Genomic DNA, 72,089 nt, shown 5'->3' with positions numbered 1-72,089 from the left:
ATAAAATGAATCAAAACACCAAAATAAAAAGTCAACTAATCTGTACATACTTAAATCATACAGATGTAATGATACCACTGTTGAATCATATATTAAAGCATTAAAGTCAAATGAATTAGTAAATTACATCATAACTTTTAAGAATTTATCATATGCTAACAACTATGAAGTAGCTGATTTTGCTATCAAACACATTAATTAATTTTTTGAAAATACAGCAAGAAAAGCAAATTTAAAGAAAACCAAACCAAATAAATACAAAAGAGGCTCTAAACAAAAGCCTTCTGAAAAATGGTTTGACCATGACAGTAAAACAATTAGGCAAGAAATAATATTGATTTCAAACCATATTACAAACTAGTAATATGATTAATTTGCATTTGCATTCAATTTTGTGTCAAAATGTATTAATGGCGGATTTAGGCATGGGCGACATGGGCAGTTGCCCAGGATGGCATCTTGTGGGGGGGCAGCACGAGGCTTATCACACATAATTCTTCCAATTGTGCCTTACCTTTATAAATATGTATTGTAAAAATAAAACGTCTTGTTTTGTTTTTAGTGCTGGCACTGTTAACATAATATAGGCTACTTCATCTGAATGGTCCGGTAAGACAGAAGCGCAATGTGACACCGGGGAAATGCTAATGCATGATGCCAGCAGGTCGTGTGTATGCAGCTTATATTAAGTTCCATCTGGGTTTGATTTGTACTAAAAAATTATGGTTAAGAGGTCCTTTCTCCATCAAGTGATCACTGACATGGAATTGATGTTGTGTGTGTGTGTTTGTGATATGTCAGTGTAATATCCCCTGACACATTGCAAAGGTTCTGCCCTGTTCCAACCAGTGTTTACAACTCACAAGTAACTGAATAAAATGTCAGAATCTTATGTCAAATCGGTAAATGCGATAATCACGTAAAAAAAAACAAAAAAACATATGTGTTAAGCATTTTTAATTAATCGCATGTGTTAACGTGTTTATTTCAACAGATCTAATAAAAATACATAGCATATACAAATATTAGGTGAATTAATATTTGTTTGTTTTTTTATTACAACTTGTATACTGATTTATTTTCTTTTATTAATAATTTTCAGTATTTTATAAAATACGTTTATTTATATTCATAAGTTCTCTCACCTCTTCCAACATTTTGGATATATTTTTTCCCTGAGCTTGCAACCATGCATTCTAGGATTGCCTTCTTTATGAAGGATTCATGCGAAGCCTCCTTAAAATTTGGCCAAAACAAGTCTTTTAGGAGGCAGCATAAGGAATGCACTCATAATGCTTTAAAATGCTGCCTCCCTATTTAGCTCACAAAGCAATTGTAAGCAAGCATGTAGAAAAATGTTCAGTATTGAGCTACATCCATATGTTTGCAAATCTAAGTCCAACTGGTCATAACTCTGTCCTGTGTTTGAATTTTTTTTGCTGCCCAAAGCGACGGCGGGCCTCAGATCCGATTTATGGAACTTAATTTGTCAACTGAGGTCAGCCTTGTTAGAAGGACTTATTTGTCTGTCACACCAAAATGTCAGGGGCCCTCCTGATAGGACAGATGCTCCCTCTCACCTCACAGTGTCCCTCTAAACAAGGGCTACTCAACTTCGGAAGTTCAGGGGCCACAAAGCTGGATCCCTGTATCACTGTACCCGCACGTGTGTGTGTGTGTGTGTGTATATATATATATATATACAGTATAATTATAAGTTAACATTTTTATAGTAAGAATATTGGAATGTTAGTTAATGGGATAGTTCACCTAAAAATGAAAATTCTCTCATTATTTACTCACCTTCATGCCACTCCAGATGTGTATGACTTTCTTTCTTTTGCTGAAGACAAATTATGATTATTTAGCAAAAAACATATCTGTGGATGAGAGACAGATCAATATTTAAATCCTTGGCTTTTTTTACTCTAAATCTCCACTTTCACTTTCAGATGTGTTTATAAGCAGTACATATCTCTGATGAGCTATTCAAGAGATTGGACAGATTTGCGGCGTGTTGAGTAACTCTCAAGTGAGATTGCGAGCATGCAAGTTTGATCGACAGACCGCACGTGTGCACATGTACTGTACATGAATGTGTGCGCAGACTGACCGCCACTCCCATAACATCAGCCATGTTCAGATATTATATAAGATATTATTTATTTATTTATTTATTTGTAACATCCTCTTGCAGTTGAATTCCCTCTCTAATATGATTCAGCAATGTAGAGAACTAGTGTAAATCCTCATGAAAATGGACATTTCAAAATTCATACAGATTTGATAGGCTGTTGATAAATATTATATATTAAAAATATATTTCTGATGATGAGATCATAAGGTGGGCCGCAAAATACCGCGGGCTGCGTGTTGAGTAACACTGCTCTAAACTAAACTCTAAGCCCTTTATCTTCACCTCAAAACATTTACACTGATCCATGCCCCTTAAAAGAGGATAAAAGGGGTCAAAGTTTTAAAACAAGCTCAAAACACAGACATGCACCAAAAACAAAGCTGTTGCAAGCCACACAAATTCACACAAATGCACACACAGAGTATTACCTTAAAGGAATGTTTCATGTTAAATACAACTTAGCATTTGTGGCATGCTGCCTGTAATTCACAGCACATCCATGCACTTTGCACCAGGGGGTTTAAAAGCAGAAATTTTCAGCTTATATTTTTGTTGAAGCACTAAAATGAATTATATTTAGTAAAGAAATATGTAGTAATTAAGATGTAAAATCTAAATTATCATTTGAAGTGGGACTACTTTCCTAGGTGGATGAATGGAGCATTTATGTGAAGCAAACTTGGTTTAACTGATTGATTTATGATATAATGATGATAAAATAAAAAAAAATCATGCTAACAGCTGTGACAAGCTCATCTCATTATATTATAATAATGTAATGTAATATTATGTAATATAACATTTAGAATTTGCTAAATTAAATAAAATGATTATTTTCAGTTTTGGTTTTCAGCCCAGTGTGTCCAGAATTTTCAGTTTCTGACAATAATTTTAATATTGGAGCATCTTTCATAAAAACTGCTTTATGTATAGTTACATGTTGCACTTGTTTAGTATCCTTATGTGGATGTCATGCTAAATTAACCGGGTTGACATGGTCATGACATGAATTGAAAGACTGGATTTTAACTTATCACAGACAAGGTTGATGAGCGATTCAATCACACCAGTCCCATGCTTACAAATATAATGTTTAAAAAGTATGGCTATACTTTATAAGAAGTAAGATATTTGTAAGGGGGTTTAGAGGAAAGGAGGAGGCGAGAACCGGCTTGACAACTTAAATAACAATTTATTAAACAAATACCCAACCAAAAACACACAACTAAAAACACAGCACAGCTGTCTGTAATTCTCTCTCTCTCGAACTGTCGTCCCCGGCCGCCTTTATCCCTCGCGCGCCCCATCAGGCTGATTGGGGACCGGGTGTGTCTCATTCCAGCCCGGCCCCGCCCTCCTCAGCTCTACACTCCTCCCGGCGTTGCCTCAGGCCGGGGAGCCCCCGGCATGATGTACATCCCCCCCACCCTTCCTCTCCGGGTGGGGGGGGGGGGGCGTGCCTCATGCCCCGACTGCCGGGCGGGTCCTCCCCGCCTTCCTCGACCTGGGAGGAGAAAAAACAACACAAAATGGCGAGGGAAAGGCCAACACGGAGCGGCAGAGAGAGAGAGAGGAGAGAGAGAAAAAGAAACTCACCGGTTCTCTGATGCGCCGTCGCGTGGTCCTCGATCACTACTCCACCCTCTCAGGCGGACTGCAGCCGCTCCTCCCCGGGCGGACCGGAGTCAGACCTCCGACCCCCAGCGGACAGAACGCCCCTCCGCGTTCCCGGCGTCCCGTGGAGACTCTCCACCGCCCCTGGCAGCGGCCCTACCACTCCAGGCGGTCGGGGAGTCACTTCCCTCCTCCCCCGCGGACGGCGGTCTTCTCTCGACCCCTCCGCGTTCCCGGGGGACGGCAGGGCACTCCTCCGCCCCCGGCAGCGGCTCCCTCGCTCCAGGCGGTCGTGGAGTCCCGTCCCCACTCGCCTCGCGGACGGCGGCCGTTCCCCGCGTCCGGGTAGTCGGGCTACTCCGTCCCCCGTCGGACGGCAGCGGCGCTCCCCTGGGTGGACGGCAGTGTCGAGGACTCTGCGACGGGAATCCCTCCTCCTTCCCGGGTTTCGGCACCAGTGTAAGGGGGTTTAGTGGAAAGGAGGAGGCGAGAACCGGCTTGACAACTTAAATAATAATTTATTAACTAAAAACACACACAAAAACACACAACCAAAAACACAGCACAGCTGTCTGTAATTCTCTCTCTCTGGAACTGTCGTCCCCGGCCGCCTTTATCCCTGGCGCGCCCCATCAGGCTGATTGGGGACCGGGTGTGTCTCATTCCAACCCGGCCCCGCCCTCCTCGGCTCTACAATATTTTAAATAGTTTTTATAATATTGTAATATTTAATAATATTTTAAACTTTTTGTTTTTCTGTAGAACTTTACTTTTTCCTCATAAACTTCCATTGCAAGAGCATTACTCTGCACACTTTTTCCTTGTTTATTTTAATACTGAGCCATGATTATTTTTTTTGTGGTTATCAACAGCATGCCACAAATACTGTAGAGCTTAAATTGTAGCCAAAATATTTCTTAAAGCTTTTCAAAGCAATAAAGAAATAAAAGAGATGAGCATATGAAAAACATAGGCCTTCAATATCTATTCTAGCAGCTTCAATTAACAGTGACAAATCCACACAATAACCACTCACTCTCACACAATCAATTACCACTTACTACCAGATGTGATGACAAGCTTCAACAAACACTCTTAAGCCCGAGAATGAAGATAATTCTTTTTTATTTATTTATTTTTATTTTTTTTAATTTTTTTAACAACAAACATTTAAAGCCTCATGCTTTTGTCAATAGATATAAACAGCTTCTAAAAGACACACCCACAGGCTGAATATGATTTGAGAAAAAAAGTGAAATATGTAAAATGAAAAAGAAAAAAGAAAAAAGAAACATATATTTCCATTTCTTTTATTAGCACGATATGTTCATAATATTCTGTTTTTAGCTACAGCAGAACAGATATATTTTAATTTGTGGTAGCTTTTTACAATTACTCAGCCAAGAGTAGTTCCCTATCTGTCACTCACTCGATGTTGTGTCGATGTAGTTACACTAGGGGTCACTCTTGGGAGCCCGAGACACCTCTGGTCTTTGATAAAAGGCCAATGAAAATTGGCGAGTTGTATTTGCATGCCACTCCCCCGGACATACGGGTATAAAAGGAGCTGGTACGCAACCACTCATTCAGATTTTCTCTTCGGAGCCGAACGGTCATGCTCATTGAGCTGAATTTCTACTGTTCATTCACCTCTGCTGGATCTGACGGCGCATTTCAGCGGCTTCTCCCTCCTCTGCACTGGTGCACTGCAGAGAACGCCCCTGGGCGCTTCGGCATAAAAAAGAGGGTATATTTTCTAAAAGAGTTTAATTCTATAAAAGAATATATTTCTTTAAAAGAGCGGCACACACGGAACGTCTTTTTAAAGACGCGTCTTTCTAAAGATGCTTTTCTGATTGTGTGTTATTCCTGGTTGCGGTCATTATCTCTCAACTTCGGATGGTCATGATTGCTGTCTTTCGTGTCTGGGCGTGACCCACACGGAGGCAGCGTTCATGGATGGTTCATGTTCTCACTGCGAGAACAAGACCATGGCAACTTTGCCACCCCAGCGGCTCCCCGCCTCGGTCCTTCTATCTATGGGTATGAGGCCAGCGCGGCCAGCACTGGGGGCTATTTGGGGACCCCAGTGGTATCGCCTCCGCCGGGTATCCCCCCGCGGACCTCCCATTCACCAGCATGCTCGTCCGCCCCAGTCGGGCTTCCGGATGAGTCCGCCGGCACAAGCACAGCATTGGAGAGCGGGCTTGTACAGTCGGACACAGAAGCCTCAGCTGGGCTCCCCCCTTGGGGACGATTGCCCATTCACAGGCTGATGCAGAGATGACGGACATGCTTTCCCGGGCGGCCGCTCAAAGCAGCCACACCCCGCTCCAGTGCCTTTCTTTCCGGAAGTGCACGAGGAGCTGACGAAATCGTGGGGGGCACATTTTACTGCCTGGCCCCGATTCCTCAGTTCCCCCGCCCTCACTACACTCGATGGTGGGGCGGCCAGGGGCTATACAGCGATTCCGCCGGTGGATAAGGTGCTCATGGTGCATCTATGCCCGCAGAACGCCGCCACCTGGCGCGGACGCCCAAAGCTCCCATCCAAGCCCTGTAGGTTCACATCGTCCCTGACGGCTAAAGCCTACAGCGCTGCTGGACAAGCCACCTCTGCCCTGCACGCCATGGCTCTCCTGCAGGTCCACGAAGCCAAGGTGCTAAAAGAACTGCACGAGGGTAGTTCCGCCCCATATCTGATGCAGGAACTGCGCTCGGCATCCGACCTCGCACTCCGAGCGATGAAGGTCAAGGCGCGGTCTCTTGGGCGGACGATGGCCACATTAGTGGTACAGGAGCGCCAACTTTGGCTCAACCTGGTCGAGATGGGTGAGGCCGACAAGACACGGTTCTTTGCTGCCCCCATTTCCCAGGCTGGCCTGTTCGGCGACACCGTAGAGGACTTTGCCCAGCAGTTCTCGGCGGTGAAGCAGCAGACGGAGGCTATCCGGCATATCCTGTCCCGGCGTGGCTCAAAATCCTGCACCCCGTCTGCTCGTCGCCAAGGGCGTCCTACTGTGGTGACTGCACCGGCTCCACCGCAGCCCGCCCCATCGGCCCGGCCCCGGCGTGGAGCCCACTGCAGGAAGCAGACGCCACCCATCTCACAGTCAGCCGCTAAGAACCCACGGAGGTCTTCAAAGCGCCCCTAAGACGGTCGACCCAGGGTCGAAGAAACCCACTCACCTGGAGCTGGTAAGAAGACCACTCCATCCCCTGGTGGAGGGCCAGGTGGAGAATCTTTTGTTGCCTTTTTGTTTGATTTTGCCACATGCCCAAGTGGCTGCGGTACCCAACAGTTCAGCAAAAGAGCGGTTTCCTTCTTCCCTTGGTCACATACCCAGTGTGCACAGTCGTCATCACAACTACCGTCCATGGGTTTTTCCTTGCAGGATTGGTGCTCCAGCGGTGCTCTTTCCACCCCTGAGCACCCAGCTGTGGCACACAGCTGCCCCCGATTTGACAGTCTCCACAGGTTATGAAGAAAGGCCTCTTCCTCCCCCGTCCCAGGCTCTTCTGGCGGGTAGTCACAAGGAGCCAGGTAAGTGCTTCGATGTCCCCAGACTCAGCACGGCCACGATGTGGTGTGGCACCTTGAGCTCTGCCCCGCTGCGAGGCCCCACCTGCTGGTACGTCCGACGACACTGTCCCCTTGGTCCCCCTTGCACGGAACTTGGATGCGTGGCTTGCGCTTTCCAATCCGTCGCAATGGCTGGTCCGGACCGTCCGACGGAAGGGCGTGATAGAACCTGTCCCTCTGGCCGAGATGAAGAAGGGGTTTTACAGCCCTTACTTCATTGTACCGAAAAAAGGCAGTGGGTTGCGGCCAATCTTGGACCTGCGAGTACTGAACCAGGCTTTACACAGACTCCCATTCAAGATGCTGACACAAAAATGCATTCTGGCAAGCATCCGGCATCAAGATTGGTTCGCGGTGGTAGACCTGAAGGACGCGTACTTCCACGTCTCGATCCTTCCTTGACACAGACCCTTCCTGTGGTTTGCATTCGAGGGTCAGGTGTATCAGTACAAGGTCCTCCCTTTCGGCGTGTCCCTGTCTCCTTGCATCTTCACGAAGGTCGCAGAAGCAGCCCTTGCCCCGTTAAGGGAAGTGGGCATTCGCATTCTCAACTATCTCGGCGACTGGCTAATCCTAGCTCACTCTCGGGACGTTGTGCGCACACAGGGACTTGGTGCTCTCACACCTCAGCCGACTAGGGCTTCGGGTCAACTGGGAAAAGTGCAAGCTCCTCCTGGTTCAGAGCATCTCTTTCCTTGGTTTGGAGTTGGACTCAGTCTCTTTGACAGCGCGCCTCATGAACGAGTGCGCCCAGTCAGTGCTGGCCTGTTTGAAGGTGTTCAAACAGAAAACAGCGGTTCCACTGAAACTTTTTCAGAGGCTCCTGGGGCATATGGCATCCTCAGTGGTAGCCACCCCGCTCGGGTTGATGCATATGAGACTGCTTCAGCACTGGCTTCAGACTCGAGTCCCGAGATGGGTATGGCACCGCGGGACATATCGCGTGTTCATCACGCCGGTCTGTCACCGTCTTTTCAGCCCTTGGACCGACCTCTCATTTCTACGGGCAGGGGTTCACTAGAACTGGTCTCCAGGTGCGTTGTGGTCACGGCGGATGCCTCCAAAACGGGCTGGGGCGCTGTTTGCAATGGCCACGCAGCCACCGGCTTGTGGACAGGCCCGCGACTGCATTGGCACATCAACTGCCTCGAGTTGTTGGCAATTCTGCTCGCCCTGCGGAGGTTTCGGCCATTGATCCAGGGCAAGCACGTGTTAGTTCAGACAGACAACACAGCAACAGTAGCATATGTCAACTGTCAAGGCGGTCTGCACTCCCGTTGTATGTCACAACTCGCCCGCTGTCTCCTCCTCTGGAGTCAGCAGCACCTCAAGTCACTGTGAGCCACTCACATCCTGGGTGACCTCAACACTGCAGTGGACGCGCTGTCATGGCAGGTTACCCTCAGGGGAGAGTGGAGACTCCACCCTCAGGTGGTCCAGCTGATTTGGAGTCGATTCGGGCAGACACAGGTAGACCTGTTCGCCTCCCAAGAATCCTCACACTGCCTGCTCTGGTATGCCCTGACCGAGGCACCTCTCGGTATAGAAGCGCTAGCACACAGCTGGCCCCCTGGACTTCGCAAATATGCGTTTCCCCCAGTGAGCCTACTTGCACAGACCCTGTGCAAGATCAGGGAGGATGAGGAGCAGGTCGTCTTGGTAGCACCCTACTGGCCCACCCAGACGTGGTTCTCGGACCTCACGCTTCTCGCGACAGCCCCCCTGGCAAATTCCCCTGAGGAAGGACCTTCTTTCTCAGGGATGGGGCACCATCTGGCACCCGTAACCAGACCTCTGGAATCTGGCCCCTGGACAGGACGCGGAAGACCTAAGCGGTGGTAGACACGATCACGATCACTCTACGAGGGGGCCCTAGCCTTTAAGTGGCATCTGTTCGCTAAGTGGTATTCTTCCCGACAGGAAGACCCCCAGAGATGTGCAATCGGATCAGTGCTTTCCTTCCTGCAGGAGAGGTTGGAAGGGAGGCTGTCCCCTTCCAACTTGAAGGTGTACGTTGCCGCCATAGCAGCACACCACAATGATGAATCCATCCAGACTGCACCTCGTTCCCTCATGGGAACTCTCCGTAGTTCTTCAGGGTCTACAGAGAGGCCCCTTTGAGCCTTTGCAGTCAGCTGAGCTTAAGGCACTCTCCTTGAAGACTGCCCTCCTGACTGCACTCACTTCCATCAAGAGGGTAGGAGACCTGCAAGTGTTCTCTGTCAGCGAAACATGCCTGGAGTTCGGTTCAGTCTACTCTCACATGATCCTGAGACCCCGACCAGGCTATGTGCCCAAGGTTCCCATGACCCCTTTTAGGGATCAGATGGTGAACCTGCGAGCGCTGCCCCAGGAGGAGGCAGACCCAGCCCTGTCGTTGCTGTGTCCGGTGCGCACTTTACACATCTATTTGGATCGCACGCAGAGATTTAGAATCTCTGAGCAGCTCTTTGTCTGCTTTGGTGCACAGCGGAAAGGAAGCACTGTCTCCAAGCAGAGGATAGCCCACTAGCTCATTGACGCCATAGCTATGGCATATCACGCCCAGGACATGCCGCCCCAGGTAGGGCTATGAGCCCATTCTACCTGGGGTGTAGCGGCCTCCTGGGCCCTGGCCAGGGGTGCCTCTCTAACAGACATTTGCAGAGCAGCGGGCTGGGCAACACCCAGCACTTTTGCAAGGTTCTACAACCTCCGGGTGGAACCCGTTTCATCCCAGGTAATCAAATCAAATCAAATCAAATCAAATCAAATCACTTTATTGTCACACAGCCATATACACAAGTGCAATGGTGTGTGAAATTCTTGGGTGCAGTTCCGATCAACATAGCAGTCGTGACAGTGATGAGACATATACCAATTTACAATAACATCAAATTAACACAACACAATTTAAACATCTGTTATACACATAATTACACTCAACAATATACAAATAATAACATACACTGTACAGTATACAATACGCTGTTTTGTTTTTTGTTTTTTTGTTTTTTTTTACTATATAGATACACATTATTCAATAAAAATTAAAAATAAAAATATATAAAAAAAAATAAAATAAAAAATAATAAAAAAAAGTATATATATATATATATATATATAGAATGTACAGTATTGTACTGTATTGACATTCAGGCTGTCGGTTGATAGTCAGTTGTTAAGAGAGAACATAATATAATAATAATAATATAATTTATGACAGTCCGGTGTGAGATATAAGAGTAAGGGTAATAAAGTGCAGTGCTGATGTATTTTGATCGTGGGAGATCAAGAGTTCAGAAGTCTGATTGCTTGGGGGAAGAAGCTATCATGGAGTCGGCTGGTGCAGGTCCTGATGCTGCGATACCGCCTACCTGATGGTAGCAGTGAGAACAGCCCATGGCTCGGGTGGCTGGAGTCTCTGATGATCCTCCGAGCTTTTTTCACACACCGCCTTGTATATTTTTCCTGGAGGGAGGGAAGCTCACCTCCAATGATGTGTCTGGCAGTTTGCACCACCCTTTGCAGTGCTTTGTGGTTGTGGGCGGTGCTATTGCCATACCAGGCAGAGATGCAGCCAGTCAGGATGCTCTCCACAGTGCAGGTGTAGAACCGTGTGAGGATGTGGCAGTTCATTCCAAACTTCCTCAGCTGTCTCAGGAAGAAGAAGCGCTGATGAGCCTTCTTCACAACGACTTCAGTGTGGATGGACCATGTGAGTTCCTCAGTGATGTGGACACCCAGGAACTTGAAGCTGCTGACTCTCTCCACTGGCACGCAATATACAAGAGGATAAGCCTGGGATAGCCGGCTGGGTGTATCGCTTGCACATAGCGCCTTCCACCTCTTTTGAGCTGAAGACGTGCGCCATTAATTCCCAGTAGTGTTCACAAACTATGTTCCCTGGTTGACTTCCTCTGAGCCCTGTGGCAGTCGAGTCTTCTGAGAGACACGCGCTAACTAAGAGCCCTGTTCTGTGGTAGGTGCGCCGCACGGTTCCCTGTAAGGTAAACCCCATGCAATGTATATCTTCCGCTAATTTGTTTCCCTGTTGGCAAACTGCGTCTTCCTTGGGCAGAGCCCCTCTGCCCCAGTCTCCATGTTTGTAGTAACTCCTCCCCCGTTGGGTAGGATCTACCTTGAGACTCTCCACTTGGTCGTCAAGACCATGTGACGTATTTTTCCACTTAAATATCCCCCCCTCTCTTTGGGCGAGGTGTGGTCTCCGTGGTGTCCTCCCCTTGGGAGGGACACCCCCCGACTAGACCTGGTGGCCCAGTCAGATAATCCCCCTTCTTTTTCAGGGAGTGGTAAAAAAGAAGGGGAAAAGAGGCCACGACTGGGTTAGCCTGTCTCTATCTTTTGGGTAGTCGACTTGTCTCCAAAGGGCCGTTCGACACTCATAACTATGTTGGGGGAGGTTACGTGTCGGCCTGGTGTGCTGGCTAAAAGTGAAACTAATCTAACAAGGAGCTATAAATATTATTGAGTCTATTCAGAGAGATCAGTGTTACAATGCAATTTGACTACAGATTTAGAGGGTCACCAGAATCATGGTTGTATGATTGAGTGATTAATTAACAAATTAATCGATGACCTCAATACAAACAGCCTCATTAGTTATTGCTTATTAAAAATCTTGTTTAATCTTAAGAGGTGAATCCTCTCCTCACAGCCCCGAATGAAAGAGTGAAACGGAGAACATGAGGTTCTTGCTCTTGTAGTCTCGCCCTCCCTCTAGGTGAAAAGCAAACAAAATGTCTCATGCCAGCTCTATTAATCTCTGGGATTACTTCCATTTAGCAGGGTTAAGGCAAACTGGCTGCCGCATGAGCACTGGCCTTGCTTGTGCAGTCTGATCTGCAATAGCTCACAGATTGTTAGATCTGATGTTAGCATATGATGTGTAGGTGTCCTGTTTGCTGGGGCTTTGGGTCAGTACTTGAAACCACATATAAGCAAAGAATGCAAGGAATTATGGCACCACAGAAAGCTGGTTGGAACTCCTTAAGACAGTAGGTGTTTCTACTCTTAAATTCATCATGTGAAATTGGTTGTCAGGTAACTTAATAATGGCCCACGCATGCTTTATTGAAATAACAGAGAGCCAGAGTCGAGGCAGAAGGTCACAGACGTTTACGATTATGAAGTTGCATTAGGAAGAATAATTAGTGCAGTTTTGTTTCAACAGGGGAAGGAAATATCTTACATTTATAAAAGGCAAAGGAAAGGAGCACTCAGATCTCATTACCAGTGCTAGAAAGGACCTGTAACAGAGGAGAGTTCTGGAATAAAACAAGCCTGTGAACTGTGTGTCAGTGAAGTGTGACACAAATATATCACCATCCAACATAAAGGGAATGGATAGCCAAACATAAAAACACCACAAACTGTATAAGTCTGTATAAGGGCCAAAATGTCCATGGTTTTTACAAATGCCATTAATTTCTATCATAGATAATTTAGGTACAATTAATTAATCAATCAATCTAAAATGACTTTGAATTTATTGAAACCCCTAACACTAGTCTTACCCCTTTAACAAAATATGAACCAGCATTCATAACCCATTTTACTTCCATAATGTGGCAAATATCTGGGAGAAACACACACACACACACACAAAGTATTTAAAAAAACATGTTTTTTTGCACGATGCACAAATTGTATAAATTAAAGTTAATAATAAATAGGGTCAGTTTTTATATCATGTTTACTTCAACTTTGACAAAATCATTATACACAGCCCCACACCGTAAAACATGATAGCCCCATTAAGTTATCTTAACTTATTTCTTATCTTTAACTCCAATTGTCATGGCAAGTTTTGGATATTGAACTCAAGTTTATATGTTTTCAAAAAAATTAAACAAAGTAATCCATTGTCTTGACTGCTTGTGAGTTTTGTCTGGGTTTTCAATGTTCATTTAACTCATGTCTGTAAGTTATAAGTTGAAAAAGGTGAAGGGGAGGAGGAGGAGGAGGGGTGATACTGAGCAGGTAATACATAGAAGTTGTCACCTTTTTGAGTGAGTTGGAGTAGCTGAGTTTCTGCTGAGTAACTCAAAGGGGGCGAGGAGGTGAGTTTGTATTTTTAATTTGTGTTGATACAATTTAATAACGTTGCCACTTTCTTGCTTGGTGAAAAGTTCAGCACATTGACCATGCTTTGCAAATGTGACTCCACCAGTTCTGTAAAACATTGGAGAAACCTGGATATTATTTTGATGAAATGGATGTTCATACAACCAGTCTTTATTAGAACATGTTGTCCTACTAGGAATGAATACCCAAGCCAATGTTAAAGCTTGTGTAACATTGTTCTTGTTAAAATAAATTTTATATTTTTGAGCAGATAAGTTGTAAGTTCATTCTGTGTAAATAAAGAAACTGGCAAACTTGTCATTATTAGTCAAGATGAGAAATACATTTAAGAAACGATTTAAAAACATCAGTGCTCTTAACTTAAAATGCCAATTGATATGAATATAGTTTAAGTTATCTTAACTTGAAAGTGTGAGTTGAAATAGTGAGGAATTTTATGTTTATTTGACAAGATAAAGTGAGTTTTCTTGAACTGATAATGTAACAGTAAGTTGTTTTAACTCAGAGTATCAAGTTGAAACAACAAATGATCATTAGTTAAATAACTTGTAAAACATAACTATTTGAGTTGAAACAAAGGTTATCTTCAAGTTGAGTTTACTCACGTTTTTAAGGCAGCAGGTGAACTTTCGTTCAACCAACTTGAAATGTTTTACAGTGCAGGTGTTTTATTTAAACTATAAAACAGCAAGTACACCTATTGGACACAAAATAACAATGTTCCATAAATAATTATATTTTATTAAGCATAAAAATAACCATTTTTTACAACAAGTAATATAGTTCATTAGTGTAACGGTTTAATTTTTATGGTTGCCAAGCAACTTCCCAAATGTTTATTTCCACAGTGATTTCCTGACCAACTACTGAGTGAGGCCATGATGATTTTGATTGAAGCCGGACTGTTTTTCTATAAGAAGCAGTGGCAGATCTCTGCCTTCCCTATGGAGGAGGAAGCGGGAGCCGGGTGAACAGTTCACAGAAGATTTTAATTAGATACTGTTTCACTTGGACACAACATAAAACTGCTTTCCAGCACACTCTCGCCATCACACACACACAGCTCCATGTGTCGCTCACACTGTTGGCCTTCGCGGCCCAACGCAGAATGAAGCGTTCGTCGGCTGCATGCATCTCTCTCTCTCTCTCTCTAACTGGCATCTCCGGCTCCTCTATATCCCTCTCCCGGCTGACTGGGGTAATTCAGCACCAGGCGTCCATCCTTACGGCCCGGCCATGCCGCCTCGTCACAGAAGGAATGTAAAAACTATCGAAATGAGTGATCTAGATGGAGAACAACAACCATTTTAAGTGTTAGTTGTACTTAGCAGTAGAGAAAAAAAAAGGAAAAAAAACAGTTTTGTCTCACCTTGTGCAGTTGTTGGCTATCATAACATTATTGAAATCCCTAAACCTACCCTTTAACAAAGGTAAGATCACAATAATGCATAGCCTCGGGTTAAAACAACAGGGACAGCAATATTATGATATACCATAGTTCAGTAAACAGTTTATTAGTTTATAATAATATTCATCACAATAAACAATTCTTCCATTAGTATAGTTCATTAGCCTAAGCTGTCTGCAAGCTGCAAAGAAACTTTCCACATTATTATAGTATACTTTTATTATGCAGTCATATTTTTGTATACCATCTACTGTATTTTACAAATATACAGTTTGAAAATGGCTTATCCAGTCAGGTTTTAAAGTATGAAATATTCACTCAAAGGGAATCGATCTAAATAAAATGTAATCAACAACTCTGAGAGCTCTTGAATTTATTGACATCTTCCAGAATCCTAATCAAACTTAATTTAAATGTGTCATTTGGACAGTGTTGCCTGAGCATATACTGAGGGCCCTGTCCTATCTTTCTGCCCTAGAGATTACTCGTCCTCCTAGTCACTGAGGTCAGCACGGCTGATCCTGATGCTGTAAAGCCCCTTGTCCTGACATGGACCTTCCAGGCAGACCACAAGAGAGGTAAGCTGTCTAATCAGACCATATGCACCCATGAAGGTTGCTGGGTTACCAGAAAGAAAACCCAGAGCATACATGGCAGAAAATGGACAAACACATTGTGTAATGGGGCTTGTCATTTACAGTTCAATTTGCGGTCACAGATGACTTTTGTGGCAAGAAAACGTCAGAGGGAATCTTGGGCAAAAATATTAAGCCACTCAAACCACATTTAAATTAAGATGTCTGTTTAGCTAATAGTCACTGATTCTTGAAACATAAGACATAGTTCCATTTTCTTCCATGTTTTTCCTTGGTATCTGTCAATGCTGGTCAGTAGATACAAAAATATTATGCACTGTCATGTGAAATATTTATTATAAAAGTATTATTAAATGAATTAAAGATGGATGTATTTTTTTAGAAAATCTAAGGTTTACGATGCTCACGGTGTTGACGACTATATTCTGCACAAAAAAAAAAAAAAAAAATCCTTTAGAAGAACGGAATTAACTAAAATCTCAAACTTTGGTGACTGAGTTGACAAATCATGGGTGTAACACAGAGTACAAACATGAGTACCATTATCAAAAAAAAAAAAAAAAAAAAAAAATTAAATCAGAAAAGTCACCAGAGCCTGCATGACATTGTTGAATTCATAAATATATGAACTCAATATGGAATTATGAAAAGAGGTGAATAAGGCTGATTTTCTAAATGTTTTTTTAAGTATTCATATGTGTGTGTGTGTGTGTGTGTAAGGGATCATACACAGCTAGGTGTATGTTAAACGATTTTAAATGCACGACGTGGAGGCGAAGAACCACCCGACGCGAAGCGGAGTGAGATTGCCTCTGTGAAGTGCATTTAAAATAGTTTAACGCACACCTAGCTGTGGATTATCCCACTTATACCAAGGTCACTTGCTATAATTGATTAGTTACAGCTGTCATAAAAAAAATTTGCAGCACAAATTTGACTGGAAGAACAATAAATAGCGGTTAATTTTATCTAAGAGTCGTTAGATCTACAGCTCTTCCTATTCAAATACTCTGGAACCTGCAGATTTTGACCTCTAAGATATCGGTATGGTATCCATTCAGGCTACACGATTGACTGAATTAAGAATGAAATCGCGATTTGTCTTTGAACAGCAGCGTATCAAAATTCTACATGCATTTTGTAAACAAACACCGCTTCTCCTTCAGCATTTGAGTCAGCGATGTGTGAGCGAGGGGGGCCTCTAGTGGCTATATGTGGCACTTCAGCACATAACATACACAACACATTACAGTTTAAATAATCTTGCACTGTCTTGCCGGACAGCGAAAGATGCATTTAATAGGTCCTGATTTCTTTCTCTCACCCTCCGTGCAAAACAAGCTGAATTCCATTATATTAGCTATGCTGATGAAACTGGTTAGGAAATGTTTTCAATTGCTATAGCTCACTCTGCTTGCTCTGTAATGTTATGTTGCTAGGGTTACAAGCAGCACATTAATACTGACATGCCATTAAAACTGACTGGAACTACCTGTGCATTCAATGGTTTGAACAGCACGCATTCCAGCCAATCAGAATCGAGTATTCGAACAGAACACACACACACACACACACACACACACACACACACACACACACACACATATATATATATATATATATATATATATATATATATATATATATATATATATATATATATATATATTCAATATTATTTAGACGATGTTGACAGAAAGTAGAGACAGGATTGTGAAAGATTGGAAAATATACCTTTTCTTTTTGTCTTTTTTCAGGATATATTAGTAATGTGTCCTGCACTGATACATATTTATAATTATAATATATATATATATATATATATATATATATATATATATATATATATATATATATATAATCAATTGATCATCACAAAGTAATTGCAAAGTGGAAATGTTGTTATATTTTCATCCTACTGTATGTCTCAACAATCAGTGTGGTGAATACAGGCTTTGTAGCACAGTAAAGTTAACATTTTAGAAACTGATATGACGCAGAGAGTTTCACTGTCAGTAGAACAGGAACTTGGTAGGTACGCCGAGCATGATGATAATAATATTGATTAAATATAATGGCAGATAACAGCAGAACAGAAAGTGGATAATGCACAATCCATCGTGTGCACACATGGGAAACTGAGATAAAAGCCTTTCCATTTACACATCTCACATTATGTGCTTCAAAGCCACAAAGAGGCCTTGTTAATCTCAACTACGGTTCTAATGTATCACAACTGTTAGGAACAACTCATGAACTCTGGATCAAGACTCTGTGCTAACAGTCTCCATAAAAATACCTCCAACACCTCCTATTGTGTTTCATGGAAGAAAGAAATTCAGGTTTAGAATGAAATGATGGTCAGTAAACAGGGTTGGGAGGGTTACTTTTAAAATGTATTTCACTACAGATTACAGAATACATGCTGTAAAAGTGAATATGTAATGTTTTCCATTAAATTACTGAAGATCAGTAACATAATATAAATACTTTGGATTACTTCTTTAGCCATGGCAGATTTTTTTGTTTTTTTTTGTTTTTAACTACAAACAAACAAAAAACATGAAAAAATCTGCAAGTACAGAACAAAATAAATAAAATAAAATACAAAATACAAAAACAATCTTATTAAGAGTAATATTTTTGCAGTACATCTTTGCACTAGTATATCAAAGGTCTTACTAAAGGAAAATAAAAAGATCTAATGTGGATTTTCTTGATAGAATTCATAATAAAATATAATTGCTACTGTTATCAGGTGCATATAATGGCTAAAAATAAAATTTTACCTTGACATAATGCTAAATGTTCACATGGCAGTTTACTCAAGGAATTAATTCTGATGCTCCAAACTTACTTCAAAACCCCACAAAGTGAACACAACAATCTCTTCTTCCGATCGTTTGTGGATTCTGTTCATAGAATGAGGCAGAACATCTATAATTTGTTACTCATATTTTGTGTTTTAAAAATGTAACGCCGTTATCTCACGTATTCTGTTACTCCCCAACCCTGTCAGTAAATGATGACAGAATTATTATTTTTCTGTAAACTATGCCTTTAAAGTTGCCTACTTTTTGGAACCATGTTTTGCATCGGGAGCTTTCCTAATGCAGAGCTATTGACTAAGTCTTGTGAGATGAGCAAGCATATTGGAGTGATTAAATATCACCAAAATCTAATATTTGAATTCCAGGAATGTGCCTAAAATGTGCCTAAAATGTTTTACACTGTGATAATTTTTTGGATACATTTTCAAAACATTGTTATTTTCTTTAATATAGCTGTTATGTAACCACAGACACAAGATGGAGTTTTGAACCCGTGCAGGGGTGTTTATTTACAAATTGTGCACAAGTGAAAGCAGACTGGTGAAGTACCGTTCTTGGTGGAGATGGAGGGTGAATGGTAAGACTAAGCCAGATACACAGAGGTGAGCTGATGTCAAGGGAGGTGTTCACTTGGTGAAGGTGAATCCACAAGTGAGCATATCACAGGTGAGCACCGGAGCTTTGGTATGTAACCCACAGGAGGACGTCGGAGAACGGGAAAGTATACCACAGGAGATCATTGGAGAGAGGATAAGTATTTCACAGGAGATCGCTTGGGCACAGATGAATATTTCACAGGAGATCGCTGGAGAATGGGTGTGTAATCCACAGGAGATCATTGGAGAATGGGTGTGTAATCCACAGGAGATCGTTGGGGCACAGATGAGTATTTCACAGGAGATCACTGGAGAATGGGTGAGTAATCCACAGGAGATCGTTGGAGAAAGGGTTAGTATTCCGCAGGAGATCGCTTAGAGCACAGGTAGGTAATCTAAGGAAGATCATTGGAACAGGGGTTAGAGTCTGTGAACACGTTAGTGACCAGACAAAGAGACTAGTGGGACAGAGATAGAGAAATACAGGAGGTTAAAGGCATCTGCAGAAGCTGCCAGGTTGGAAATGGGTTGATTTTATTCAGCAAGAGAACAAAACATTTCACCTCTGCATAGCCAATCACTTTATATAGAGATATGCTGCTTTAAAGAGAAATGTCAGATTGCTTTCCAGCTCTTCTTTCTCTTTACTTCTGATTTCTTTCACTGTCTCTTTAAGTATATCTCAAAATACTCTTTCCTCCATTTTCAACCCTCTCTCTGTTTCAGTAGTTCGTATGCTAATGTAATCTTGTGTTGAAGCAGTAAACGTATTTGACTTGCTGTCTGTATACTGGAGGGCCTGGAGCTCGAGACTCGACTCAAGTCGTGATTACCCACAAAAAAGGTGTTAAGATGAAAGAACAGTACCATGACTATGGCAGGAAGTATTAGGACAGCAAGCCAGTAACAATTCTGAATTGTTCTTTCCCCCAAAATCTGTACAGAAAGAGTGCTTTAAGCATTTGTTTGAAGGTGCGTTCTTGTACGATTACTGGTCGAGAGGGCTACGCTGCGATTCGAACGAGAGACCACCACTTGTTGTAGAATCGGGTGGGCTCACGGTATGCAAACAGGGAAGGTGAAAATGAGAGTTGGCTCGTGCTGCGTTCGATAGGGAGGGCTCACACTGCGATTCGAACAGGAGACTGTTCTAAGAGAGGGAGGTTTAACTCACGGCATTTGAATGGGTAAGCCCAGCAAGTAGTCGAATGGGAAAGGTGAGAATGAGAGTTGGGCCGCACTGTATTCGAAAGGGAGACTGCTCTATAGAGAGAGAGAGAGAGCGCTCACGGCATTCAAGCGGGTTAGCCCAGCAAGCAATTGAACAGGGAAAGTGAGCACTAGTTGGTCGTAGTGTGTTCGAAAGGGAGGGCTCACACTGTGATTAGAACGGGAGACTGCTCTATAGAGAGAGAGTGCTCACGGCATTCGAACGGGTAAGCCCAGCAAGCAATTGAACTATGAAAATGAGCACAGGAGTTGGTCACGCTACGTTCGAAAGGGAGAGCTCACACTGCGATTTGAATGGGAGACTGCTCTATAGAGAGAGAGAGCTCAAGGCATTCGAACGGGTAAGCCCAGCAAGCAGTTGAACGAAGAGTTGGCTCACGCTGTGTTCGGAAGGGAGGGCTCACACTGCGATTCAAACGGGAGACTGCTCTATAGAGAGAGAGCGTTCACTGCATTCGAACGGGTAAGCCCAGCAAGCAGTCGAACAGAGAGTTGGCTGACGCTGTGTTCGAAAGGGAGGGCTTACACTGCGATTCGAACGGGAGACTGCTCTATAGAGAGAGAGTCCTCACTGCATTCGAACGGGTAAGCCCAGCAAGCAGTGGAAAGAAGAGTTGACTCGCACTGTGTTCGAAAGGGAGGGCTCACACTGCGAATCGAACGGGAGACTGCTCTATAGAGAGAGAGCGCTCACTGTATTAGAACGGGTAAGCCCAGCAAGCAGTCACACGGAGAGTTGGCTTACGCTGTGTTCGAAAGGGAGGGCTCACACTGCGATTCGAATGGGAGACTGCTGTATAGAGAGAGAGCGCTCAATAGAGAGAGAGTGCTCACAGCATTTGAACAGGTAAGCTCAGCAAGCAATCGAACTTTGAAAATGAGCACAGGAGTTGGTCACTCTGCATTCGAAAGGGAGGACTCACACTGTGATTCGAACGGGAGACTGCTCTATAGAGAGAGAGTCCTCACTGCATTCGAACGGGTAAGCCCAGCAAGCAGTTGAACAGAGAGTTGGCTCGCGCTGTGTTTGAAAGGGAGGGCTCACACTGCGATTCGAATGGGAGACTGCTCTATTGGGAGAGAGCGCTCACTGCATTCGAACAGGTAAGCCCAGCAAGCAATTGAATGGGTGCCACTCTTTATCTGAAGCAAAAGCCGATCGGTAGCCTCAGAGGGGAGAGCTCGTGATACAAGGACGTGGATAAGTTTGCATGGCATTTGATATAGAGGATTATGCTGTGATTCAAATGGGAGGATTTCTAATTTAAATATATATATACATGTACACATGTACATACACATACATATACCCACATATACACACATATGCATAAATACACGCGCACACATACATACACACGTGCACATGCACACACATCTGCGCTTATACGTACATGTGCACGTACACGCACGTGCATGTAGAATGTATCGACACAGCGGTGGGTGGTGACATGCATGATGGTGACAGGTGGTACTGATAAGGAATTTAGCTGATTAGTGATTGATGAGCTTTCCTGATGTGGAAATGATTGGATCTGATGTAGGTGTGATATGCATCTGAAGACCAACGACTGAGAGATTGAATTTGTTGTTCCGATTAACCTTTTTGGGCAGAGGTGGTTGTTGCGCCAATACGGAATGAATGACTGGAGTAAAATTTTGCCGGGATGCCGGAAAGGAGGAGGACTGATTTAAATTGCTTTTGAAACCAGAATCTTGAAACTGTGTGGTTATTATCATCGGTAAATAGCGGATCCAGAGGGGACTTGATGTGGGAATGTCTGTAAGCGAGAAATGAAGCGAGAGATTTGTAAGGTTGAATGGGGGAGGGCAAATTGAAAATGTAAATCAAATGCCCCTTTTTAAATTGATCCATTTTTCTTTGTTTAATGAAGAGTCTGATTGTTTCGTTATCTATAATTTGCAGGTCTGAGAAGGTGGGATGGATTTTGGGATCGAATTGAGTGTTGACAGTGATTTCTGAGCAGCGCAGAAAGCCGAAAAAAGCTAGAATGAACATAGCGTCAAGCGTGCGGGGTGTGTTTAATGAATGGTAACCAAGGCGAAGGGTTGTTAGTCATGTCAAATTTGTTAAAATGTCAATGGTTAGAGGCATTCTGGTGTCTGGGCGTGCAGGCTGTGATTTTTTGATTCCTTTAATGAGCAGATAAATTTGGGGGTTATTGATTGCTGGGGCTGACTTGCCAAATATTAATTTGTGGAAGAAATGTACACTGCTCAGATAGCCTTTGATGGCACCTGGTTGAATGCCTTTGAACTGATTTAGGAAAGAAATAAAAGATGAAATGGCTAGTAGGGAAAAATTGGGAACTGCAGCTTATAGGTTTGGTGAAATTGTTTAAAGCTTTTCCAGGCTTTCTAGTAGGTTTGGAGAGTTCTCGGTGAGACTGCTCAAATTATGGAGTCGAGTGATGCAGTGAGAAGTTGTTTGAGGGGATGGTCTATAGGAATCTCAGCTCCGAACAGGGAGGTACCGGGATCGGAGTCAAGTCTGCCTCTGGAGCTAATACTCTGAATTTCTGAAAGGAAAAGCGGGAAAGTGAGTCAGCAATTTGATTCTTTGAACCTGGTATATGTCTAGCAGAGATTATGAATTGGTTACAGGCTGAAATCCAAATTATACGTCTTAGAAATGGCATGATTTTGGGGGCACGAGAACGGCCCTTGTTGATGCAATGAACTACAGCCTGATTATTGCAGTGGAATATGATGCTTTTTGAAGTCCATTCATTTCCCCACAGAAAGGCTGTGACCACGATGGGGTATAATTCGTACAGGGCTGAGGAAGCTGCTGATTGTGGAAGGCTGTTGAGCTCTAGGGGCCAGGTGGAGGTGAACCAGCAACCTTGGTAGAATCCCCTGAAGCCTATGGACGGAGCAGCATCTGTGAAAAGTTGGATGTCTTCAGGAAATGAGAGGAAGTCCTTGTAAAAGAAGGTAAGTCTGTTCCATTGTTTAAGGAATGTTAACCATAACCGGAGGTCGGCACGGCAGTATGGGTTTAGGGTTATTTTGTCATTTAACGCAGTGACGGATAAGGCGAGGGTGAGGAGGTGCGAGATGAAGGGGCAGCCTTGGGGAATGATGCGCATGGCGAAATTGAGATGCCCGAGGAGGGAGAGGAGCTCTCATTTAGAGCAGCTTTTTTTACATAGGATAATCATAATTATGTCCTACCTCCTATCAATTTTCTCTTTTGGCAGGGAAGCTTGAAAGACGTCTGTATCGAGAATGATACCTAGGAATTCGATGGATGAAGAGGGACTTGCTGTTTTCTCATGGGAAATTGGAATTCCTAAATTGGCAAAAAGTTTCTGGATGGTACAGAGGTGGGCAGCAGGAGGGGTGTTAGGGGGTGAGATGAAGAGGAAATCATCTAGTAGGTGAATTAGGTGGGGAACGGAGTAGTTATTTGACAAGATCCAGCAGATAGTTTCAGACAATAAGTCAAAAATCATGGGGGGCTGCTTTTACATCCGAAAGTGAGGCAGACAGAAAAATAGTAATTCTCTTGCCAGCGAACTCTGAAAAGATGCCAGAAATCAGGATGGATGGGCATTATTTTAAACACTGAAGTGATGTCGACTTTAGCTAGCCAGGATCCTTTTCCGACATTTTTTATCATTTTGATGGCTTGGTCGACGCTGTGGTAGTGGAGAGAGAATTCTTCGAGAGGAATTAGGCTGTTAATGCTTGGGTACTGGGATTTGTATGGGGCCGAAAGATCGATAATGATGCGTTTTTTGCCTGAGAATTTTCTAGTCGCTACTCCTATAGGGCTGATGCAGAAGGTTTTGAAAGGGGGGCTTCGAACGGGCCGATCATAAAACCTGATTTTAGCTCTTTATGGATTAGTTCATCCACCACTTCGGGTTCAGCTAGCGCAGATTGCAAATTATTGCATTTTTTGAGATTTTTATTTTTGAAAGATTTCGATACAGGGCAGATAGTGTGGGCATGCGTGCCACCGCAATAGAAACAGACATGCAGGAAATGACAGCGTTGCCTAGGGCAACCAAACTCATTGAAATTATTGCAAACTTGTCTGCCGGTTGAAACTTACTACCCTTCCTTTGAAATCGCAATCTGTTTGATCAGGGGGAGGGTTGTTGGAGGGGCGTGGGATGTAACTGGTAGAGTTTTCAGATCTATGGGTTGACCGGGTGGGAAGGTTAGAATTTATGAGAGGGCATAATTCAGTTTGATGGTCTGATGATCTACATACAGCGCAGGAAATGCTGCGGCAGCCGAGGAAAACTCTGTTATGGAGATCTAAGTTGAGGTCTCCCCAATATGGACACTGGTTCCACTGCGCGACTCGAACAGCACATTTGGCAGAGAATATTTTATGGTAGGTGTAGAAATGACTGCCGCCGAAAGAGAGAGAGAGCTCTGCAATGATCTCCATGAAATCATTTAGCTCACATTGTCTGTGTGGAAACACAAAACAAATAACTTCTGTATAACGGCTGAACGAAATACAGAATTCTGCCAAGGAGAGCGTATGAGTGGAGGCGATTTATGTGTTTTTAAGCATTACTGAAAAGTCGCCGCAGTCTAAGAGGCATTGCGGCTCGTTGGTGGGGTAGAGAGAAAGGAGAGCAGAAAAGTCTATATCTGCACCTGACAAAATCTGGGTCCGGATATTATTGGACACTTGCGGAGGTTCCATGGCTGTGGCATTTGGGGGAATAGCTAGAGGTGTAGCTGTATGGAGGGTGAAAGTAGAGGGGCAGGCTGGCTGAGGCCCGCCGAGAAGGAGTGGGGGCAGAGCTGGCTCTGAAGGCGGAGGCATCCTCATGCCTGGGGTGGCTCTGAAGGCAGGAAAGAGTGAGGGGGGAGGAGCTGGAAAAGGTAAACATTGGGCTGGAGCATTGGTCGTTAGCGGAGGCAGCCTCGTGCTCGATTCCACTCCGAAAGCCCAAGGGTAGGACGGGGGAAAGAGCTGGGGAAGGCTGGTTGAGGAGAAGGATTTAGAGCCTCTGAGGATGTTGAAACTCTGAGCGGTGGTGGCGGGCAGACTCCTGCATCCGGGTGCCCGGTGGTTGGGAGCGAAGTGAGCAGAGGTTGGCAAGAGAGAGAAAGGAGAGGTGGTGGTTTGCTAGGCGCTTGGCCTGACGCTGACGTCGCGCTGGCTGAAGGCCTTTTACAGGATGGAAGTTCGGTGAGGGAGAAATGGCCTGTACCTGAAACCCCGGAGGGTTGTGAATGGTCAGGGTGTTTACGAAGCTGGAACGTTGCATCTGGAGAAACTGGTAGAAGGTAAGGATTCAGCTATCACGTTTTCAGGGGTTTTAGAGGTAGAAGGAATGTCATGTTGGGAAGAGAATTATAAATCATATAATTGGATTTTGCTTAGCCTGTGAGAGAAGTGGATGTTAGAAGTGGCTAGAGCTTGACGAAATTTATTAACTGTCCATTTTGAAATGACAGGTATAGTTGGGTTGTCGGCAGAGGTTGAAGATCGGAGTGATCTGGATGGCGGAGGAGAGGTCTGATTCCTCTGTCTTGGAGTGTGGGTTGCTGAGCGAGAAGCCCTGCGTCCTCGGCTTGGAGCAGCCGGATCGATGATGGTGTTGGACGGAGAAGTGTCTTTGCTGGAATCGGATGGCTGTGATGAAGCAATGGTGGGAGAATTGAAAAGTTCCTCATCGGAGGGAAAGATATCCAGTTCGGACATCTTTCTGGCTTGAGGGTGGGACCAACTTGTCAGGAGAGTTGTCATATGAAGCAGGTAAGCAGCGGCTTATATACTCCTACTCGTGGGCTGTGATTTGTCAGATTAAAATTAACATGCTCCTCCCAAACCTCTATTAATTAACTCCATGTAAAATGTTATCCTACCGCACTTTTCTTATCTTTCTTTTTCCATTAACGTTTTGTCCATTTATCTTCTACTACAAAAAATATTTATGTCGGGGGTTAATTCTAAAATATCTCACAAATTAAGAAGATCCATAATAATTAGTCATTTAGCACAGTGGTTCTCAAATGGTGGGTCATGACCCCTTTGGCAGGGAAAATACAATGCTAAAAATGCAAATAATAAAATGAAAATAATTGTATAATTGTGTATATTTATGATTTCCAAATAAATAGGGTTATACATTTTTAAAAGGGCAGAGAAAAGGCATCCCACATTTTTTGTTGTTGACATCAAAAGCCATGCATCCAATCAAGCCAGCAATTATTTTATTTTATTTTATTTTATTAAAATAATATTTTATTGTGGACAGTTTACTGTTTATATATATATATATTTATTTATTTATTTATTTTTTTTTTTTTATCAATTTAATATACAGTCATTTAACCATTTAATCTCTGAGAGTGTTTTAAAGACTTCCTGTTTCAGTGGGATATCCAAAATTAAAGACTTAATTTTAAAGACTTAAAAAAAAAACAAGAAAAAAAAAAAAAACAAGGAGGGTCAAGTGTTTTGCATCATTTTAAAGAACACTTTAATCTTAGGGTATAAATAATAATTAAAAAATAATTAAAAAAAAAACTCCCAATCATGTCACCTGTAACTGAGTAACATTTTGTGTTGATACGACAAAGCAACCAAATGTTATAGCATTACAATTATAATTTATCCTATTGTCCAAAACTTTCTCCAAACTAATAAAACATAATAACTGTACATAAGAACTAAATACACAGCAATGACTAAAGGTTTGCTCTCTCTCCAAAGCATGCAGGCATGAGTAACAATATCTCATTCAGTTCATTCAGATTCAGCTCATCCATTCTGTGCCATTTGAGCTATCATTGGGTCTGTGTCATGTACTTGGTGCCATTTTCTGGTGGCCATATGTAATTAGCGTGAATGATCCTCTCTGCCCATATTTGGATGACTTCCACCTCAGCGATCTGAATCCTAATACAACTGGTTTAGCATTACATGACCCTGGACAACATATTACATAATTTCCAATGAAGTCATCTGATTCAGGAAAGATAACATGTTTTTAGCCAGATAGCACATTATGTGTTATGTGCACATTGTGCTTCGTGTGAATTATCTAATGATATATGGATCCAATTACATTGTGTGTGGGCCTGTTTTAAAGATAATGACCTCATCTAAGTAATGTTCCATTTATTTTTTTGTGAAGTTATTAAGCAAAAATGTGGCATATAAGCAACACTTCTTTACATATACTGTAACGTATGTAAAAAACATGTACTTAGCTATTACTCTGTATATTTTTGTCTGTGAGTAAAGCAAATAGGGTAGTTGTAATATACTCTTTGAGAGCCTTCCAACGACATATGACACATGGCTATTTGATCAGTTTGATGTTTTTACTGATTACAATAAAATGTGCAGTGCAATATTATTATTAAATTATCAAAACAGAACACTTCAGATTTGTCTCACTTGTTCAGTTTTGGTCATAATGCCTATTTGCATTGTAAAGTACAGCTTCTATGCTTTAAAACAATACCTATTTTGTGTTGGTCAAGACTGTAGTTATTAATATTTTGATAATTTTATTTTTCTGCGGGCCTGCAGGCTTTATTTTACACATGATAACTTTTTTCTCAATATTTTTTTTTTTTTTTTTTTATATTTGATACTGTTGTTAGATACCTGAAGGACTTAAATGTTGTTCTGTTTCTCACCCAAAATGATTGTATCACTTCAGAAGACATGGATTAAACCACTCCATGTTGTATGGATTACTTTTATGCTGCCTTATGTCCTTTTTGGAGCTTGAAAGTTTTGGAACCCACATATTGACTTGAATTAAATGGACAAAAACACCTCACACAACCTTCAAAATATCTTTATTTGTGTTTCACAGAGTAAAAGAAAGTCAAATGAGTTTGAGACAGAATAAGAGTAAATGATGAAAGAATTATCATTTTTTGGTGAACTATCCTTTTAACATGTGCACCATTGTTGCAAAAGAGCTCCAAATATTAAACAGAAACACAAAACACAGAATGAATATGAGGTAGTTGTTGACAAAAAGTTGCCTGGCATGTCAAACAATAGTTACTAACACTAAAACCATCAAACTTAATCAGGGCTTGTAATCCTCAAAAGCTTCAGTGGGTAGGCACAATGGTTATTCTTCAACAGAAAATAAGGGCTTCCTGCTTCTAATCTTTGTGTTTTTGTGCTTACATTCTCTCCCTGTAATGTATTGATAATCGGCTAGCCTTATGCTAGCTCAGTTCTCTCGTCCTTGGTCTATCAATTCTAGTCACCACTGTGACCTTTTCCACAGCAACCCAGTGCATTTATATGCTTCCCATTTCCTGTTTACCCAGCAGGTATATGTGGATATGCATAGACATGATAGGTTGATAAGAGCAAGGTGCTAAGAGAAGGCAAAAACATGGTTAAGTGTTTAGCCAACAAATAAGATGCTTGTGCTAGTTTAGAAATGCAGGTTAAGGTTACTTCTCTTTCAAATCTGAAGCCAAATTGAAAAACAAACTTCATTTCAAAATGTAAAAAGAAAGAAAACAAAAGGTGAGTTCATAATAATATGAATACAGGGGTGTCAGTTTCATTTGAACACTGAGAGGTAATGTCTACACCTTCCATGTGTACGAATAATAATAATGAAAACTGTATAACCAAAATTCGTATATGAGAACAAGTAAACAGATTAGTGCTCTGTGATTGGCTTGGTCTCTGAGCTCTGATTGGACAGTAGCTGGCGGGCTGATCCGTTGCTCTCGGAGATGGCATAGAGACCGCGCCCCTCAGGAGAGGAGATTAGAGTAGCTTTAAGAAGATTCAGCCACTTGCTAAGCAGTGCAGTTTAACTACACATTAAGTGTGCATGTGTTGTTAAAACTGTTCATGTGTAACGTACACATTTAAAGCTTTTGTCAACATTTTAAAACATGAAACTTGGTGAACTTAAGTTAGGGCTGCCCGATTATGGCAAAAATCATAATCACGATTATTTTGGTCAATATTGAGATCACAATTATTTTAACACCATTACTCACTGACTTTGAAAACATCATGCATTTATTGAACTTTTTTATTTATTGAAATTTATTGAAAAACGTGTCTTTTTAACAGTGAATTTCCTTGAACTTGCAATGTAAACTGCACTGGGTAGGGGAGGAGGCTATTGTCATATGATAATTAGTTAGGTATGGTAGTCAAATAAAGGAAAGCCTCCATCGCCACCATTTACAGCAGGGGTGCTCACACTTCTATGGAATGAGATCTACGTTATTGCAGCAAGATCTACCAAGTACAATAAATGCTATACATTATCACAATACCAAAATTTCAGTAGTCGGCAGTGAAATTTGACGATTCTCAATACCAACTTATAACAAATAACACTAACTAATATGTTAATTATGGAAGAATGGTTTCAAGCTCTTAAGTAATTATTCAAGACTAGTAATCAGTCAGTAATAAAATAACAAAACAGCAAAAAATAGAAATGGATAAAAAAATAATAGAAAAAATAAAATACAAATTAAGAAAATTCTGTGCTTTTTTAACAGCTTTGAAAGTTTTTAACAGCAGTTAAGTAAACATTCAGAATGTAATGTAACATAAAACTACTATATAGTCTTTACTGTATGATTAAAATACATTAATACTTTTTAAAGCTACTAAAGATAACCAGTCAAGAGCAGTGAGTGTTTTCTCATTTTCTTATGGTTGTTTGATTATTATAATGACACACTAGACAGCAGCAGGTCTATTAGCTTAAATTTATACTTACATGTCCAAAATTTTAATACAAATTCACTTTTTTCTCCACTATTTATGTTCACTTTAGACAAACACTCATGTGTTTACATGAATACCTCACCAAGATGGGCATTTTGGCGGAATTTTGAAATGTATTTGACCATTCAGGTCCGCATTAGCATGAGCATTTTCAGCACACACACATACGCCTCCTGTCAATCAAACAGGACACAGCTGTTACTAGATGGATAGCTAATTATAACATTACATGCTCTGGATTATTTTCAACAGCAGAATAAGAATAATATCTTTCTAATAAGTGATACATGTCAGGAAATACACCTGCAGAGTAGGATGCAAGTGCAGTATGGCAGTTTAATGAAGTTTAGGCAACAATCCAATAAAGACCCCAGGCAAAATCCAACGAGTACAGGCAGAAGGTCAGGCAATCAGCAAACAGACATAACAGGGCTAGAAGTAAACTCGTTGTCAGAACAAGCAAAGGAACTATAACAAATTATCAGGCAGACTATGAAGGCTTGGCAACATTAAACACAAGGTAACAGAACATATACTTCGCCATGACCGTGGCTGAAAAGTCTTTTATAAAGGGTTTGAAATTGCATGCAGGTGTGTGTAATCAGAAGTCCAGCGATTGAGAGTGTTGCATTGTGTTGTGGGAATTGGAGCCCAGGTTTGGAGGCTGCGTTGCTTGCTGGGAAACTGAGTTCATGACAATACAGGCCTAGGCTATCACAGATATAGCTGGTTAGTTTTTCGTTATTGACTTTTTAATCAGTCTGCTTGTCCGGACAGGCAAGTAAAATTTTCTTTCACTTGCCCTTCAAAAATCCACTTGTTCCGGACAAGCGTTAATGTCGAGCCCTGATTAAATATTGTATTCAATATTCTCCGATAACATTTTTTTCTTCTGCAGTATAACTCCTAAAGTAAATGTACGTTATTTTAAAGGAGTTTTAGATATTATTTTGGAATACAAGCCAAAAAAGATTAATCAAAAACATGTTATGTTGCAGTGTATAATGGGCAGATCATCATTGATCTTCCACCTAATTTTACAGTGGTGCGAGGCACTGTGGCTTGTAGGCCTCTCCAGGACAACGTCTAACCATTAGACGACCAGGTGGAGGATCGGTGATGATCTGGGGGTGCTTCAGCAAGGCTGCAATACTTTTTCCAGTGCTGTCTATTATGATTCACTACGTCACAAACCATCACATTATAATCTAGCTGCAGCAAATGCGTGTGAGTGACGAGCGTCCACACACCAGTGTGTGCATCAGCAATGCCAAAGCTGTGTCTGCCTCCTCCCGGGGCAGCGCTTGCAGGTTCACCACCTGATCCCTAAACGGGGTCGTGGGAAACTTGGGCACACAGCCCGATCCAGGCATGTTTTGCTGAAATAGAACGCCTTGAGGTCCCCTACCCTCTTGATGGAAGTGAGTGCAGTCAAGAGGGCAGTCTTCAAAGAGAGTGCCTTAAGCTCAGCTGACACCAGGGGCTTGAAGGGGGCTCCCCGTAGACCTCGAAAAACTACAGAGAGGTCCCATGAGGGGATGAGACGTGGTCTGGAGGGATTCAACCTCCTAGCGCCTCTCAGGAACCTGATTATCAGGTCGTGCTTCCCTAAGGACTTACCATCCACTGTGTCATGGTGTGCCTGCAGGAAGGAAAGCACCGATCCGACTGCGCATCTCTGGGGGTCTTCGCATTGGGAAGAACACCACTTAGCGAACAGACGCCACTTCAAAGCATAAAGGTGCCTCATAGAGGGTGCCCTAGCCTGAGTGATCATGTCTATCACCACGGGTGGTAGGCCACTTGGTCTTCCACATCCCGTCCAAGGGCCAGACGTGGAGATTCCAGAAGTCTGGTCGCGGGTGCCAGATGGTGCCCCATCCCTGAGAAAGAAGGTCCTTCCTCAGGGGAATTCGCCAGGGGGGTGCTGTCACGAGGAGCATGAGGTCCGAGAACCACATGTGGGTGGGCCAGTAGGGTGCTACTAGTACGAACTGCTCCTCATCCTCCCTGACCTTGCACAGGGTCTGTTCAAGTAGGCTCACTGGGGGAAATGCGTATTTGTGTAGTCCAGGGGGCCAGCTGTGTGCCAGCGCATCTATACCGAAGGGTGCCTCGGTCAGGGCGTACCAAAGCAGGCAGTGGGAGGATTCCCAGGAAGCAAACAGGTCTACCTGTGCTCGACTGATTCGACTCCAAATCTGCTGGAACATCTGGGGGTGGAGTCTCCACTCTCCCCTAAGCGTTGTGAAAGTGCATCTGCTGCGGTGTTGAGGTCACCCTGGATGTGAGTGGCTCGTAGCGACTTGAGGCGCTGCTGACTCCAGAGGAGGAGATGGCTGGTGAGTTGTGACATGCAACAGGAGCATAGACCGCCTTGATGGTTGATGTACGCTACCATTTCTGTGTTGTCCGCCCAGACCAACACATGCTTGCCCTGAATCAATGGCCGGAACCTCCGCAGGGAAAGCAGTACTGCCAACAACTCGAGGCAGTTGATGTGCCAACGCAGCCGCGGGCCAGTCCAGGAGCCAGTGGCTGTGTGCCCGTTGCATACGGTGCCCCAGCCCGTCTTTGAGGCATCTGTCGTAACCACGACGCACCTGGAGACCTGCTCTAGGTGCTCACTCACTCTAGCGGCACTCTCGCCCTTCGCCGAGGTGAAGCGGACACCGCTGAACCTGGATGGGCGCCTGGCGAACTGAATCGCGTAGCTGAGTCGGACGGTCCGGGTCAGCCATCGCGACGGGTTGGAAAGTGCAAGCCATGTGTCCAAACTCCGGGCGAGGGGGACCAAGGGGATAATCACGTCGGACGTACTGGCAGGTGGGGCCTCGTGGCGGGGCGGAGCCTGAGGCACCACATCATGGGGTTAATAATTATTTCTTTAGTTAATAATTAATATTTAAATTAAATAATAGAATCTAACTCATTAAAACCTCATATGGGGCACCAGTAAATGTAGTGCGCTACGTTCAGGAGCAGGTTTGGTTATTAGCAATAATTAATAATTATCAAAGATAATTATCAATTATTAAAATCAATAGAACATTGATTTGAATCAATGTTAGCTCTTTTAATCCTTCACATCAAAGATAACCATCAAATTCAATAGAATATTAATTATTATCAAAGATAATCATCAGTTATTAAAATCAATGGAACATTGATTAGAATTAACACTAGCTTATTGATCCTACAAATTCAACAATCATCAAAGATAATTATCAATGATCAAAATCAATAGAATAGCACCACCCTGGAATCAGGGACTAATAACCAGAGAGTATACCGGTCTCAATATTAGATTGTTCTCTTAAGAAATTCAAAAGGAAACTATGAAGGTTTGAATCTGAGCACTGACATCTCCTGACAGCATTTGACACAGGTGTATGCAAACAAACCAAAACACTTCTCTTTGAAATATAACAGTTTATTTATGCAGTAATATCAATTAATAATCAATACAGTGCAGTCAATAAACTTCAGACTTACAACTACAAACTAAACAGTGACATGATTAGATATGGTAACTAAAATAAGTCTATAACACATGAGAGGAAGGTGTGTGTGTTTGTGTGTGAGTGTGTGAATGGGTGTGTGTTGTGTATGCAGTGACGCGCACAAAATGGTGGACGTACTCTTGTGGAGAGTACGTCACATGAGAATTCCGGCCAGAGAATGTGGCCGCGAATGTGGGCGGAGAGAAGCCGGTTAATGGCGACTGTCCGTTTACTACATGTCTCCGCTTGTACGATAACTTAGGGACAAAGCTAAGCTTTATCACCAAGTTATCTACTAGCCAAAAGTGTGTGCGAGAATGTTTGTGAGGGGTTGCGTGTGTGTGTGTGGTTAGTACGAGAGAGAGAGAGAATAAACTGGTGGCACTAAAGCCGGTTTCGCGATCGTGGGAGAGAAAGTAGCTGTTAGTTTATCACTCAGAGACGCGGTGGACGGCTCGTAAACCGTCCCGTGGTCTTTGGTTTTTTAATGGATAAACTCAGTGTGCTGGTCTCACCCACGATGGCGGAAATACACATCAGAGCAACACAGCATATCTCATTCGTGATAACAGTACATTACAGTAATACCTTGAGTATTATTAGCAGCAATGAGTGGACTCAGCGGTCCATAAACTTGTACAAGCAATAACCTTGATACACAAGAATAACACACTATAATATTCTATCTCTGCCCAGACGCAAGCCTCTTACTTGAATCGCATGCAGACGCAGGTAGAATGTGTGTTCATCCGTCGTCTGACTCCGACTCATTCCCTCGAGGCTTGGGTGATGATGGGAGGCCGTTTCCCCGCTCTGTCGGCGGGCGGTACGGCTGCTGATTCTTGGCGGGCTGGTGGAGAAATCAGCGATGTCGACTTGATTGAAGAAGGAAGAGAAATCTTTTTTCTTCACTTCTGCAAGCAAACAGATGAAGATGCAGATTGCTCGGTGATCTCCTTCGGATCCGTTAGAGTGTTCGGTGGAACGGAGTGTTTGGAGTTGAGTAATCTTAACTCATCCAGCGAGATGGAGATTGTATGGCCACAGTTTCAAGTCGTACGTTACTTCCTTGTGCCACAAGGCTACACCTGAGAGCAGTGATGAGCTGCGTTTACACACGGCGAGTAAAGTTGCTGGAAGCAATGCCCAGAAGGATCTCAGAGGTATTTCTACTCCTGATGACATCATGTTTGAGGGGCGTTCTGTTGTGTGCCTCATCCAATAGGAGTTGAGAGTTCGATCCTTTAGTGAGCAAGGCTTCATGGGATTTGTAGTCTGTTTTGGACTCCCTTTGTTTGATTTTGGGACGGTTTTTATCAGTAAGATTTATGACTGTGTGTGGGCCTCAGTCAGGTTTTACGACTGTGTTAGGCCTGTCTTTGTCTTCTATCTGAATACATGAAGCTCAACAGCAGGCTCTTGGGCATACGGCGAAAAATGAAACAAAAGATTCTCCTCCCGGTCCTCCACTGGGGGATGGAGTGGTCTGTCTACTAGCTCCGTAGAAGTGGATCTCCTCGTCCCTGGGTCGCCTGTCTCAGGGGTGCTTCGAAGCCTTTCTAGGGTTCTTGGCGGCCGGCCTTGAGACGGGTGACGTCTGCTTCCTGCGGTGGGCTCCACGCTGGGCCCAATTGCGGGGGCGAGCTGCGGCCGTTGCTGTTGCTGCAGGAGGACGCTCTTGGAGACGAGCAGACGGGGTGTGGGGTCTTGAGCCGCACCGGGGCAGGATGTGTTGAATGGCCTCCATCCGCTGCTTCACCGCAGAGAACTGCTGGGCAAAGTCCTCGACGGTGTCGTCGATTAGGCCAACCTGGGAGATGGGGGCGTCAAGGAACCATGCCTTGTCGGCCTCTCTCATCTCGACCAGATTGAGCCAAATGTGGCGCTCCTGGACCACCAGGGTGGCATCGCCTGCCCGAGAGACCGCGCCGTGACCTTCGTTGCCCGGAGAGCAAGGTCGGTCGTCGAGCACAGTTCCTGCATCAATCCCGGGTCAGAACTACCCTCGTGCAGCTCTTTTAGCGCCTTGGCTTGGTGAACTTGCAGGAGAGCCATGGCATGCAGCGCGGCGGCAGCTTATCTAGTGGCACTGTAGGCCTTAGCCATCAGGGACGACATAAACCTACAGGCCCTGGACGGGAGCTTTGGGTGCCCGCGCCAGGTGGCGGCGCTCTGCGGGCACAAGTGCACCGTGATCACCGAACACCCCTTGGCTGCCCCACCATCAAGGGTAGTGAGAGCGGGGGAGCTGAAAGATCGGGATCGGGCAGTAAATGGTGCCCCCCATGACCTTGTCAGCTTCTCATGCACTTCCGGGAAGAAAGGGACCGGGGCGGGGTGCGGCCGGGAAAGCATGTCCATCATCTCCGCGTCGGCCTGAGACTGAGTGACCACACCTGAAGGAGGGAGCCCAGCTGAGGCGTCCGCGTCAGAGTGGACGAGCCCACTCTCCGATGCTGCGCTCGATAAATCATTGTCTTCCCGGGCTCTGAATAAGAGGTCGAACTCGCCGTGAGACGAGCCGGCGGTCTCATCCGAGAGCCCGACCAGGGCAAGCGAGCGTGCTGGGGAATGGGAGGTCCGTGAGGGTTTACCCGGTGAAGGTGCTCCCATTGAGGTCCCCAAATCGCCTCCAGTGCTAACCGGCACGGCCTCATACCCATAGGTAGAAGGACCGAGGCGGGGAACCGCTGGGGTTGCTTGCTTTCTTACGAATGCAAGCCGCGACCGCAACGTTGCCATGGTCGTGTTCTCGCAATGAGGACAAGACCCATCCATGAACGATGTCTCCGCGTGGGCTGCGTAAGACAGCGATCGTGGCCGTCAGAAGCGGAGAGATAATGACCGCAAGCAGGAATAACACACAAACAGAAAGGCATCTTTAAAAAGACGTTTCCGTGCGTGCCGCTCTTTTAGAAAGAAAATGTACTGTTTTAGAATATACTCTTTTGCTCTGCCGAAGTGCTCAGGGGCGTTCTCTGCACTCCATGGGTGCAGAGGGGGAGAAGACGCTGAAATGCACCATAAATCCAGCAGTTTTAGGTGAACGGTAAAGAGAACTGAGTTTAAATTGAATTCAGTGCACTGAATGCAAACGCTCAGCTCCGAAGAGAAAATCTGAATGAGTGGTTGCATACCAGATCCTTTTATACCCGTATGTCTGGGGGAGTGGCATGCAAATTCCACTCGCCAATTCCCATTGGCCTTTTTCAAAAAGCAGAGGTGTTCGGGGCTCCCAAGAGTGACCCCTAGTGTCACTACATCGACACAACGTCGAGTGAGTGACAAATAGGGAACACAAATTATAATTCTGCATTTATGAAACCTCTATGAATGATCACAAATCTAGTAGAATATAAATATCTTTTTGTACTTTTTTTTATTTTAATGCTGGTTTGAGGGTAAAAAACTAAAAAAACAATATAGACCTATCAAAGTCAATTGTTTTATTGTTTTGATCGAGAGAGTAGTAACCACAATTAAATATTTTGAAATATATATTTTAAAACCCCCCATGAAAAAGTTTGTGGCACATGGTTAGTGTTCATGATGTTTCTGACCAACACCTTTTCTTTATTATCTCACATCAGCCTTCACTTGTCTGTCTAATGCGAAGTCAAATAAAAAAAGTATAAATCAACCTTTGAAGCAATGTACATATTACATGTAAAATGTTGCCAGGATTGAACAGTGTATTGTTTATGAAAAAAAAAAAAAAAAAACCCTGTACACAGTAGAATAACAGTATAGCACTGCACTGTGGGTTATAATGGTGAAATACCCATGAGCCTTTGTGCTTGAATAAGTATGTATGCTTTGGTAATGTATTTGGGCTACAAATAAATAAATTAAATAAAATTGTTAAAACATTGTTAAAAAACAGTAAAAAAAAATACAAACAAAAAAAAAAAAAAAAAAAAAAAAAACAAAGTCTTGGTTTTATTTAGTGTTGTTGTTTTGTTTGTAGTCACCATTATTGTGATTAGTGATCTCTTGAGCTGGCACCTTGGACCTTCCTTATTATTATATTATGTTCTTCCTACCAATCAATTTGTGTTTAGGTAAAGACAAGTTGTTGCACTGTGCTATTTGGAAAACAAAACCTAAGGTCATGCTGAATGTCTGATCCTACCTTGCAAATGGCACTATATGTGGCAATAGTGATTCATTACACATAGAAACATAAAAGCAAAAACAGTAAATTATATTTCAGCAAAATGATATTAGCAAAATGAGTGTTTGATGTTTTTGATGAACTTACAGCATAAAAGGAGTTGACAAGACACACACAGAAATCAACTCTCGGCACACAAAACGCAACAATGGTGACAATTAACAAACATACATTTGTGTAAAAAAGTAAAAGCTGAATATTAAAATACAAGTAATTTAGACTGCAACAAAAACATCAAAATAAACCAGTAAATAGTAAAAAAATCGAAGTAATTTCTTCATGCCGCAGTGCATGCTGGGAACATAGCTGTTCATTTCATCAACCGTAGATAATATGTAGTTTGACAGCTATATGCAGCTAAATTACAGTTGTATACTGTAGCTGTAAAAACAGGATCTAGCTGTTAATTTCAGCAACAGCAAGACACCGGTAATTTTACAGTAACTTGCTGGCAAACTTGCTGCCAGTTCTTTACTGTTTTTTGATGGTAAAATATTTAACAGTGTAGAGGTTGAATCTCAAACCTGGCCAGTAAACAAGACCCTGGGACCCATCCTGACTTATACTTTCAAAATTTAAAACTGAACGCGACCTGAACCAGAAATCGCTTGCCAACAGCTCACTAGGCCCTGACTCAAATATAAAGGAGTGTATGTGCATATGTGCAAATAGCTCATAGCTATATTACATGAAAATATATTTTTTTTCTTGAATGTGATGCAAACTTGAAGTTATACATGGAAAAACTGACACCAGCAGGCCCTCTACAACCTATAACATACAATGCACCCATCACCATGGCAGCAAAATAAAGAGTTTGTCCTTTATAATGAATCAGATTGTAGGCTCTTTTTCATGCTAAAACACAGAAAGCACATCACAGAAATTGTGGCAGCGTGTCAATGCTGTGTCAACAGAAAACAAGCACAAACAGCCAAGAAAACAACTCTCAGTTTTTTAAAACATACCTAGAGGTGTCCATTTCTGAAGGTGTCAGACCAATTAATGGTTATAAAAGCTCATGTCAAAAGAACAAAGCATAAATAAACATAAACTATGGGAAAACCAGGGCTTTTTGCCACTTTTACTCCAGTAATTATTTCTCACGGTAGTGTGGTATGTTATTACACTATGTGGGGTAAGTTGTCACAAAGGCACCTGTCATTGAAAATCCTATTATGCTCTTTCTGCTAAATGTAAACAGTAAAACTATCATCAAACATTTGTTTCGTTTAAGAAATATTGTAATTAATAAATTGTATAAATTTGAAAAATACCCATGTCCTGAGAACACGGTTCAACTTTTCAGTTAAAATCAACCCTCATTATAATTCACCATTGCCTGAATATAAGCTAGTGTGGTTTTATTTTGTTCTCTTGTTTATCCAACAGCTATTGCAAAATATAATAATATTGTCATATTAGTTTGGAAGATAACATTTACAGAAATATTCTACATTAAGTCAGCTTTAAACTAGGTGTTTGAAACCAACATAAGAAATAAAAAAAATAAAAATAAAAATCACTGCACACATTTGTATGGAATTTTGACTCAAAACTTTATGGTTACTGAGATAAAGCACTAGTGAGCCACGTTCTTAACTAATTGTCAGATAGTCGAAAAATGTGATTCATATGGTAACTAAATCTAAATTAACTGGTTTTAATAGTCACAAATATGGCCTATTGTAAAGGGATAGTTCACCCAAAAATATTCTCTCATCATTTATCCCCCTTATGCCATCCCAGCTGTGTATGACTTCCTTTCTTCTGCTGAACACAAATGAAGATTTTTAGAAGAATATCTCAGCTCTGTAGGTCCTTATCTCAGCTCTGTAGGTCCTTCAGAACTTTGAAGGTGCAAAAAAGCATACAAAGGCAGCATCAAAGTAATCCATACGACTCCAGATGTCAAATCCATATCTTCAGAAGCAATACGAGAGGTGTAGATGAGAAACATATCAACATTTACATCCTTTTTTAATTATAAATTCTCCTCCCTGCCCAGTAAGTGGCGATATGCATGAATAATGCGAATCTCCAAAAACAAAAGAAGAAGAATGTGGAAGTGAAAGTGGAGATTTATAGTAAAAAAGGACTTAAATATTGATCTGATTCTCACCCACACTCATCATACCAATCATTTAACCAATGGAGTTGTATTTAGTAGCTTTAATGCACCACAGAAATGTACAGATCCAGTTCTTAAAAGGAATATCCAAATTTAAGCTCTATTGACAGCATCTGTAGCATACTGTTGATTATCAAAAAAAAACAAAAAAAAAAACAAATATTGAATATTCTGAAATGCATTTACTGTACAATGGAATTCTAAGGGGCAACCATTGTACGCTTGCCCCACAAACTTCCATTGAAAGCATTACTGCAGAAAATGAACTCAACATGTGTCTTTTAAGAAAAAGAGACCTCTCTAACATACTTCATTCTGGAAAAAAACATTTCATATACAGTCAGACCAACAAAATAAAAACTACAGACCTAAGGGAAGTACTGTGCGAAATAATCTATTATCCAGTACAAATCTTTCACAGACCTTTGTCATAAAGGTCAGGGCTATTTCTCACTGCATTCTAGCTAGGGGTGAATACGTGAGGCGCAAACAGGATGCAAATGCAACAAGCGTGAGGAGATATTCAGTGCTGCACTGTTATTCACCCTCTAAATACCCCAAACTAATTTCCTTGGTGAGTACAATACTAAAACTACCTCAAACACGCGATAAATCATGCATACACTGATACAGCTGTTTTGTTATTAGATGTGTGTCAATGTATTTGTCCTCTGAATTAAATTACACGGGGAAGACAGAACAAGATTACGAGAGAGTTTGTGCTGAAATCCAATTCTTGATTACTCAAAAAAAAAACAAAAAAAAAAACAACATCTCTCTCTCTCTCTCTCTCTCTCTCTCTCTCTCTCTCTTTCTATTTGTTTTGTAAACTGTATATGTCTCCTTTATCAGCTCTGTATCCCCCCCCCCCCCCACACACACACACTCTCTCCGTTATTTACCTCCCCCCTCTCTCATCTCTTTATATCCCTTCATCACTGGGGTCAACCCCCCTGTGTAGGCCTTACCATCTGTGACTGAGATCTGCGAAATTCCTGTTATTTAAGTGTGCACATGCCCTCTCTCTCTCTCACTCTTTCTCTGTGGGTGTGAGTATAATCTTGCCAAAGCCTGTGTAAACTGGACTAATGCATTCTAAACTTTGGAGTCTGGTGTGAGCCGCTGCCTAATCCCTTATAAACCTAAATTTGCTTTTCCTGATTTTAACTCTTTAGAACTCACTCCCCCACCCCCTTTCTTTACATGACATTTTGTCTATCTGCAAAACAATATTCCTCAGCCGATTCATAGTATTTAAACTAGACTTATACACATTTTCTAAAGTGTCTACAATATTCTGCACATTTTCTGAAGACAATTTTGAGTGGTAGTAGCCAGGGAGTCGCTATGCAGTTGCTATGGTGTTTTAAATTGGTTGCTAGGGTGATACAATGGTGTTGCTAATTGGCCCAAGTCCAAAGAGCTCATTCTTAAAGATCAAAGTATACTTTGGTTGTCCACGTGCCACTCTAGGCCCTATAATTGGCTTGGGTCCTCCAGGTAGGCTGTGTAAACTCACTGTCAGGGTGCTTGTTGAGAGGTCACCAAGGCATTGATATGTAGTTTCTAATGTGATCTGAATGGATTTTAGCATGTTGCTATGTAAAAATGGTGACACGATATGCGGAAAGGGGCGGTGATATGCAGAAAAGGACAGCAAAAATTATTAACTTCTGCATGTTTGATATTGCTGAAGGTCTTTTTTAAATAATTCTGGTAACGCATAAGTAATAAGTCAAGTGTTACCACATAAGTATGAAGGAATTACTAATGATCTGGACCATTATTTTAAAGTGAGGGTCAAGGTAACACATTATTAATTAATGAGATCTTACTGTTTCCTTCCGTGGGAGTTAAAGGTTATCTGAACCATTATTCTAAAGTGAAAACACATTATAAACCATTAATAGTAATTGAGGTGTTACTTGTCAGTTAATAATGAATACTCAAGTGTTTGTTCCTACATGTTATTCATTTAATCAAACAGATAGTTAACAAACATTCACAGACATTAAAAACAAAAACAAAAATTAAGTGTTATTAAAACAAAATTAAATTAAAATTAAAACAAAGACACTCATTCTTTTTTTTTCATTGGATCCATTAAGTTACTCAGAAAAAAATAAATAAAAAATACACTTCACATAAAGTTAAACACTTCTTGTAAGATTAACCTACAGTATCATTGAATAAAAAAAATCATTTAAAAAATGTTTTGTAAAAAAATACAAATCATAATTTGTGTATATTCAAGTGTGTATTCATTAATTAATAATGTGTTACCATGACCCTCACTTTAAAATAATTAGTAATTCCTTCATGTTTATGTGGTAACACTTGACTCATTACTTATGGGTTACCAAAATTATTTAAAAAAAGGCCTCCAGCAATATCAAAGCCGAAGTTAATAATTTGTAATGAACAGAAGAGATATCCCAAATAATACACATGTTGAGCACATACATCTGTAAGCTGACTATGACAGTGTTTCCCAACCTTTATTCTGCTACGGCACACTTTTTACGACTGAAAAATTCTTCAGCACACCACTATCCCTCATAGGCTAACCATCGTCAATATTTTTCCTTTCAAGAATTTGTCCATGTTTTCTGTCCAGCTTAGTAGCTTGTTTTCTTGTAATGTCTGAAATGTGGCTATGCAAAAAAACAAAAACAAAAACAAACAAACAAACAGGTCACAGAGGTAGGCTATGCTGTGAGGTCACAGGAGACAAGAGTGCTAAATGGGTAATGAAAAAACAACAAATTTGCTTCTTTTCTAATTTGTAGATTTGTTCTTGCAATGTCACAACAAATTACAAGGATGCAACTCATGAGGGGCGAAAAATGTAAGACAATCACTGCTCAACGAAAATCTTTTCTGGGGATATTCTTTTTAAAGAATAAGCTAAAAGCACCAATTCCAGCTATTTTAGTGATTCAAATTTAATGAAGAGTATTTTGGTGAGGCTTGCTTCTGTTTCACACATTTGTTTAAAATTTTATTAACTGATTAGTTCAGTGACCCCTTCTGGAAATGTCACTAGGTGGCATCAAATGAGCGTCTTATGTGCTAAGAGTGAGTCAGTGAATCAATTTGAGTCATTCATGACCGAAATCTACCAAGAGACTTTATAGTGTTTAAGCATTAAATGAACAAAGTAAATCTATAGTTCCCTATCTGTCACTCACTCGACATTGTGTGGATGTAGTGACACTAGGGGTCACTCTTGGGAGCCTGAGACACCTCTGGTCTTTGATAAAAGGCCAATGAAAATTGGCGAGTGGTATTTGCATACCACTCCCCCGGACATACGGGTATAAAAGGAGCTGGTATGCAATCACTCATTCAGATTTTCTCTTTGGAGCTGAACGGTCATGCTCATTGAGCTGAATTGTACTGTTCATTCACCTCTGCTGGATCTGACGGCGCATTTCAGCGGCTTCTCCCTCCTCTGCACTGGTGCACTGCAGAGAACGCCACTGGGCGCTTCGGCAGAAAACAAAGAGAGTATATTTTTTCTAAAATATAAGAGCTTTTTCCTCTAAAAGGGTATATTTCTCTAAAAGAGCGGCACACATGGAACGTCTTTTTAAAGACGCGTCTTTTTAAAGATGCCTTTCCGATTGTGTGTTATTCCTGGTTGTGTTCGTTATCTCTCAACTTCGGATGGACATGATCGCTGTCTTTCGTGTCTGGGCGCGACCCACATGGAGGCGGCGTTTGTAGATGGTTCATGTTCTCATTGCGAGAACATGACCATGGCAATGTTGCGGTCGCGGCTTGCTTTCGTGGCTTGCTTCTATCTATGGTATAAGGCCAGCGCGGCTAGCACTGGGGGCGATTTGGGGACCCCAATGGGATCGCTTCCGCCGGGAATCCCCCCGCGGACCTCCCATTCCCCAGCATGCTCGTCTGCCCCAGTCGGGCTTCCGGATGAGTTCGCAGGCTCGTCTCATGGCGAGTCTGGCTTCTTGTTCGGAGCCCGCGAAGATGATGAGCTCTCGAGCGCAGCATCAGAGAGTGGGCTTGTCCAGTTGGACGCAGAAGCCTCAGCTGGGCTCCCTCCCTTGGGGACGATTGCCCAGTCACAGGCTGATGCCGAAATGACAGACATGTTTTCCCAGGCGGCCACGAGCGTTGGGTTAGAGTGGAATCCTCCACTCTCCCCTGAACCCTTGTGGCTTGATGATTGGTTCATGGGCTCGCGGCGCCACTCAAAGCAGCCGCGCCCCACTCCAGTGCCTTTCTTCCCGGAAGTGCACGAGGAGCTGATGAAATCGTGGGAGGCACCTTTTACTGCCCGGCCCCTATTCTGCAGTTCCCCCGCTCTCACTACCCTCGATGGTGGGGTGGCCAGGGGCTATACGGCGAATCCCCAGTGGATAAGGCACTCGTGGTGCACCTATGCTCGCAGAGTGCCGCCACCTGGTGCAGACGCCTTAAGCTCCCGTCCAAGCCCTGTTGGCTCACGTCGTCCCTGAAGGCTAAAGCCTACAGCGCTACTGGACAATCTGCTTCTGCCCTGCACGCCATGGCTCTCCTGCAGGTCCACCAAGCCAAGGTGTTGAAAGAACTGCACAAGGGTAGTTCCGCCCCAGATTTGATGCAGGAACTGCGCTCGGCAACCGACCTCGCTCTCCGAGCGACGAAGGTAACGGCGTGGTCTCTTGGGCGGACGATGGGCACATTAGTGGTCCAGGAGTGCCAACTTTGGCTCAACCTGGTCGAGATGGGTGAGGCTGACAAGACACGGTTTCTTGCTGCCCCCATTTCCCAGGCTGGCCTATTCGGTGACACCATCGAGGAATTTGCCCAGCAGTTCTCAGCGGTGAAGCAGCGGACGGAGGCTATCCAGCACATCCTGCCCCGGTGCGGCCCAAGATCCCGCACCCCATCTGCTCATCGCCAAGGGCTTCCCTCTGTAGTGACTGCACTGGCTCCGCCGCAGCCTGCCCCTTCGACCTGGCCCCGGCGTGGAGCCCACCGCAGGAAGCAGATGCCACCCGTCTCACAGTCGGTGCCTAAGAACCCACGGAGGTCATCAAAGCGCCCCTGAGACGGGCAACCCAAGAACGAAGGAACCCACTCTCCTGGAGCTGGTAAGAAGACCACTCCATCCCCCAATGGAGGGCCAGGTGGAAAATCTTTTGGCACCTCGAGCTCAGCCCTGCTGCGAGGACCCACCTGCCGGTACATCCGACGACGTTGTCCCCTTGGTCCCCCTTGCATAGAACTTGGATGCGTGGCTTGCGCTTTCCAATCCGTTGCGATGGCTGATCCGGACCGTCCGACTCGGCTACGCTATTCAGTTCGCCAGGCGTCCGCCCAGGTTCAGCGGTATTCACTTCACCTTGGTCAAGAACGAAAACGCTGCTACCTTGCGAACGGAGATCACTACATTCCTATGGAAGGGCGCGATAGAACCTGTCCCTCCAGCCGAGATGAAGAAGGGGTTTTACAGCCCCTAATTCATCGTACCAAAAAATGGCGGTGGGTTGCAGCCAATCTTGGACCTGCGAGTACTGAAACGGGCCTTACACAGACTCCCGTTCAAGATGCTGACGCAACAACACATTCTGGCGAGCGTCCGGCATCAAGATTGTTTCGCGGCGGTAGACCTTAAGGACGCGTACTTCCACGTCTCGATCCTTCCTCGACACAGACCCTTCCTGTGGTTTGCATTTGTGGGTCAGGCATATCAGTACAAAGTCCTCCGTTTCAGCCTGTCCCTGTCTCCTCGCATCTTAACGAAGGTCGCAGAGGCTGCCCTTGCCCCGCTAAGGGAGGTGGGTATTCGCATTCTCAACTATCCCAACAACTGGAGAATCCTAGCTCACTCTCGAGACATGTTGTGCGCACACAGGGACTTGGTGCTCTCACACCTCAGCCGACTAGGGCTTCGGGTCAACTGGAAAAAGAGCAAGCTCCTCCCGGTTAAGAGCATCTCTTTTCTTGGTTTGGAGCTGGACTCAGTCTCTTTGACGCCGCGCCTTATGAACGAGCGCACCCAGTCGGTTCTGGCCTGTTTGAAGTCGTTCAAACAGAAAACAGAGGTTCCACTCTTTCCAGCCCTTGGACCGACCTCTCGTTTCTACGGGCAGGTGTTTCTCTAGAACTGGTCTCCAGGTGCATCTTGGTCATGACAGACGCCCCCAAAATGGGCTGGGGCACTGTTTGCAACGGGCACGCAGCCGCTGGCCTGTGGACGGGCCCGTGACTGCATTGGCACATCAACTGCCTCGAGTTGTTGGCAATTCTGCTCACCATGCGGAGGTTTCGGCCATTGGTCCAGGGCAAGCACGTGTTAGTTCGGACAAACAACATGGCAACAGTAGCATATGTCAACGGCCAAGGCGGTCTGCGCTCTCGCTGTATGTCACAACTCGCCCGCCGTCTCCTCCTCTGGAGTCAGCAGCAATTCAAGTCGCTGTGAGCCACTCACATTCTGGGCAACCTCCACATTACAGCGGACGCGCTGTCACGACAGGTTATCCTCAGGGAGAGTGGAGACTCCACCCTCAGGTGGTCCAGCTGATTTGGAGTCGATTCGGACGGGCACAGGTGGACCTGTTCGCCTCCCAAGAATCCTCCCACTGCCCGCTCTGTTACGCCCGCACCGAGGCTCCCCATGGCATAGATGCGCTGGCACACAGCTGGCCCCCTGGCCTGCGCAAATATGCGTTTCCCCCAGTGAGCCTACTTGCACAGACCCTGTGCAAGGTCAGGGAGGACGAGGAGCAGGTCATCCTGGTAGCACCCTGTTGGCCCACCCAGACATGGTTCTCGGACCTCACGCTCCTCACGACAACCCCCCCCCCCGGTGAATCCCTCTGAGGAAGGACCTTCTTTCTCAGGGATGGGGCACCCTCTGGCACCCGCAACCAGACCTCTGGAATCTCCATGTCTGGCCCCTGGAGGTGGTAGACACGATCACTCAGGCTAGGGCCCCCTCTATGAGGCACCAGTATGCCTTTAAGTGGCATCTGTTCGTTAAGTGGTGTTCTTCCCGACGGGAAAACCCCCAGAGATGCACAGTCGGATCAGTGCTTTCCTTCCTGCAGGAGAGGTTGGAAGGGAGGCTGTCCCCTTCCACCTTGAAGGTGTACGTTGCCGCCATAGTAGCACACCATGACACAGTCGACGGTAAGTCCTTAGGAAAGCATGACCTGATCATCAGGTTCCTAAGAGGGGTCAGGAGGCTGAATCCTGGCACCTCGTTCCCTCATGGGACCTCTCTGTAGTTCTTAAAGGTCTACAGAGAGCCCACTTTGAGCCTTTGCAGTCAGCTGAGCTTAAGGCACTCTCCTTGAAGACTGCCCTCCTGACTGCGTTCACTTCCATCAAGAGGGTAGGATACTTGCAAGCATTCTCTGTCAGCGAAACGTACCTGGAGTTCGGTCCGGGTTACTCTCATGTGACCCTGAGACCCCGACTGGGCTATGTGCCCAAGGTTCCCACCACCCCTTTTAGGGACCAGGTGGTGAACCTGCAAACGCTGCCCCAGGAGGAGGCAGACCCAGCCCTGTCGTTGCTGTGTCTGTTGCATGCTTTACGCATCTATTTGGATTGCACACAGAGCTTTAGGATCTCTGAGCAGCTCTTTGTATGCTTTGATGCACAGCGGAAAGGAATCACCGTCTCCAAGCAGAGGATCGCCCACTGGCTCACTGACGCCATAACTATGGCATATCACGCCCAGGACATGCTGCCCCCGGTAGGGCTATGAGCCCATTCTACCAGGGGTGTAGCGGCTTCCTGGGCCCTGGCCAGAGGTGCCTCTCTAACAGACATTTGCAGAGCAGCAGGCTGGGCAACACCCAACACTTTTGCAAGGTTCTACAACCTCCGGGTGGAACCGGTTTTGTCCCAGGTAGTGACACGCAATACAAGCGGATAAGCCCAGGATAGCCGGCCGGGTGTATCGATTGCACATAGCACCTTCCACCTCCCTGCTGGCCCAGTACACATGCTAACTAAGAGTCCTGTTCTGGGGTAGGTGCTCCGTATGTGGCGGTTCTCTGTAAGGCTAACCCCATGCGATATATATCTTCCTCTAATTCGTTTCCCTGTTGGCAAACTGCGTCTTCCTTGGGCAGAGCCCCTCTGCCCCAGTCTCCATGTTTTGTAGTAACTCCTCCCCCATTGGGTACATCTACCTTGAAGAATCTCCACATGGTTGGAAAGACCATGTGACGTATTCTTCCACTTAAATATCCCCCCCCTCTTTGGGCGAGGTGTGGTCTCCGCAGTGTCTTCCCCTTGGGAGGGACAACCCCCGACGGCAGCCCAGTCGGATAATCCCCCTTCTCTTTTAGGGAGTGGAAAAAGAGAAGGGGAAAAGAGGCCATGACTGGGTTAAGCCTGTCTCTATCTCTTGAGTAGTCGACTTGTCCCCAAAGGGCCTTTCGACACTCATAACTATGTTGGGGGAGGTTACATGTCGACCTGGTGTGCTGGCTATGAGGCACACAATAGTCTGCCCACCACACACCGCCAGTTCACGTAACACAGTACAGCCAATTGTGGCGTTTCGTATAGGAACCCCTAGTGTCACTACATCGACACAACGTCGAGTGAGTGACAGATAGGGAACATCATGTTTACTTGTGTAACCTCCGTACCACTCGCCAATTTTCATTGGCCTTTTATCAAAGACCAGAGGTGTCTCGGGCTCCCAAGAGTGACCCCTAGTGTCACTACATCGACACAACGTCTCGTTCCCTCCATCTGTGCGCCACTTCTCGCTACATTTTTAAGATGCTGTGTCAGTTAAAAAGTATGTGTGGCAGCGGGGGCGTGGTCAAGCATCTCTCCGGAGAGAGAAAAAGCGGTAAGGGCGCTTACACCTGAGCTAAATTATGTATAACACCTGTCTCTAATTTCAGTGAGCACGGGGAGAGCGGCATAAATAGAGACACACCGCAAATAGGAGGGAGAGAGAGCCTGGGCACGACAGACCCGAGCAAGAAGCTAGGAGTTTCTTTACAAATGTTGAGAGTTTATTTTTGTGAAGCGGTGTGCGATTGATGATTAACTTTGTGCTGCAGAGAGAGAGAAAATAAACTATAACCTGAACCAGGAAAACTGCTTCTCGTCTCCTCTTTACAGTATGTCAACATAAAAAAAATAAATAAATAAAATAAAAAAAAAACATGTCTTGAGTGTCACCTACATAAACTTTGTTCTGTTTCATTCGTTGTGTTAAATACATTTTTTTTTTTTTTTTTTTGTTTGAATGGCCCCTAATTCCAAATGTGCCCAAACGGTTCCCTAGATATGGTATCCCTAGATAAGAGATTTTTTTTTCCGCATATTATTTCGTCCATCAGGCAAAAATCATACGGCTAAGTCAGATGGCTTAGAAAAGTAGCACCTCTCCTAGTAATAGTACCTTTCCTCAATAAGCAGCCCTATGTGAGGTATAATTCATGTCTGCACTGTAGCACAAGTGAAGTGGGGCACTTAAAATTTTAATACTTAGGGTTAGGGGTTTATTCAAAATCTTAACATAATATATGATCAATAGTGATACTAGCTCACTAAGTCACTTAAGTAAATCAGGAGTGAAGTTCTTGCCATATTCAACTTTAAAAGAGTTATCATAACCTGTCCGACTCAATTGAACACACACACACACACACACACACACGCACACACACAGAGAGAGAGAGAGAGAGAGAGAGAGAGAGAGAGAGAGAGAGAGAGAGAGAGAGAGAGAGCAGCAGCAGCAGCAGTAAAATTAGAACGTATGGTAACAGGTGCAACTTCAATAAAGAATCTTGCCTGCATACACACATACTCACCCGCCATAGACAATTTTACAATTACACAAGCACACAAAACTAATTCTCTGAGCGAGTAAACTATCACACTCTAGAACAGATTGAAACAACAGAGGAGAGAATAGAGGGAAGAACCGTATCCCATGAGAAAGCTGCCTCACATTTGTGTATGTGAGATCTCTCCCTTCAAACACCTTTGAGGTGTAAAAAATTGATTTACTCCCTGGTGGACTGACCCCTGCGTGTAAATCACTTGTGGCCACTCTCAGGGTGTTCTTGTCTTACTGAACATATATAAACCTCATTTCATTGGAGCTGATTATAAGCACCTTACTATGAGTTTTTAAAAGGGGGAGTTTTCTAGAAACAGTTTGAAAACAATATTTATTTATTTTTTTGGAATTCTGTTTTGTGATGTTTGTCCCACAAAAATTGCACTTACTTAAACTAATAAAATGTCTTCATAATAGAACATAGTATAACCATCCCCCTAAGTTTTAGAGTTAGGGTATAGAAAATATCATTAGCTCAGAATAAAAGCAATAAAAATCAAAGGAGAGTCCTCGTAATGTACACATTCAAACATGTGCATGTGTCATGCAAGTGAGAAAAACCATGTAGGCGTACAGTCATTATTCTACAATAAAACATTGTGCTGGCAGTAATGATTTTAATCATTTTAATGATTGATTTAAACCTTGTTACAGCACTGGATCATTTAAGACACTGAAAAGAGAGTCTGACAAATGGTTAAGAGTTCTCAAATTGACAGTAAAAGCTCAAGCCCTGGAACATTTTATGTGACTAAAAGCCAGCAGTAATTATGAACAAAGATGAATCTCACTCTCTTTCACAGTTACATTCACTGGGTTCATTTTCTCTTGTACATGGATGAATCTAAGGGCTTCATTTCTAAAAAAAAAAATAACTTACAAACAAGTATTTCAGTATAGCAAATTATGACTGTATGAAATGAAGACATGAGGCTGACCAAAATATAACCACTATTGGCACGAAACTGAGTGTGATAATTTAAAGAAAACTCATCAACAAATATATTTCTATGCTATGTCAGATCAGTCTGTTCCTTATGTAGGCCACACATATGTTGGTGCAGCTATCATTATGAGGACTCTCCATAGATATAACAATTTTTATACTGTACAAACTATAGATTCTATCCCCTAACCCTAACCTTAAGCCTAACCCTCACAGAAACATTTCTGCATTTTTACATTTCCAATAAAACATCGTTTAGTATGTTTTTTAAGCGATTTGAATTATGGGGACACTAGAAATGTCCTCATAAACCACATTTATAACATAATACCCTTGTAATTACCAGTTTGTAACCTAAAAAAATGTCCTCATAAACCACTTAATCCTATTTATAAAAAATTACATGTAAAAACAATAAAATACACCAAGACTGAATAACCATTTTAATATCTGTTGTGTTTACATGATTTATGTACATTTTTTACACAAATGACAACTGTTCCATAGTTGTGGCATCATTTCCAACATGACCAACTATTTTGTTGGTCATTTTTTTCAAAATGTTATTTTCCATATATATTTGTATATACAGTATGTCTTTAAGAATGAAATAAAAGTGAAACATTTTAATAAAACAAAATAAAACGAAGCAACAAACAAAACTGCAGCAGCTGAACACTGTGCTCCTTTTCTGTCTAATTTACTCACTTCCATGCTATGAGGAAACACAAAATGCTCTACCTGGACAAAAACAGAATCAGTTGTCTGGCTGAGCTTTGATTTGAATAAAACGAACAAAAGATGGCAAGAAAAGTCCTAGCCAGTGAAAACAGGGGTTTGTGATTGATAATGTTTTGGGCCTAAAGCTGCAGGATCAGCAGTACTGACCTGGGAACAGTAATTTTCATTAGTGTAGGACAGGAACGATAATAGAAGAATACACACACACACACACACACACACACACACAAAAGCAGTGGTCGGAGTCACTTCTACACTTGATGTGAAACATTTTAGAAAGATGCAGACTTAAAGGAGTCTACACACTACACACAAAGAGATATACAGTAAGCATACCATTAACATGACACAGAGCAGTGGCATAGCCACGCGTGTGCCAGGGCATTCAAATGCCACCCAAAACGTTAGCTTGCAACCCAAATTTTTTTTTTCTTCTTTTTTTTTTTTTTTATGCTTAATAACTGTAGGGGTGAAAAATGCACTTATGTGATGATGAACATTCGACACATTGATTATGGTCAATGGTAATGTAATAATCAATTTAAATGACTATAATAATACTCAGTGTGTTACAGAGACCGTCTCAGATTAAAGATGTGGAGTGCATGACTAAAGGGGCAGTTACACAAGGCTTTGAGTGGCATTTTTTTTTTTTTTTTTTTTTGGACAACGTAACGGACAATGATATGATGTCACGTGGGAGCCGGTAAGGCTTCTGGTGTAAGTAAATAATATATCCCAAATAACAAATAATATTATATTTAAAATTTTAAAATATATTGTATACTCACTTTCCTGCAATAATAAAATATGCAGCTTGGACATATGTATTCTTTGTACTGAGCCAAAAGGTCGGCATGGGATGTTTCGATCTTCTATTGGTCACATGTCCTATCGTCATATAGATTTGCAGGTCAGAGTTCGCCAAACTTGAACTCTTGCATTCTTAGCAGAGTACGGAATTTCTTATATGAGCTTGTGGTTCCACTCTTCAGCGGTTGGATGCATTTAAATGGGAGTGAATGGAGCGAGAAGTGCAGTGTGACCGACTCTTGAGGAAAAAAGTGTGCATGTTTATGCTACACCAAGTTCGGCTTTCTTCATCGTTATTCATAACGGCAAATATCTTATTTCTACAATTGCATTGGTAACTTTTGCATGATGCTGCATCTTCAACGCTATTTTTTCAGCACAACACAAAAAAATACTGAGTGGACATATTGGACTTTGCATAAGGTAGTTGTTCTTTTCTTTCTCAAATACAGTATGCATATTATACAGTACATTCAGAAAGTATTCAGACCCCTTCATTTATTTATTTATTTATTTATTTTTTCGCATTTCGTTATGTTGCAGCCTTATGCTAAATGCTTTAATTTTTTTTTTTCACATCAATCTGCACTCCATACCCCATAATGACAAAGCAAAAACCATGTTATTAAAAGAAAAACCTGAAATATCACATTGACAAAAGCATTGAGACCCTTTGATATGACACTTGAAATTTAGCTCAGGTGAATCCCATTTCTCTGGATCATTTTGAGATGTTTCTACACTTTGATTGGAGTCCACATGTGGCAAATTCAATTGACTAGACATGATTTGGAAAGGCACACACCTGTCTATATAAGGTCTCACTGCTGACAATAAATATCAGTGCAAAAACCAAGTCATAATGTCAAAGGAACTGCCTGCAGAGCTCAGAGACAGGATTGTGTCGAGGCACAGATCTGGGGAAGGCTACAAAAGAATTTCATCTGCATTGAAGGTTCCCAAGAGCACAGTGGCCTCCATAATTCTTAAATGAAAGAAGTTTGGACAACCAGGACTCTTCCTTGGGCTGGCTGCCTGGCCAAACTGAGCAATCAAGGGAGAAGGGCCTTAGTAAGAGAAGTGACCGAGAACCCGATGGTCAATCTGGTTGAGCTCCAGAGATCATTTGTGGAGATGGGAGAAACTTGCAGAAGGACAACCATCACTGCAACACTCCACCGATCTGGGCTTTATGGCAGAGTGGTCAGACGGAAGCCTCTCCTCAGTGCAATACACATAAAAAAGCACCTAAAGGACTCTCAGATTGTGTGAAACAAGATTTTCTGGTCTGATGAAACAAAGATTGAACTGTTTTGCCTCAATTCCAAGCATCATGTCTAGAGGAAACAAGGCACCGCTCATCACCTGCACAATACCATCCCAACGGTGAAGCATGGTGGTGGTAGCATAATGCTGTGGGGGTGTTTTTCAGTGGCAGGGACTGGGGGACTGGTCAGGGTTGAAGGAAAGCTGAACCCAGCAAAATTCAGAGATATTCTTAATGAAAACATGGTCCAGAGCACTCAGGACCACAGACTGGGCCGAAGATTCACCTTCCAATAGGACAATGACCCTAAACAACGCAAGAGTGGCTTAGGGACAACTCTGTGAATGTCCTTGAGTGGCCCAGCCAGAGTCCGGACTTGAACCCAATCGAACATCTCTGGAGAGACCTGAAAATGGCTGTCCACTGACGGTCCCCATCCAACTTGACAAAGCTTGAGAGGATCTGCAGAGAAGAATGGAAGAAAATCCCCAAATCCAGGTGTGCAAAGCTTGTAGCATAATACCAAAAAAGATCTCAGGCTGTGATCGCTGCCAAAGGTGCTTTAACTAAGTACTGAATTAAGGATCTGAATACTTACGTCAATGTGATATTTCAGTTTTTCTTTTTAATAATTTGCAGATTTATCAAAAATCTGGTTTTTGCTTTGTCATTATTGGGTGTAGATTGATGTGAAAAAATATATATAATTTAAAGTATTTTAGCATAAGAATGCAACATAACAAAATGTGAAAAAATGAAGGGGTATGAATAATTTCTGAATGCACTGTATGCTACTGTAATGCTCCTTTACGTGATGATTTGTTCATAATGTGTTACACACCTTTAAGTTGTTTATTCTGTGACACATGATTCATGTGATTAATGTTACACCTTTTTTTTTCTGTTTATATTTGCATTTAGATATAAATCAAACATCCCTGTGCTCCCTAAATGTAAAGAATGTTCAATAAAGATTTTGAATCTTTTGATTGCTTTTCTTCTGTTCCAATGCATCACACATTAATTAATGTTTTCGAGTCAGTGAATGTAAAACCTTACGTATTTTTTAATCAATTTTCCCATACAGTGCAAATTGCCCCTCCATGTACATTTTGTCTTCAGCGTATTTTGGAAAATAATTATGAATTGTTTCAAAATAAGCGAATCGAATCGTAACATATTTCCGTTTTTATGAATGTAGGACTTAAAGTGCACCAGGCAGCAAAATATTCCACAGGACACACAAAGCAATAAGCGAACCTTCTGGAAGAATGCCCTTAGGGCCTTTCCAGGCCATAAAACTATGAATCTATACATTTGGTGCCGAAAGTCTCTCCCAGCTGCATCCTGTGACCCTTCACTAAACAAAAGAACTGTGAGAAAGATCACACTCCCCTCGGGGAGAGAGACTGAAGCTCTTTTCAGGTTGTTGATTTGAGATAATGGCTGGTCAGGAGATTAGCCGTTCTGCTAAACAGCAAAACAGCTTGTTTTAAAACAAAAGGGCCATTGGTCAAGGAGGCCTGCACCCCACGGGACAGTGACACAGGGCTGACTCAGTATGACCTTCTGAACTTTTGACTCTCTATGCATGTGGGAACAAACATATAAGATAATTTTATACACATCACTTAGCCTGACTATATCATCTACAGTAACAGATAATCAAGTATCACCATGCTCTAATTTAATGGAGTAACCATTATAACTTTAAATCTGGTATCTTATTACAAAGCTCTTAGTCTAGGAACAAAGGAGGAGAGAGAGATCTGAAGCTGTGAAATTCCAAGACTGGGTTTACTAACATTTTACCCTCTTAAACACATGGAACTAACATTGTTCTTGTCTTTCTCATATGTATATCTACCTTAGATATTGTCAGACTACCTCATGTAATGTTATTCTTGCTTTAACCATATTATTTATTCTTATTACTCTTTTAATCGCTTATCATGAATGTTATTACCATTGCAATTATTATTATTACCCTCATGTTTAGTATCTATGAAAGTCCATAGTTAATTTCCAGAATGTTGATGTTGGGTAAAATCCTATAATTTACATTGTATTGTTGCTATCAATGTTTAGGGTTGAAATAACTTTAGTCAGAGCAGGAAACTAATGAAAAGCATGTAACAAGAGAATGATATGCTAATTAAATTGAGGCGGGAAAAGCAGTTTACGTCCCGTGGTCAGGTTAATTTCTGACTGGTCAGAAGTCTTTTGGGTTGTGCCCAGTCAGAAAGGTTAAAACCTCATGACACTAAAAGAACCACTGCGTCGAGTCAATGCTGAAAACAGAGTGCCCCGTGTTTGCACTGACTCTTATTTTGAAATTCTTGTTCAGTTCCTGTTTCCTGTGTCAGTTTTGTAGTTTTTTCATGATTGGTTCTCCCTGATTGTTTCCCCAGATGTTCCTCATTCCCTGATTGTTTCGCTGTTCCTTGTCTTCCCTTGTGTATTTAAGCTCTTGTTTCCCCTGTTTAGTTTGTCAGTCTTTATATGTGTTGACATGTTCTGTGTTTGGTTTCCCATGTTTTGTTTTTTATATTCTGAGTTTCTTTGTTTATCCTTTTGTTAATAAAGCTGCATTTAAATCCTCATTCCTCGCCTGCCTCATCACACAGAGTTCCTGCCTACTAAGAATCTATGCTGAACACAAAGTCTACGTTGAGTCTACTTTTTCTTGTGAGCTGTTAGCATTAAATTCCAGTCTTTGTTTTCCGCAAAGTCTTTCGTGTTCGTAGTTTACTTTGCCGCAACTGCCTTCGGCCCTTGAAGGCCGCAGCAACCTGCCTATGAATGAAACCCAGCTCATTCATCTCTTGACTAGTCATTCCCGATTGGCTTCTCTGACCCTTCACATCATCTTTGGCTTGACTCCCAGACCGCTGACACAATGAAACAACTCATCCTACTGACCAAGTAACCAAGCACAGTATTTCCATGTCTCGCTAAACTGGTGTATTAGATAAAAATTGATAACGCTACTGCAGGCTAATATGAAGGTGAAACGGATAGATTGATGGTTCATTCTGTCATGGTTTGCTAAATTTCATACATTGCCATAACTCAATATTCTGCATTTCCAGTATTCCAAATCTTGTTTTCTTTACCGTTCACTTTGTGTGTTTGTGTGTGTGTGTGTGCGCGCTAGATTAGTTTATGTATTGTGTTTAGAATAGTTTAATAAAGTGTCGTTTGTATTCAAACAGAAGTGTCTTGTACTTCATGCTCATGAAGTTAATGTCTTAAACTGTCTGATCCTGTTAATTGCTTATAAACAGTGTTTACGCTAAATTTAGGATCTTATTTCATTGGCCACGAGTCAATATTCCTCCCAGAATTGCTAAAGACACGAGTTCAACATATCGGTGGATGAATACGTTGATTGGGTTTAAATATTAATTCTGTTAGATTCCCCTTTTAACCAATAATGAGCTGAAATTCCTACATGAATAAATATAAGGCTAATATTTGGATACAGTCCAACAGTCCTACCTCCTCTATTGTAAAAAGTAGTATTCATTTTTAAAGATTTTAAATTAGGCCTGCGTTAAGTCGTTATAACTTAACACAGGGCTGAAAAATTATTTGGAGCTAAAAAGATATTAATGCAATGGTTGTTGACATGACATGTTTACATGTCACTTTATTGTGCTTCAGTTTTTCATATACCCTGCTTTCCCTTGGCACACCCCAAGCCTCATTTCTGGTTATGGCACTGAGACTTTGTAAACCTGACACATGGACGAGATATGAGTGTCATTAGCAAGAGATTATGTGAGTGGTATACTGCAGGTGGTAAATAATGATTGTTTTCCAGCATTATGGATGTTGAAATTTCAAATAATACCACAGGCTAGCTGTGTCTCACACAGCTTCTGTTCACAGATACAGAAGATGTACTACAGCAGTGTCAACGGAAGACAAGAACAAAATCCACAAGAAAAGTGTAGAACAAAAGAGATACTAATGGAAAGGAGGTCTTAAAGAGATAGTTCACCAAATGAAAAACAACAATTCTACAATTATTTGCTCACACTCATGTAGTTCCAAATTCGTATGACTTTCTTATGTGGAACTCAAGAGATATTCTGATTTCAATACAATAGCAGCAGGGGCGTGGCCACAAGGGTGGCAGCTGCCACTCTAAAAATTAGTTTTTCCACCCCATCTGCCATTCCAGCATAAGTATCCAAATGTATTAAATATAAATGTATGTATATTATAGTTGATGCTGACATTTTGTAGGGGTTTATTCATATTAAACTGCCTAAACTCTCACTGAACGCAAACGACTACAGACCCATAGCATGATTGGTTACAGCAGCGATCAATCCCGTAATTGTTTATTATACTGTGCATAGCATAATGGACGACTTGCACTGAGCCTCATGACGTACTTTCGCTTTGAAATAGTGCGGCCCGCTAGTTTCTGGTTAAATGTGTTTACGTGCGCTGTAGTTACCTAGTTCCCGAAACTCCACTTAAAATTAGTGTTCAAAAGCCGATTTTAAAGTACGGATCTTTTCAGAGATAGGAGAAGAAATATTCTGAACATTAACGTGTACAGCTTCTTCAGAATTCCGTGGAAGAACAATTTTCAGAGCTTTAATTCAGCCCGAGCCGATCTGAGAAAGCAATGGCTGGTATACACTCCAAGCGCATTTCACAGTTTCACCTCACACGGATGTACATAGCAGACATTTAAACAAAGATCAGCTCGAAACGCAAATGACAAAAAGTGGAAGGAGACAAAGGGTGTCAGCACCAGCAGTGCACTTTGAATTAAACAACTACGTAATCAGTCACTGCTATGTTCCATGTGTGAGGGAGAGAGACGTGATGAATGCATGCATAACCCTGTTTATTTATTTATTTATTTTTTTTATTATTTATGTTTCAGTCTTTATTTTGTGTCAGTGTCCACTGATAAGTACTGTATATCGATATATGTTGAAATGCAAATGCATAAGTAAGAGCTTCTAAAGATAATGTGTTATAACGTTTGAAATAGATTAAATATATGTAGTGTGGTTAAATATATGTTAATGCAGTTATTTATTTGTTTAATTTGATAATACAACTGCTTCATTCTGTTCTGAGTGATTTTTAAAGCATGGTCAGAGTAAGATAACAGCTAATGTATTTATAAATATACATCTGGGACATTTAACCAAAGAAAAGTCATTTGCATTCGTTGTATGGTGGAATTTATCGTTGCATCTCAACTGGTATGAAATCTTACCAATGAATGAAACACATGTTAATGAGATGGACAGACTGCTGCATGTTATATAAGTTTGATTTATTATTCAGGAGCTGAGTGCAGCTACATTTGGAAAGGGAAAAAATATATTTAGAGGCAAATTTCAGCAAATTATAAAATTGAGATGTCACGTTAGCGCCAGAAATATGATTTATTGATTTAATCAACTGACAGCCCTAAAAAAGAAATAATCTGCCTTCCTATGAATAAATCTCTGCACGTAGGTGCACCGAATTCTGTAACCGGAAACGCCTGAGCCACACTAATTAGAACGCAGAAGCAGTTTTGACATTAATATTCATGAGTTTCTCAGCACTGCCCCCCACAGTACAGTTTTATGGAAAGTTTTTATTTTTATTTAGGACTAACTTTGTGTTAATCTTCGCCTTCAAATAAATTATTCCATCTGTAACAAAAGTGATAGGCCTACAGAACTTTATTAGCAGAATAACATGGGATATGCATGCATTTTCCATCCATGGGTACACTTAACAAAATAAAACAATTTGGCCTGCATAAGGTGGTGACGTTTAGTCCAGATTGGCAGATCTAAATGTCAAGCTAAGGAACATTTAGCATTTGCTGATGTGTTTAATAGACAATATCTTGTGTGCTTGCTTTGGTGTTGCCACCCCTCATAGTCTGCATGACACCCCCTAGCCACCCAATAAAAACAAAATATATATAGATCCGCCCCTGAATAGCAGTCAAAAGTGACACACTTTGAAACTTAATAAGCACCAAAATGTGTCTTAGTAGTAGTCCGTGCGACTCGTGCGTCATATTCCAAGTCTTCTGAAGGCATACCATAACTTTGTATAATGGACAGACCGGAATTTAAGCAATTATACACTCTCAAATCAATTCAGATCAAATCATTGATCAACTTCTAGTAGCAGAGCATAAATCAGATATGGTAATATGTAGGGCTCTGTTGATACAATCAATTATTGTTATATCGCAATACTTTTTCTCATATTTTATTGATACTTTACTATTTGTGAAACAAACTATTTAAATAACTATACATAACTAAACTAACTACGGAACTATTTGTGCATTCATATCATGTAAACGCACAACAAAGTTGGCATAATGTTACTTACAAATCAATTTAACGAGCTCACCAAGAGACAAAAACATGATGTTTCGAGCTATATGCTCTTCATCAGACATCAGTATATAACTGAAATATACCCAAATGAATGGAACTGAAATTGGTTAGTAATCTAATCAAATTATGATATTGTGACGTATCGCAACATATCGAATAGTGACAAATGTATTGCAATACATAGGGCTATACCCAGCTCTAGAAATATGTACTGTAAATAACATCCAACCTCATTGGTTTTTGCATCGTGATATCATGATATCTGGTCACAAAAAGTACATGGATTACTATAATGACACTTTTGGGTGCTTTTATTCACTTTTTCACATCAAATCACTATCAACTGCTATTATACCAAAATCAATGAATGGAACATCCTTAAGATCATGTCCACTTAGTTTACTAATGTCATAATATTTCAAAGTATGCAGTTATATTGGGGCCTGGGTAGCTCAGTGGTAAAAGATGCTGGCTTCCACCCCTGGAGTTCGCTAGTTCAAATCCCAGGGCATGCTGAGTGACTCCAGCCAGGTCTCCTAAGCAAACAAATTGGCCCGGTTGCTAGGGAGGATAGAGTCACATGGGGTAACCTCCTCGTGGTCTCTGTAATGTGGTTTGTTCTTGGTGGGGCGCATGGTGAGTTGAGCATGGATGCCACGGTGGATGGCATGAAGCCTCCACATGCACTATGTCTCCATGGCAACACACTCAACAAGCCACATGATAAGATGTGCGGGCTGGTGGTCTCAGACACAGAGGCAGCTGGGATTTGTCCTCCACCACCCAGATTGAGGCAAATCACTACACAACCACAAGGACTTAAAAGCACATTGGGAATTGGGCATTCCAAATTGGGTGAGAAAAAAAAAATAAAAAAAAATATGCAGTTATGGAAAGTGTTTTTGAAAGTCTCAGTTATCGGTGGAAGAAAATGCGGCTAGTGTGGATGAGAGGTGTAAACGTAGCGACATCAATGCTTTTTCAAATTAAAACATATAAGTGTTGACATAAAATAAAATATCTGCTTTTGTGTTCCATGTGACTTTATATTGTGATATATACTGATATATATATATATATATATATATATATATATATATATATATATATATATATATATATATATATATTATTAAACAGAAATACCACCAAAATATTATTTATTAATCTATTTATGTATGTATGTATTTATTTATTTATTTTTGCTAAAAAGTAAGTTGTTGTTACCCTAATAAGTAATCTTTCAAAGACATGGACTTGGGGAGTATCTTTTTAAAAACAACACTTTTTATCATAATATTATATTATATTATACTTTCATGTTAATGAGGTTTTAAAGCTGCCTGGCGGTATGAATACTGAGGCAACATTTCTTTACTAAATCCTTTTTTCTTGGTATAATTCAGTGCTTATGATTTGGTTCCTTCCATTTTAGTCTATCATTTAGTGTTAGGCATGGCACATAAGTGTGGGACTTTTGTAGGGATTTTGATCATTTTGTTTAAATTGTATTAACAGTTGGTTGTTAATATAAATATTTATAAATATATATATTTTTTAAAGTACCATGGTATTACTATTTTTATTTTTTAATTATTTTTTAAATGGCACAATGTTAGAACAATGGCATTCTCTGAAATACTTGGGAGTGCCATGTAAATACCATGTTACCTAAATATAGTATGTATTCAGTACCATGGTATATACACTGATGAGCCAAAACATTATGGCCACTCACGCATGAAGCAATCTGTGCAGGTTGATAATCTCCTAACAAGGCCACATGTCAAGGTCTGGGTAGATTAGATGGTAAGTGAACAATCAAATCTCATAGTCAACGTGTTGAATGAAGGAGAATTGGGCAGGATAAAAGACCTGAGCGACTTGGCAATGGCCAAATTATTATGGCCAGAAGACTGGGTCAGAGCATCTCTGAAACAGAAAAGCTTGTGGGGTGCACCCTGTCAGCAGTGGTGAGTACCTACCGACAGTGGTCCGAAAAGGGACAAACCACAAATCAGTGACAGGGTGTTGGGCACCCAAGGCACATCGATGTGCGAGGGCAACGAAAGCTATCCCATCTGGTCCGAACTGACAGACGGTCTACTGTGGCACAAGTCACAGAAAATGTTAATGATGGTTACGGGAGGAATGTGTCACAACACACAGTGCATCGCACCCTGCTGCGTATGGGGCTGCATAGCCGCAGACTGGTCAGAGTGCCCATGATGACCCCTGTCCACCATTGAAAGTGCCTACAATGGGCATGTAAGCGTAGGAACTGGACCTTGGAGCAGTGGAACAGGTTCGCCTGGTCCGATGATTCCCATTTTCTTTTACCTCACTTGGATGGCTATGTATGTGTGTGCATTTACCTGGGGAAATGATGGCACCAGGATGCACTGTGGGAAGATGACAAGCCGGTGGATGGGGTGTGATGCTTTGGGCAATGTTCTGCTGGGAAACACTGGGTCCGGCCATTCATGTATATGTCAATTTGACACGTGCCAACTACCTAAACATTGTTGCAGACCAGGTACCCCCCTTCATGGCAATAGTACTCCCTGATGGCAGTGGCCTCTTTCAACAGGATAACACTGCACACATTGATCGGGAATGGTTTGAGGAACATGATGAAGAGTTCAAGGTGTTGCCCTGGCTTCCAAATTCCCCAGATCACAATCTGATTTAGCATCTTTAGGATGTGCTGGACCAACAATTCCGATCCACGGCGACTCTACCTCACAACTTACAGGAATATAAGTATCTTCTGCTAATATCTTGGTGCCAGATAACACAGGACACCTTCAGGGGTCTTGTAGAGTCCATGCCTCAGCAGGTTGGCACTGTTTTGGAGGCACGCAGAGGACCAACAACATATTAGGCACTTGGTCATAATGTTTTGGCTCATCAGTGTATCACTAGCACTTTGCACAGATAAAGAACAATGTTGACCTTTAAATGTTATATGAAAAAACATGCTGGATGTTTTGGGTTCTGCAAGACCACACAACCCAGTGTTTTATGAAGGACAGAGATGAACATAACTAACCGAAGAGCCATCTACACTACAGGATCAGTGCTGTGTGGCCTTTCTTAATGAAAGCAGTGTGTGTGTGTGCGTGTCACGCATGTAGTCGTAAAGAAACCATCATGTCCTATTCTGCCAGCTCTTTCCATAACTTAGACATGAGCATATTTTAAGTCTCAAAGGGGACAAAGGAAGGAACACACTTACAGGTATATACCCTGAGGAGCCATCCCTCATGGTAAATAGAGCAGCTCTATCACGTTCCAATGTATTTACCAGCACAACACACACGCACATCCTCACACATGTGCAACATGGCTTATGGAGAATGGGTATCATCAAGGGACTGTCGTAAAGGCATGTTAAACTCATGAGTCCCATTCTCAAAATGTACAAAGACATTACAGAACCTGTGTTTGCCTGGCAACATGATTTAAACGTTTAACTTCTGTCCTACATGAAATATTACCCATGTGCAGCCAAGCAGAAAAAACTGTACCCAGGACAGCACTGAAAAAAAACGTCCTGTTTCCCCTTTGCTGACTTTATTCCTGGTTTTGTCATTCTTTCTGCTGGTTCCTCATGCATTCCTGTACAAGACGTGTTAGGAGATTGGACGGAGAGGTCTGGAAGACCTTCATGCCAAAGGACACCACAGAGATGAGAGTGATGACAGCAAGACTTGAAACTGTTTTAAAGCTGGCTGCTTAGATATGCACATGTATCACCTGTGACAGTTGCATTAAGAGATTTCCCTCAGACATGTTACAAGTCTGCTACTTTCCAAATAATGATCTACACTGCAAAAAATTATATTCTTTAAGTGATAGTTCACCCAAAAATGAAAATTCTGTTATTTTCCCATTGCTCCAAACCTTCACGGCTGTTAAAAGTCTTCACGTGGCTTTTGACCATATATTGAAAATAAATAGCGATTCTATGCTTAAATACAAATCATTGATCAACTCCCAAATGGTAGCTAAGACAAGAAAGAACCAATGACGTTTGATGTGATTGACGTCCAGTCTGTGCCATAGTCGACATATTTGATTTGGGCACTGCATGATTAATGACGTTCTGTAAATTTCAAATTTCTGTCTGTTCAAATTTCAATCACACAAAGTGATTGTATCGTATTGACAGTCCAGAGTCACTACTCACTTTCATTATTTGTCAAAAAGCTGTGTGAAGACTTTCACCAATTTTTGCTTTTGTGTTCCACTTAAACAAAAAAAAAAAAATTAAAAAAAAAGTAACTTGGGTTTGGAGCAACATTAGGATGAGTACATAATTACAGAAATTTTGGTTGAAGTATTTCTTTAAGCCCTTTTCAAACGGGAATTTTTTTCAGTACATTTGTCGGTAAAGTAATAATTTCTGTGGACATCTATAATAACATGTCTATCGTCAATTTGCACAGGATACAAAATGTCTGTAGAAACTGCCATGTCTACTGCATTTATGCCATCACATTATCGCAAAATTTATTTAGCAGTGCTAATTAATTATGCAGGAAATATGAAACATGAGGAGACATTGTTTGAATTTCATGCACATTATAATGGGCAAATGACAAAATGACAGGCCTATAATCCTATTGCACTCTTCAAATAAAAAGTACAATCCATTTATTATTTCATCTTTCCAATAAAGCACTTGGAGCGACCACACAAAAACACTTCTGAAAAATATGCTTCCCATCCTTAAAAGCATGAGCAAGATCAAGTGTCATCTCTCTGAATAAGTTGTAAATTGTGTATTTATTTATTTGAATGAATGTTGCTTTTTTCTGAAACTACACTCAAAGCACTTTACACAGTAAACAGGGGACTCTTCTCAACCACCACCAGTGTGCAGCATCCACCTGGATGATGTGACAGCAGCCATAGTGCACCAGTACACTCACCACACACCAGCTATTGGTAGAGTAGAGTTATAGAGCCAATTAATGGATGGGGATTATTAGGAGGCCATGACTGATAAGGGCCAATGGGAGAAATTTGGCCAGGACACCAGGGTTACACCCCTACTCTTTATGAAAAGTGCCCTGGGATCTTTAATGACCACAGAGAGTCAGGACCTCAGTTTAATGTCTCATTTGAAGGACAGTGCCTTTTTACAGTATAGTGTCCCCATCACAATACTGGGGCATTAGGACCCACACAGACTGCAGGGTGAGCACCCCCTGCTGACCTCCCTAATACCTCTTCCAGCAGCAACTTTAGTTTTCCCCAGGAGGTCTCCCATCCAGGTACTGGCCAGGCTCAACCCTGCTTAGCATCAGTGGGCAACCAGTCTTGAGCTACAGGGTGATATGGCTGCTATATTTATTTATTTCATATGGGCAATATTTCATTTAGGACAGAAGTTAAACATTTAAATAAAGTTGCCAGGCAAACACAGGTTCTGTAATGTGTTTGTTATTTATTTATTGTGAGTCTTTTCTTTGACCAAGGTCTACTTGAGACACTTGAAGAACAACACTATCTAAAGGCAGATCTTGGGCCGCTGAGAGTAGATTCACTGGCTAATACATTCCGAATAGGCCTTTAAACAATATTTATATTTTTCCGGTAAAAATATTTAAACATCCTTCAATATGCTGTAAGCAATTTTTTGGAATACCACGAATCAAATGTCCTTATTCCTTGCTTATGAAAATAACAAAAACAAAAAAAAAAAGATTCTGAAAACAGCCAACATATGTTAGCCAAAAGCAGGAATAACTGTTTGTTCATACAATGCAAGATGGGGATAATGTTTGGGAAACCTGTTTGGAAAAAGTCATTATTTTTGCAATTCCATTTGGTGCCACTAGAGGTGCAGATATCACTTACAGTAGCTTTAACTCTTTGACACGTACTATCAAACCGGTGTGGTCCCTGAAGTGTACGATCACACCCATGTGATTAGAACGTTTGTGTCTGACGTCATCGACTTGCAACATTTAAAATTCAAATCTGCTTTCTTGCTACCTAGCTGCCACTCCCACAGAGAGTGACTGGCTAAGAGTTTGTCATTTATATGTCTAAAACAGCTGCTCAAACAGTCTTTTCTACCACATGGTATGTTTATTTGATGTTACATGCATTCAAATAAACAGAAGAATACAAGTTTACTGTTCATATCCACACACTGTGTATAACAGCGGCAAAACTAGATGAGAAACTCACCAAATCTGCTTTTGCATTGCTGTATAGCTGCCGTTGCTATAGAGAGAGGGACTGGCGAAGCGCTTGTCATTTATGCCTAAAACAGCTGCTTGAATATTCTTTTCAACCACAAAATATGTTTATTGTATTCAGATAAACACAGAAGTATTAGAATACAAGTTTCCATCACATACTGTATCTACACACTTGTGTCTATGACAACAGCGAGAAAAACAATCACCTTTCAAACGCAATGTTTTATTCACATGAAACATTATGTTGTTAATTATTTTTCATTGTGAATCTGAGTATAAATATATATATTATCAGACAGGCTCTGGACTCTGAAGTCTGCACTGCAATAAAAAATTAAAATAAAAAAAAAATGGCTATGGCCATAACCTATCACTAGTCTTCGCATCAAAGCTCGTCATCTATTTTACACACACAACTTGAGTTAATTTGATTTATTTACAGTTTTATTTACACAATTGCCACAGAAAAATATGTCTGTTTTAAAAAGAAAACAATTTACAGATGAGGAGATCAGAGAAATATATATTTTTTTTAATTCTGATGAGGAGGAGGGAGATTTTGACAATGAGGGGAGAGACACAGATGAAGACATGCCCCCCAACCTCCAAGCCCTTGACGCTGAGGATGAAGATGCCTCAGCCACTGCTCCTACGCCTGCACACACAACACCAAGGGAGGTGGAGGAGGTAAGCTCTTGCTGCTGGCAAAGTGGGTTCCGACTAATATCAATGAGATGTACTAATTTTTTGTGAAAGTTGTCGTTATGGGAATTGTGAAAAATAACTCACTCTGTGAGTACTGGAGCACAGACCCCATGCTTCAGACCCCATTTTTCAGGTCCTTGTTCTCCCAAGACCGCTTCCTCCTCTTCCTCCATTGCCTGCACTTTTGCAGCAGTGCTGGTGCCAGTGTTAGCGATACCCTGCATAAAATAAGAAAATATTTACAGCTGTCACTTCCTCGTTTCATAACATCTTTGTGCCATTCAATGATCTCTGTGTGGATGAGTCACTAATGAAGTGGAAGGGCAGGCTGGCATTCCGACAGTTCATATCAGCAAAGAGACATAGATTTGGGGTCAAGTTTTTTGTTTTGTGTGATGTACTCACTGGTTATGTGCAGGACATGATCGTCTACACAGGATCCACCACTGACATCCACCACTATGAGGGGCTTGGGATCTCTGGGTCCGTCATCATGTCCTTGTTGGCCCCTTACTCACATAAGGTGGCGGTAAGGTCATTACAACAGACATTACAAGAGATCCCAAGCCCCTCATAATGATGAATGTCTGTGGTGGATCCGATATAATAATCATGTGTTGCAAGTACTCAGTGTGCATGTCACACACACACACACACACACACACACACACACACACACACACACACACAAAAAGTGAAATCTTATATGTATATTATAGCTTATAGATATTTAAAATTTTCAGAGGTTTTGAATTGAAAATAAAACTAAACTTGTCCTAGTTTACTCACCTACACTCTGTTCTCCTGGCGTGCCAGCTGCGAAGTGTCACATGACTACAAAATGCCTTGTGATTGACTTGTTGTGCCAGGATGGAATTTAGATGGTTACATGTTGTTACATTTAATTTCAGGTGCATAAAAATCTCACGCCGGTGGGTGACAGTCAGAAAAATGGAATGTACATGTGAAAAGGTTAATGCAAATGTACCCGATAAGCAAAACTGGGTTAAAGGAATAGTTCATCCAAAAAAATGCAAATATTTTCGTCATTTACTTGCACTCGTCATTTCAAACCTGTATGACTTTCGCCACTAGTTTTCAGATGTCACTGACCAATTGTGACATGGCAACTTGGAATATGCAAAAGCTCAAATGAGAGGGTAAGATTTTCATTGAATTTCAGCGACTTAAACTTTAGTATGCTATTCAGACAAAGCTATCGTGTGGCTTCAGAAGACTTGGAATATAGTGCACGAGTCATATGGACTACTTTAATAGTAGGCAGCGAGTCCCCATTATCTTTCAATGTATGGAAAAGAGCAGCATGAACATTGTGAAATATAGCCTTTTCAGTTCCAAATAAGAAAGAGAAAGAAAGTCTTAGATTTGGAACAACAAGAAGTAAAGGTGAGTTAATGAAGACAGAATTATTATTTTTGGGTGAACTACTCCTTTCACACTTGATTTCAAATAATGTGTCTTAAATATATTGTACGTTGTTGTGTTCCACTGACAGATTGTTTTACTTGTTTTAAGCACATATTTCACTTGATGTATCATTTAATTCCTTGTTTTCTAATAACTTTTTTGTTTTCAAGTGGAAATTAACTGCTAAAGAACAACTTAATTCAGACTGCAACAATTAGATATACTTCATTACATTGCATAGAGTGCAGCAAATGTGAAAGAATAAAAGAGACCATCAGTCAGTGAACAAGTCAATTATCGCAGATATATGCAGACTTTAATTACATTAGAGTAAAGCACTGAAAACTTATCTCTATGCCTTTATATGCATTACTGAACATAGGTTAGAGCTGTCGCCTTGCATTCGGCACATGTTGGGGTTTATTTTGCAATAATGACCAGCTGACTGTACGTTATCCCTTAAATACACCAGAGAACATGTCCAACAGCATTGTATTATTATAGTAAATGTAAAAAAAAAAAAAAAAAAAAAAAATGGGAACACATGGCATTACCATGGTACATGTCCCACCTTAATCAATCAATCAATAAATAAATTGCTGTGTTATACCATTCACCGCTATATAAGTATACTCCACAATATCTTACTTCTGCATTCCAAACGTAGAAATTTAAAAAGTGTCCATACTATGGTACATTTTTGTAAGTGAGCAGTAGAAACCTTCACTGACAATGACAAAATTTTGTTTTTCAGCCTATATATTCAAAAATATGGACTATATCAATCTCTCTCTCTCTCACACTCTCTGAGTATGAGTTTGTTTATGATGGACTGATGATAAACTGGCATTATGCTGTAAGTGTATTAGATTGAAGATATATGCCTGGATAATGAGCACAACTCTTTCACCAGCCCACTAACAGTATGCAGGAGACACACCCCACCCTCATACTCCACATAAATAATGTGATCTACTCCTGTTCTCACATGATAAACAGCGTGGAAGAAGCCATCAGATGAATGTACTACAAATGCAAAGTTTGGAAAATGTGCCTTACTTCACACCACGTTTCATCAAAGCTTAATAAACATCAATGTAAGAATATGTTACAGAGACTGTCCATTCTGCTTTGCAGGCGGCTTTACAGTGAAATGAGCTTTTAATGAAATTGTATATACTGAAAAGAACTTGATACAAATAAACAGACAGCAATGCTCTGATGGGATAAAGTCAGTCTAGAACTGTCCTGTATCAGTTCTATCAAAAATGAAACTTCACTCATTATTTACTCAACCTCATGTCATTCCAAACCCATATGCTGTTATTTTTTTCTTTAAACCACAATAGTAAACATTTTAAGAATAATTGTTTTACAACTTTTTCCATACAACGACAGTTAATTTTCATTAGTCAAGCTCAATAAATAAATAAACAAACAAATAATAATAATAATAAAGCCTAAAGAGGATGGTGTCCCCACCCAAGTTAACATCTTTATTATAGTTTTAAAAAATGCAGTGTCACATTAGGTTACAATGCGCACAAGAACCAACAAATGCCATTTTGGTATCTGATTTTTATGATACTTTAATTGTGTTCTTTGTCCTTTTTGAACCCCTTGTAACTATAAACTGTGAACTATGAACTGATGGATGGGAAGAGCTGTATAACAATTCTTAAAAAAATGTTTTGTAAAAAAAAAACTTTTGTGTTCCACAAAAAAATAAAAATAAAAATAAAACACTTAATAAAATAATAACAGCATGCATGCTGGGAACAACATGAGGATGAGTAAATGTAAATTTTTGGATGAACTATTCCTTTAACATAGCATATAATACTATGTCAATTGTGTGAATTCTGCTAAATAAATCAGGTCATTCCACACAAGCACAGATTGTACACAAGCACGTAAAGACGTTGTCTGAGGACGTCACAGTGAGAGAGAGAGAGAGAGAGAGAGAGAGAGAGAGAGAGAGAGAGAGAGAGAGAGAGAGAGATTTGGAGATTTTCTGACTTTACCTCAACTCATGTTTGCAGAAAACTGCTCATTTTAAGATGTCCAGGTTGTAGGCTGTGCTTAATGACGAGAGTTATCTCCCGTGAACACATGGTGTTCGGATAAACCTTGAACACACTGCTGAACACTGATTGTTGATTGTTGCAAATCGAAGGTTGATGCCAAAGGTTAACAGCTAATTTATTAGAACACGTCACACACACTTACATACACAAATACGCTCATGCATATCATACAATTTTAAGGTGAATTGTTTAATTTTTGTGCCTTTACAAGCACCAAATGAAATTGAGATAGTTGCTAAAATTTTTATTTTTAAAAATAGAAAGCAGTAAACATTTCATACTGCACCATATTCAGTATTCCATTCCATACATAGCCCATGATTCTAGACCACAGACAGAATCTGTCTGTAAGATTCTAGATCCACAGCAGGTTTGATAAACCTGATCTTCAGGTGTTTAAATGCTACAGTATATCAGGTCTGTTCCAACCTCTGTGCCACCAGATATCTGGTGTTGAATAAACATTGTTTACCTGTGTAATCAATGAGGGAGAATTGAGAATCCAGAGAGAGTGTGCAGTCTCAAAGTACACCACAGCAATTCAGTGAGAGAGTCAGATCACATGGCACTCCCAAGTCTGCAACGACAAAGCTAACTTCCCTACGAAAATGTCCTGGTTACTTTCGTAACCTCCGTTCCCTGATGGAGGGAACGAGATGTTGTGTCGATGTAGTGACACTAGGGGTCACTCTTGGGAGCTCCAAACACCTCTGCTTTTTTGAAAAAGGGCCAATGAGAAATGGCGAGTGGAATTTGCATGCCACTCACCAGGACATACGGGTATAAAAGGAGCTGGTATGCAACCACTCATTCTGATTTTGTGCTGAGGAGCCGAGACCAGGTCCCGGCCATTTCAGCGGGTAGTTCAGCATTGTGGCAAGAGAGACACAATGTCTCGTTCCCTCCATCAGGGAACGGAGGTTATGAAAGTAACCAGGATGTTCCCTATCTGTCACTCACTCGACGTTGTGTTGATGTAGTGACACTAGGGGTCCCTATACAAAACGCCACCACTATCTGAACTATGTTACATGAACTGGTGATGTGTGATGGGCAGACCGCTGTGTGCCTCGTAGCCAGCACACCAGGCCATCATGTAACCTCCCCCAACGCTCTTATGAGCATTGAATGGTCCATCAGGAACAAGTCGACAGCCCAACTATAGGGACAGGCTAGCCCAGCCGAGGCCTCTTTCCCTCTCTTCTCCGCAAAAAGAGTGGAATTTGTTAACTGACTGGAAGCCATAAGTGTCTGCGTCGGGGGGTGTCCTTCCCAAGGGGAAGACACCGCGGAGACCACACCCCGCCCAAAAAGGGGGAGGGTATTTTGAGTGGAATATGCCATATGGTCTTACCGAGTTTTGTCAGAAGTATGTCATGTGGAGAGGTCCCATGGTAGGTCCTACCCGAAGGGGGAGGAGTTTCTACAGAGCAAGACGACTGGGGGCAGAGGGACCTCTGCCCAAGGAAGATGCAGTTTGCCGACAGGGAAACGATTTTGCGGAAGATATCACATGGAGTCACCTTCGGGGAACCAGCACATGTGGAGCACCTACCTCAGTACAGGGGCTCATTAGCGCACGTACTGGGCTGGTCAGTGAATTTCTCCGCAAACTCAACTGCCAGAGGGCTGAAGAGAAAAATCATCCAGGGATCACAGTCTGTGAACACGACTGGGAGTCAAGAGCGAACGTCTTCACCTCAAGGGAGGGGAAAGGCGATATGCGCAAGCGGTACACCCAGCCAGTTGTCCCGGAACTTACCTGCTCGTGCCTGCCAATACACGGGATGAGATCGGCTCAACCCGGAGATTGTAGAACCTCGCAAAGGTGTTGGTGTTGCCCAGCCCACTGCTCTGCAGATGTCTGCCAAAGAGGTGCCACTGGCCAGGGCCCAGGAGGCCGCCACACTCCTGGTAGAGTGGGATTGTAACCCTGCAGGGGGTGGCACTTCCTGAGCCTGATATGCCATTGCGATAGCGTCAATGACCCAGCGGACGGTCCTCTGTTTGGAGACAGCTCTGCTT

At 42.1% G+C, this 72,089-nt stretch overlaps 1 long non-coding RNA gene across 1 annotated transcript; it reads left to right on the top strand.

Moving 5' to 3' along the window:
* Positions 1-25,124: 25,124 nt before the first annotated feature.
* LOC127444418 (uncharacterized) lies at positions 25,125-48,713 on the top strand. Its single transcript, XR_007897813.1, has 3 exons — positions 25,125-25,365; positions 25,537-25,837; positions 48,524-48,713. It is a non-coding gene; the product is annotated as an uncharacterized LOC127444418 (long non-coding RNA).
* The last annotated feature ends 23,376 nt before the right edge of the window (positions 48,714-72,089 follow it).

Source organism: Myxocyprinus asiaticus, chromosome 7 (genome assembly GCF_019703515.2).
Source record: "Myxocyprinus asiaticus isolate MX2 ecotype Aquarium Trade chromosome 7, UBuf_Myxa_2, whole genome shotgun sequence".
NCBI lineage: Eukaryota > Metazoa > Chordata > Actinopteri > Cypriniformes > Catostomidae > Myxocyprinus > Myxocyprinus asiaticus.
This window is presented reverse-complemented; position numbering and strand designations above follow the sequence as displayed.